Below are 72,089 nucleotides of genomic sequence, written 5' to 3'. Positions count from 1 at the left end.
TTTGATTTTGCATATTTCCAAAGGGGGGACTGTTAAGGGGAGAATATATGGTATATGAATATATACAAGAATCAAACCTATAAGTTTATATGGACACTTTGCTGAATATTAGAATCATGTAGCTTTAAGATATTTCTGATACTCTAAGACTTATTTCTGTATTGTATAACCCACCTAGCTTCATCGAAACTGGGTGAACTAGGGTTGATTAAGATAGAAACAATAATTATGTGCTTAATGATTATTTAGTAAATATAGAACATGTGAGATCAATAGTAATTTTCTATTTGGGGTAATCAGTAATTTGGAAAGAACCCATGATGTAATGCAATGAGACAGCTCGATTTTTGCTATAAAATGTTGTACACTTCTGGAAATAAATCGGAAATCATTTGAGAGACAATTGCTTGCATTTGTCCCGATTTCTCCGGCCATAAGCCCCACATTCAATTTGGAAGCAGATCAATTAAGATGAGAACACACGCATTTTGTGTACCATATCATTTGGCGCCCAATAAGGGCTAGGACGAAAGTTCGAACCTGACCAGCCGCAAAGAAGACCTCCAATCTTGGACCGGACCACTCGAGGGTAGAGATGTGCATAAGAAAATTATTCATCTTACCTATAACCCTCCAGTGTTTCCGTGCTGAGATAAAGGTCAGTCGGCTGTCAGATTCGGACATAGTGACCAATTTGACAAGTCCTAGCACCATAAACCCACCCTGGTCATGATTTCCTTAATTGTCTGCCTTATCTGCTTTGCCTCTCTGCTTTGCTGTTTCAGTTGTTTGCATACGTGATTGTTACCTCAGCCAGCCTGAAAAAGAAAAAAAAGATAGGGAGACGTACTGAGCAAATTCACTGTCATTCTGGTTCCGGTCCTGCTCTTGGCTTGACCGATGATTGCACAAGTCTGAACTGTGTCTCTCCCAGTGGGCAAGTGGGAGTAGGTGCTTGATTACTGATTTTCCAACCTCTAAGTGGTTGGTGACTTCTTGCGGGGTTCCCACCGGACATCACCTGGCTAAGGTGATGGTGTTTTAGCTGCAGCATAGGTTATACTGGTGGAAGGGTAATTATACTAATTACAATTACTGTGTTGATGTGACTGAGTGATTGCTCTCTCCCTAAAGTATGTTTTGCCCAGGTGTAGATTTTTCATCTCTACAAATCAGGCTGGAATATAGATAGGTAAATTGGGAAGTGTTTTGGTGTCAAGGATTCACAGTATTTGATGTCAGTGCCAGTTTTGAATTCATGCTGTCTTTTGTATTGTGTATGATTTGCCGGCAAGAGGCGTACTAGCATGTGGCTGAAACTTATGAATGTATTCTGTCTTGATTCCAGTGCAGGTTTTTGAGCTGCACACTGGGGGTTAATGTCTGGAGCTCTGTGCAGGTTTTGACCTGCACACTTGGGGTTAATGATTGTGGCCTCTTTCTGGTTCTGGGAGTGCTTCATAAACCTCTGGGTAGCTTCAATCCCTGCCAGTTATACTTTTGCCTTTGGCCTAGTGTGCTGACCCCCGTGTGCCTGTATATTGCTATAGCTTGTTTATATGGTTCTGACCCGATTCTGTTTCCCGTTGTGAGTTTGCCTGTTGATTTTGCACTGCGTTATTATCTGTGTATGACTCATTGCCTGTGATCTGACTACTCTCTGCTCGCCCCTCTTGTACCCTGCAGCTATCTCTGTGTATGACTCATTGGCTACGTCCTGACTATTCTCCCTGTCTATGCCCCTTGGTAACTTTGTCTCGCAGTTACTCTGCTAGGAATGGTCTTGCAGCTCCTAGCTCTGTGGAGTTTAGGCCACGCCTCTAGCAGTCACGTGCTTCAGGTCCTGCGGCTCTGAAGTACACATCTATTCGGTTGCTGCCAGCTCCACAGGTATCTTTGAGCACGCTTTCGCTTTACTCAGGGCACACGCACTGGCTCAGTGAGCAAGTTCAGTGCGGTGTCTCTGACATTATAACTGGGCTATAGTTTTTTTTTTTCTCTCCTCACTTCTGCAGCATGGACCCAATGTGTGCTTTATCTGAGCAGGTGAAAAGCTTGACTCAGTCACTGCAGAAACTTAGTTTGGAACACCAAGCTCTGGCCCAGTCCCAACGGCGGGTTGAGGACTCAGTTCAGGGGGTACTTTCCGCTGGCTTCCAGCAGGTGGGGAATAGAGATGTCATTTTAGTCCCACCTGAATCCCCGGTTAAATTACCAGATATATTTTCTGGTAACAAGGATGAGTTCAGGGCATTTAAGGAGGGCTGTAAGCTATTTTTTTCTCTGAGACCCCGCTCCTCTGGGGATGAGAAACAGAGGGTTGGGGTGGTGATGTCCCTGCTTAGGGGGTCCCCACAAGCCTGGGCATTCTCGCTTTCCTCTTCTGCCCCTGAGAGAATGTCTGTGGATGCATTTTTTGAAGCCTTAGGGCTTATTTATGATGAGCCTAATAGAGTGTGGTTGGCTGAGGACAAAGTAATGAGTGTCTGTCAGGGGGAGCACTCGGCCGAATGGTTCTGTACTGAATTCAGACGTTGGGCAGCGGAGATTTCCTGGAGTGATGCCGCCCTGCGGGGGCTGTTCCACAGAGGCCTGTGTGAACTTCTGAAGGATGCTTTGGCACTTCATCCTCCGCCTGACTCCCTGGAGGATGCCATGGTCCAAACGGTTCGCATGGATCGCAGGCTGTGGGCTAGAGGCATTATGCAATGGGAAACGCCCTTATTCTTCAGTGGAGATGAGACCCAGACTCTTCCTATGGCTATGGAAGTGAACGCTGTCACCTGTGAGGGAAAGGAAAGAAGACGCTGCCGGGAAAAGCAGTTGTGCTTCTATTGTGGGAAATCTGGACATTGGAAGAAGGACTGCCCCTCCTGTCCGTCATCCTCCAAGATGGCGGGAAACGACTAGGTCTGGGTAGTAATCGAGGAGGCTACCCACACCTTCAGGTACAATTTTCCTCATGTGCAAAAATGGTGCTGCAGGTGGAACTGGAACTGGGTTATGGTCCTGTTCAGACTACTGCTTTTATTGACTGCGGTTCGGCTGTGAACCTGATTGATATCAAGGTTATGACTCTTTATAAGATAGGGACAGTCAGGCTTCATGATCCTGTTAAACTTGTGGCAATTGACTCATCTCCTCTTACCCAAGACGGTATCTGTTGCAGGTCTGAACTTTTTTCTCTAAAAGTGGGTTCCACTCATGTGGAGAAACTAAGTTGTCTGGTGGTAGATAACTTGCCTGCAGGACTGGTACTGGGGATGCCTTGGCTTCAACGCCATAATCCTACCATTGATTGGGTTACAGGGGAAATCACTCAATGGGGATGCAATAGTAAATGTGGTAACCGGGGACATCTTGTTAACGCTGTTAAATCAGTGTCTGTGTCGTCTGTCGATCTGGAAGGTATTCCGGAGTACCTGAAAGATTTCGAAGACGTTTTTTCCGAAAGTGAGGCTGAGGCGCTGCCACCACATAGACCCTATGATTGTGCCATTGATTTAGTACCCGGAGGCAAGTTACCTAAGGCTCGATTGTTCAATTTGTCTGGGCCTGAGCGCCAAGCCATGAAGGAGTACATAGCTGAGAGTCTCCGCAAAGGGCATATCAGGCCTTCTGTGTCACCTGTGGCAGCAGGGTTCTTCTTTGTGAAGAAAAAAGATGGTGGTTTGCGGCCGTGCCTCAACTTTCGGGAACTGAACAAGATAACGGTTAGGAACTCTTACCCGCTTCCCCTCATCCCAGACTTATGTAACCAGTTAGCTTGGGCATAATGGTTCTCCAAGTTGGATCTGCGGGGGGCCTACAATCTGATAAGGGTTCGGGAAGGGGACAAGTGGAAAACGGCATTCCTCACATCAGAAGGACTCTTCGAGAACCTGGTAATTCCATTTGGGTTAACTAATGCACCCGCTATTTTCCAAAATTTCATCAATGTTGTGTTTTCTGATCCGATAGGCCGTTTTGTTATTATTTATTCGGATGATATTTTGGTGTATTCCCCGGACAGTCAATCTCACTTGCAACATCTAAAGACAGTTCTCCAGAGACTCAGGGAGAACCAATTGTTCGCCAAATTGGAAAAATGTTCATTTTTTGTACAGGAGCTGTCTTTTTTGGGATTGATTGTGTCCTGTGAGGGGTTTCGTATGGATCCTAAGAAGGTGCTGGCGATCGATGACTGGGTTCAGCCTCGAGATCTAAAGGGGCTCCAGCGCTTCTTAGGATTTGAGAACTATTACCGGAGATTCATTAAAGGTTTCTCACAAGTGGTTAACCACTCACGGATCTTACCCAGAAGGGAGCTGATGTAAAAAATTGGTCTGTACTCGCTAAGGAATCCTTCTCAGCTATTAAGAAATGTTTTATGTCTGCCCCGGTGTTGGTGCAACCTGACCCGTCCAAACCATTCATTGTGGAGGTGGATGCTTCTGAAGTGGGGGTGGGGGCTGTGCTGTCCCAGGGTCCGGCCACCCTTACTAATCTCAAACCCTGTGCCTTCTTCTCCAAGAAGTTCTCTTCAGCAGAGAAAAACTATGATGTAGGCAATAGAGAACTTCTTGCGGTCAAGCTGGCATTTGAGGAATGGAGGCACTTTTTGGAAGGGGCGGCTCACCCTATCACGGTAGTCACAGATCACAAAAATTTGGCATACCTTGAATCTGCTAAGAGGCTTACTCCTAGACAGGCCCGTTGGTCACTTTTTTTTTCACGATTTCAGTTCTCAATTACTTTTCGACCGGGATCCAAAAATGTTAAAGCGGATGCCCTGTCCAGAAGTTTTGATCCAGTGTCTCCCCCTGAGCCGCCGTCCTCCATTCTTCCCCCAGGGGTGGTAGTGGCGGGGGTCTCAACTGAGTTGGAACAAGAAATCCTAAGGGCTCAGGCCCTAGCTCCGGCAACCAGGCCAAGCGATAAACTGTTTGTTCCAGATTCATTGCGGTCTAGACTTCTGCAGGAGTTTCATGATTCTAGGCTGAGTGCTCATCCAGGTATCACGGCCACTAGAGAGGCAGTAACCAGGGGTTTTTGGTGGCCTTCATTAAGGTCCGATGTCAAGAAATTTGTTTCTGCTTGTGGCATGTGTGCCCGTTCCAAAAGCTCGCATAACCGACCGGCTGGGGAACTCATACCTCTACCGGTTCCTGATAGGCCATGGACTCATCTTTCCATGGATTTTATTACCGGTCTTCCACCTTCCAGGGGCAATACCGTGATCTGGGTGGTGGTGGACAGGTTTTCTAAACAGGCCCATTTCATTCCCTTGGCAGCATTACCTTCAGCAGAAACATTGTCAAGGTTGTTTGTGCAGCATGTGGTCCGATTGCATGGGGTACCCCTGAATGTTGTGTCTGACAGAGGTGTGCAGTTTATGGCCAAATTTTGGAGGGCGTTCTGTATGAAATTGGGCATCTCACTCTCCTTCTCGTCGGCATATTACCCGGAGAGCAATGGTCAGACCGAACGCACCAATCAATCCCTGGAACAAATTCTCAGGTGTCTGACCTCCGCCAGACAGGAGGATTGGTGTGATGTGTTACCGTTGGCTGAATTTGCTTTTAACAACCGGGTGAGTCAGTCCACCAACATGTTCCCATTTCTGATTAACTACGGCTTTAATCCGCATTTTGGGGAGTTTTCTCGGGTGGATTCCGGTTGTCCAGGAGCAGAGGGGTCCGTTCAGCGGTTAAAAAACCTCTGGGCTGAAGTCCGGCGTAATATCTCTCGGGCCCAGGGGAGATACAAATATTTTGCGGAGAAAAAGAGAGCTTCGGGAGACATGTTTCAGGTGGGAGAGAAGGTTTGGCTCTCCACGCGTAACATCAACTTAAAGGTACCATCAGTTAAGTTGGGACCAAAGTTCATTGGTCCGTACGAGATTATGGAGATAGTCAACCCTGTGGCATATAGGTTGCGTCTCCCCGCCTCCTTAAAAATATCTAATGTGTTCCATAAGTCTCTGTTGAAACCAGCAGGATCTGTCAAAGAGAACTCTGAGACTGTTGTTCCTCCAGTGCTGGTGGAGGGTCAATTGGAGTATGAGGTCGGACATATTGTGGACTCTCGGCGGGTGTGCCGCTCTTTGCAGTACCTGGTCCACTGGAAGGGATATGGACCAGAAGAGCGCTCATGGGTCCCTGCTCGTTCGGTACATGCAGATCGCCTGGTTCAGGCGTTCCATGCCAAGTACCCGGGGAAGCCTGGGGGTCCAGAGGCCCCCCGTTGAGAGGGGGGTACTGTCATGATTCCAGTGCAGGTTTTTGAGCTGCACACTGGGGGTTAATGTCTGGAGCTCTGTGCAGGTTTTGACCTGCACACTTGGGGTTAATGATTGTGGCCTCTTTCTGGTTCTGGGAGAGCTTCATAAACCTCTGGGTAGCTTCGATCCCTGCCAGTTATACTTTTGCCTTTGGCCTAGTGTGCTGACCCCCGTGTGCCTGTATATTGCTATAGCTTGTTTATATGGTTCTGACCCGATTCTGTTTCCCATTGTGAGTTTGCCTGTTGATTTTGTACTGCGTTATTATCTGTGTATGACTCATTGCCTGTGATCTGACTACTCTCTGCTCACCCCTCTTGTACCCTGCAGCTATCTCTGTGTATGACTCATTGGCTACGTCCTGACTATTCTCCCTGTCTATGCCCCTTGGTAACTTTGTCTCGCAGTTACTCTGCTAGGAATTGTCTTGCAGCTCCTAGCTCTATGGAGCTTAGGCCACGCCTCTAGCAGTCACGTGCTTCAGGTCCTGCGGCTCTGAAGTACACATCTATTCGGTTGCTGCCCGCTCCACAGGTATCTTTGAGCACGCTTTCGCTTTACTCAGGGCACGCACACTGGCTCAGTGAGCAAGTTCAGTGCGGTGTCTCTGACATATTCTATATATATATTATATATATATTGTGAAATTAGAGAGTTGGTTAACTGGTGTTGTTTTGTATACTTTATAATTATAAGGTTAGATGTTAAAACTTGTTCAGGTAGAGAGAGAATTCCTTGAATAGTAATTGCTTTGATTTGTACAGATATTTTTGGTAGTGTGAGATCTGAAATTTATTGCTTTAATGTTTTACTAATGTCACTACATTTCTCTGTGAGATGTTTTTTTTTTAATGTTTTAGAGCGAAAGTGTTGAGGAAACCGAAATTTTAACTATTTATTAGGCATTTTTAGACTATGCAGTTTCTGGATACACAAGATTTGTGAAATACTCTGGTGTTAATTGTTGGTTAATTTCCTATATTACTGTGTTTAAGATAGCTAGACATCACTGTGTTCACTGAAGACCCCCTTTACTCGGACATAAGGAGTATATACATACATCTTTTACAGTCACATATCCAACTGTTCATAACCCCGTGAGAATTTGTCTCAAGACGAACACACATGTCCCTCAGAATTCAGATGATAGAATGGGTGGGTGTAGTCAGTTGATATCTATAAGACAGATATGACCCATAGTGGAGTGAGGAAAGAAAATGTATGTTAAGAAACCCTCTGATCCCGAGGGGAGGAGGATTGGATAACAAGGAATGGAAGAATGTGTTAATGAGTAGAAAGCAGCGTCCTAGCCTCAGGTATTATGAGGTCCTGCAGGACCCTAAAGCATTTATAAGATGGCAGAGGAAGTTAGGAAAAAAGGGATGAGGAGGGGAATATAACAAGATTGCTGAATTTTATGCAAAACAAGTATTTACACAGGAAGATGTGTCAGTTGCAATATCTGCATTACTTTCATTTATACTTCTTATATACGTTCCCGATGACTGGACATGTGCCAGCTGTCAAACGCAGAATGTCATGAGACTTGTTCTGACTGTCAGATGACCAACCCAAGTAGTTTTATTTTCTTTCCAACTATTTATATAGATGGCATGTCTTATAATAAATTTTATTTCTATAGTGCCGACATATTCCGCAGCACTTTACATTTCAGAGGGGACTTGTACAGACGATAGACATTACAGCATAACAATAATCACATAGATCATAACAGATACCAAGAGGAATGAGGGCCCTGCTCGCAAGCTTACAATCTATGAGGGAAAAAGGGGAGACAAAAGGTGGGTGGTAACAATTGCCCTGATTGTTTGGACCAGCCGTAATGTTAAGTGTGTAACAGTACGGACACAGAGGGCTAATAGATGCATAAAGCATGTGGGAACATGATACGGGGAACCTGGTTATGGTAAAACTTTTGACTGTGCCACACAGGGATAGTTAGGTTAAGGTGTTGAGGCGGTAGGCCAGTCTGAATAAATGCGTTTTCAGGGCACGCTTAAAATTGTAGGGATTGGGGACTACTCGTATTGACCTGGGAAGTGCATTCCAAAGAATTGGCGCAGCACGTGTATAGTCTTGGAGACGGGAGTACGAGGTTCTGATTATCGAGGATGCTAACCTCAGGTCATCAGCAGAACGGAGGGCACAGGTAGGGTGGTAGGCTGAAACAATGGAGGAGATGTAGGGTGGTGCTGAGCCATGGACTGCTTTATGGGTGAGGGCAATAAGTTTGTACTGGATTCTGGAGTGGATGGGTAGCCAGTGTAAGGACTGGCACAAGGTAGAGGCATCAGTGTAACGATTGGCGAGGAATATGATCCTGGCTGCAGCATTCATGGCAGATTGGAGGGGGAAAGTTTGGTAAGAGGGAGACCGATTAGAAGAGAGTTACAGTAGTCCAGGCGAGAATGAATGAGAGAAACAGTAAGAATTTTTGCAGAGTCAAAGGTAAGAAAAGGTCGAATTCTAGAAATGTTATTGAGATGCAGATAACAAGAGTGAGCCATTGATTTGATGTGGGGGGGTGAATGAAAGCTCGGAGTCAAGTATGACCCCAAGACAGGGGGCATGTTGCTGGGGAGTAATAGTGGAACCACACACGGAAATGGCAGTGTCGGGTATAGGTGCATTAGTTGAGGGAGGAAACACAAGGAGTTCAGTCTTTGACAGGTTCAGTTTCAGATATAGTGAGGACATGATGTTAGACACAGCGTTTAGACTATCGCCGGTGTTTTCTAGAAAGGCTGGCGTGATGACAGGAGAAGAAGTGTATAATTTGGTGTCATCAGCATAGAGATGGTACTGGAAACCAAATCTACTGATTGTTTTACCAATAGGGGCAGTGTACAAGGAGAAGAGGAGGGGCCCTAGAACCGATCCTTGAGGAACCCCAACAGTAAGGGGAAGATGAGAGGAGGAGGACCCAGCAAAAGATACAGTAAAGGAGCGATCAGAGAGATAGGAGGAAAACCAGGAGAGAACGGTGTCCTTGATGCCGATGGAGCGGAGCATAGTGGGGAGGAGCTGATGATCCACCATGTCGAATGCTGCAGAGAGCTCCAAGAGAATTAGCATGGAGTAGTGACCGTTAGATTTAGCTGTTAGTAGATCATTAGAGACTTTAGTAAGGGCAGTTTCAGTAGAGTGTAGAGAGCGGAAACCGGATTGGAGAGGGTCGAGAAGAGAGTTATCAAAGAGATAGCGGATCGGACGGGAGTGGACCAGGCATTCCAGAAGTTTAGAGATGAAGGGAAGATTAGAGACAGGTCTATAGTTAGCGGCACAGTTTTGGTCGAGGGATGGTTTTTTAAGTAGTGGATGTATGATGGCATGCTTAAATAAGGAGGGAAAGATACCAGAAGAGAGAGAGAGGTTAAATATTTTAGTTAGGTGAGGGGTGACAGCAGGGGAAAAGGACTGGAGCAGATGTGACGGAAATGGGTCACTGGTGCAAATGGTTGGGCGAGAAGATGCAAGGAGCCTGCTTACTTCTGTGACTGGTTCAAACTCAGAGAGTGAGATAGATGCAGTGGGGGAGGGAGGACAGTGCATGGTATGAGATGATTGGGAGATAATTTCCTGTCGTATATGATCAATTTTTTCTTTGAAGTAATTGGCCAGATCGTCAGCTCAAAGCTCTGTGGTTGGGGCCTGCACTCTTGGGTTGAGCAGGAAATGAAAAGTGTCAAAGACACGTTTCGGGTTATTGGACAGTGAGGTGATGAGGGTGTTGAAATAGGTTTGTTTGGAGACGTGAAGGGCAGTGTTGTATGTTCTAAGCATGAACTTATAATGGATGAAATCTTCATGTAGATTGGATTTTCTCCATAGACGTTCAGCACACCTGGAGCACCGCTGCAGGAAACGTGTTTGCAGGGTGTGCCAGGGTTGTCACTGTCTTTGTCATGTTGTTCTATGTAAAGGAGGTGCAAAATCATCCAGAGGAGTTGGAAGTGTTTCATTGTAATGCTTCAGTGCAAAATCAGGACATGAGAGGGAGGAGATAGGGGCCAATGAAGACTGCAAGTTCATCGTAAGTTTCTGGGTGTTAATGGCCTGTATGTTTCTATAAGTATGGACAGTGGGGGTGACCTGAGTGGCCTGGCAGTTCTTGATAGAGTATGAAAGAAGGTTGTGATCAGAGAGCGGGAGAGAGGAGTTTGTGAAATCATCCACTGCACAAAGCCGAGAGAAGACCAAATCGAGAGAGTTTCTGTCTTCATGCGTTGAGAATTAGTAAGCTGCAAAAGGCCAAATGAGGAGGTTAGAGATAAAAGGTGAGTAACAAATGGGGAGAGGGGAAGAGCAATGGGGATGTTGAAATCGCCCATGATGAGGGTAGGGATGTCACAGGAGAGAAAATGTGGAAGCCAAGTGACAAAATGATCCAGGAACTGATGGGAGGGGTCGGGGGGACGATACACTACTGCCACTCGCATGGAGAAGGGGGTGTAGAGTCTGACAGCATGGACCTCAAAAGAAGGGAAGACTAATGAGGATACTTGAGGGATAACCTGAAAGGTACATTTTGGTGATAGAAGCAGACCAACGCCTCCACCTGCTCTTTTGTCTGATCTTGGAGTATGAGAGAAGTGTAATCCCCCATATGAAAGAGCAGCAGCAGCGGTAGTGTTTGACTGCTGGACCCAGGTTTCAGTAAGAGCCAGGAGGTTAAGAGAATTAAAAACGAAGAAGTCATGGATGAAGGAGAGTTTATTACACACTGAGTGAGAATTCCAAAGGGCACAATTAAGAGAGACAGATGGCATGCAGGGAATATTAATAAGATTAGAGGAGTTTCTGATTGTAGCAGTTGGGGGGTTTGACTTTCTATAACATGGGGGACCAGGGTTGGGAGCAATGTCTCCTGTGACTAGGAGAAGGAGGATAGAAAGAGTGAGCAGATGGTTGAGTGATTTGTGGGAGCATCTCTTATGTTGAATGGTGGGACTGAATTTTTCTGTGCAATTTAACAATGTGAAAAGAGTGTGAGTGCTACACATAGGAGGGGAAAGGAGTGAGGGGCCGATATGGATGGAGTGTGGAGAGTTAATGCCAGAGAGGTGGATGTGTGTGAATGCAGCGGCCAAAATTACACAAATGCATATGGTATATATTTGTTGTACGCCAAATGTACAGGGAGTAGATGTATATAAATGTCTTACCTGTCTCCTGCCCTGTCTAACTGCCATGTTATAACTGCCAGTACTTTGATAAACTGTACTTCGATAAAGTATGCATAAATGCCCCCTGCATAAATGCTCCCCCAAGGTAGGTCTGAATATATAGGAATCTAAAGCTTAGATTTTTTTTCTCTCTCTCTCTTCTCGTTAATCAATCAAACTAAACTTAGACAGCAGGGCACAATAAAGGTGATTATCAGACAAACCAATGTCCAGGCCTACATGCATCATAAACCACTTTGAAAAGTTTCTTGACCTCAGAGCAAAAGGGGACAAGCAGAGTAAGTTGAAATAAATATATACCAGATATAAGCTTGCAGAGTTGAAAAGACATATATAGCATTCAGGATTAACTGCTTGCTGACATTGAATTGAGGAGTTGATTCAGAGCAGAGATTGAAAGAGGTGGTTACCTGTATGAAGAGAATAGAGATGCGTGTCACATTTCATCCATGTTATAACTGCCAGTGCTTTGATAAAGTGTGCATAAATGCCCCCTGCATGATGCTACATTATGCTATATCCTGTCCATCATACACTATAGCTCCATTAATTAATGCAGCTTAAGAAAAGAAGATGAATATTACATGGATATATATAATTAAGTAGAACAGGGAAGATGGGAATCAACAGCTCAGACTGATAATGGTGGGGGGGACATAATCATCATAATCATCATTTTAAGCCTCAAGGCTTGTACTCTCGTACACAATCTATTTCACGCAAGGACTCCTGGAAATACCAGGAGACAGATATTTTAGTAAGCAGCTTGCCAGACCCCCATTCTACAGGATGTCATGCAGGGGAAAGGAGAACCTGTGGATAGTTTCTTCCACTGATGTAATAATAAGTTTCTGGATCTCAGATTTGAAATGCAAATTAGTCCCCAGTTGGAAGAAGCTTTGACACCCACCAACACAGAGCTCCCAGACCCTAATAGGGTACTGGCATACTGATTCCACAACCCATGAAAGTATTTATACTCCTACAGTCCACAAAATATGAGAGAGAAGCAACATCTCTCAACCAGGTAGAGGTTGAGGATACTCTGCTCAAATTCCTGGAGGGTCCCAGTGCAGCCAGAAGTATAATCAGGGACATTGATTTATCTGCTGCAGAAGTATATGGTCTCCTCCCCTCTACAAGACAAACCTGTAGATCAGGTTGAGGTTGAACTGATGGCATTGATCCCAGACTCGCTGTAAGCACGATGCCCGGAAGAAATTGCAGGCTCAAAATCCAGTTTGTAAAGGTGGAGTTGAAGTTAGAAACTCTGGTACCAAGGAAACTGCAATACCCACCCTCCATTTCACAATCTGCAATTATTTATATCAAGTTCTGCATGACACATGACTTGTGTGCTGTCAATGAAGGTATAGTATTGGATATATTTATGTTGCCAAACCCACACACTCTGTTTTTATCAATCCTATTAATTTTTCTATGATTTACGGTGATTGACCTGGCCGATGTTTTTTCAGTTTATTTCTACATGCTGCAAGCCAGTACCTGTTTGCTTTCACACATGAGGGCCAGCAATATACTTGGACTATGATGCCTCAAGGGGCACAGTATAGCCCCTCTATGTTCACCCGAGCCATGACCACGGTCCTGGAGCTCTGGAAGAGGACACATCCCACTGCCACTCTCTTACAGTACATGGATTACCTCCTCCCCTGACTGAAGACAGCCAACCCAATACTGCTTTTCTATATTTGCAATTTTTTTATAACTATTTTAAGGTTAACCAAAGAAGGCATCAATGGGTTTTACATGCTAAATTGCAATCACATTTCCACAGCTCTAGGACTGCCAGGCTATACCGAACTGTTTTGTCTGTTTGTCATGAAGAAGCCTAACCATGCAACTGGAGTCCTGACACAGCTTCACGGAGAAAGACAACACCCTCCTGGCTACTACTCTCAAAGACTTGATCCAGTGGCTCGTGGAGTCCCAATCTGCACGAGAGCTGTGTTTGCAACCCATCTGTGCTGGAGAAAGCTTCTGATATTTTCATGGGACACCAGTTGAAGATCCTGTCCCAAAGCACCTGTGTGCCACCTATGTCTGCAATGCCCTACTCTGTTCCCAGACAACGTCACCATCTCCAGATGTGCTGTCCAGCTGCTCTCCTATCTCTGCCAGAGGGGGGAGGAAGATGGAGGATGAAAACCACATCTCTGACACATTAGTGGAAGAGGTAGTCGACTCTGAAATGGCTCAATGCGATTGTCTCGCTGTCATGAGGCAAGAGAACACCTGGAAGATCCTGACCTGACGCTCTTTGTGGATAGACCAAGATATGCAGACCAAGAAGGCCGTTTGCACACTGGTATTGCAGTAGCCACAGAAGATACATGCTGCCAGCAAAACCACTGCCTACATCTAAAAGGCAGGACTGCAGGCCTTGACAGAAGCATACAAGAGGTCCACTCAACATGAAGCTATCAAGATCAGTCTGGAGGGAAAGAGACTTCATCACGGCTAACGGAACGCCGGTCAGACACCACAAAGCCATACAAGAACTAATGGAGTCCGTGTTGATGCCAGGAAGAGTTGCGGTGGTAAAAGTAAAAGCACACACAGTGGAGACACCTCAAGGGAAGCAGTGGGCAACAGACTAGCTGAAGTAACAGCAAAAGAAGCAGCAGTAATCCCACTTGACACAGAAACAGAGGAAAAGGGATAACGCTGGAAAAAGATGTTCTGACACTCCAGAAACAAGTATTTAAGGAAGAAAAGAAGAAATGGATCTAAGATTACGTTACACAGGATGTAATTCACCTAAGGATGAACAAGGAAATTTAAGGCCTCGAACAAAACTCTTCATACTTGATGCTACACAGGAAACAGGGGAGTCATAGCATAAGAGTTTAGTCTTTCCCTTGGGTCATACACACGCACAAATACACACACACTAGCAGGTCCAATAAAACTCAGCCCTATAAGATTTTATTTGTAAATATTCACAGTTTAGGATTATATTTTGTTCATTATAATTGTCATGTCGGACGCTATTCACACCACAGCGTCCGGCAGGCAGCGGTAGTTCCATCTCCGTCCACTATAGCCTCAGTGGCGCCGGCTTGATTTTACTCAGGTTATCTGGGGTTAATCTAGCTGGAAATCAGGTGGGATGTTTGGTCACGCCCACGGTCTTTAAATAGTCGAGCTGGCCTGTGGGCGTCGCCGATTATAGCTTGTGTTTTATGCCAAGTGGTTCCGGTCTGGAGAGGAGGTGTTGGAGAGAGAAATTCATATCTGGTGTCGTATGATCCATTGTTACCTTTTCGCCTTCCTATATTTGTGCTTTGTTTTGCCCTGTTCACATTACAGTATTGTCCTGTGTGTTTGCGGCGCGGTGTCGTTTAAGTTCTCCCTGTCAGTCATTACTGTGTGGGCTTTGGTGGTTTGACAACTCACTGGGTGGAGGGTGGAGTGTTCAGCTTAGGGCTGAGCAGGAGATAAGGAAAGGCTGGAGGCTCAGGCATTTGCACCATCAGCAAAAACCCTGGGTTGAGGGTCAGACAGGGTTTTCCCTAGTTTGAGGGACTCCGCAGGGGCCCCAGGTATGTCAGCCTCCTTTGACCTAAGCCCCACATAACATTATAATCAGCCTAACATTTTTCCATGGATTCCATGACTTCCATAAACCGCCAGTTGGTGGCGCTGTCCTTACAGGTCACCGAGTTGAAGGGGGCAACTCAGCAGCAGGGCCTGGTTGTAGCTAATGTGCAAGCGGCTTCTGCTGGTGCAGGTGCAGAGCCTAAGATTCCGCTGCCTGAACGATTTTCTGGGGAACGCAGCAAATTTGTCATCTTCCGGGAGGCCTGCAAGTTATACTTTCGCATGCGCCCGGTCTCCTCAGGTAATAAGGCTCAGCGGGTGGGTCTGGTGTTATCATTACTGAGTGGGGACCCTCAAGCATGGGCGTTTTCCTTACCAGCCGACTCTGCTACGTTTCATTCGGTTGAGAATGTTTTTTCAGCACTCGGGCTCATTTATGATGATCCCGACAGATTGTCTTTGGCGGAGTCTAAAATCCGCGCCCTCCGTCAGGGGGAACGTATGGCGGAAGACTATTGTTCAGAATTTCGCCGTTGGGCAGTAGACACACAGTGGAACGACCCAGTGCTGCAGAGCCAGTTTATTCATGGGGTTTCAGAAAGAGTTAAACAGGCCCTCCTAATGTATGAGACTCCTGCATCGTTAGAGTCTGCCATGAGTTTGGTTATTCCTTTTGATTGCCGTTTGCGTCAAGGGGCGCAGGAGACGCTGCCCCTGGGGGAAAGCAGGGGTGCAAGTGTGGTTGCTGCAGGTGAGCCCACTGAACCTATGCAAATCGCTGGGGTATCACATGTGCAGCGTCGCGTTCCTGGGTTCAGGAAGCATGGAGCATGTTTTTACTGTGGTAAAAGAGATCATTATGTAAATGCTTGTCCTGTGCTACCAAAGAAAGTCGCACCGGCGGAAAACTGGTAAGCTCAGAGGGTATGGAGGAGGCCCAACTGAGCGTATGCATATCCTCCATGATGGTATCTCAATGTATGCTCCCTGCCAGGGTTATTATTGTGGGCAGAGAGCTACCAATATCAGTGTTTGTGGATAGCGGTTCCACCACCAATCTCATGGATGAGGAGTTTGCACACATAGCAGGTTTCAAGATCGAAAAACTCCCTCATCCTATTCGCGTGGTCACCATTAATGCCGCTCCCCTCCCACAGGGGGAGATTACTGAGTTTGTAGCTGAGGTTAAACTCCACATTGGGGTCCTACATTCTGAGTGGGTTACATGTAGGGTACTCAATAATCTCCCAGCACAAATGGTCCTGGGTTTCCCATGGTTGTCCAAGCACAACCCGGTGATTGACTGGAGAACCCAGGACATAGTCCAGTGGAGCAGTTTTTGCCAGGAAAATTGCTTGGCCACATGTGTGTCCGCCGTGAAGTCCAGCCTTCCGGAGGCATTGCTGGATTTTGCGGACGTATTCTCTGAGAGGGGTTGCTCAGAACTACCTCCACATCGAGCCTATGACTGTCAGATTAGGTTAAAACCCGGGGCTAAATTGCCAAAGGCGAGGATGTTTAGTATTTCTGGTCCGGAGAGACAAGCTCTGAAAGACTACATTGCGGAGAGTCTGAGCAAAGGACACATCCGGCCTTCATCCTCACCTGTAGCAGTGGGGTTTTACTTCATTAAGAAAAAAGATGGGGGGGTTACGCCCGTGTCTGGATTTCCGGGAGTTAAACCAGATTACGGTCCGTGATCCCTACCCGATGCCTCTGATCCCTGATTTGTTCAACCAGGTGGCTGGTGCGAAGTGGTTTTCCAAACTTGACCTCAGGGGGGCATATAACCTCATAAGGGTCCGTCAGGGGGATGAGTGGAAGACGGCATTTAACCCCTTCACCCCCAAGGGTGGTTTGCACGTTCATGACAGGGCCAATTTTTACAATTCTGACCACTGTACCTTTATGAGGTCATAACTCTGGAACGCTTCCATGGATCCCGGAGATTCTGACATTGTTTTCTCGTAACATATTGTACTTCATGTTAGTGGTAAAATTTCATTGAAATAACTTGCGTTTATTTGTGGGAAAAACGGAAATTTAGCAAAAATTTTGAAAATTTTGCAATTTTCCAACTTTGAATTTTTATGCCCTTAAATCACAGAGATACAGCACACAAAAAACTTGATAACTAACATTTCCCACATGTTTACTTTACATCAGCACAATTTTGGAATCAAAATTTTTTTTTTGTTAGGAAGTTATAAGGGTTAAAAGTTGACCAGCGATTTCTCATTTTTACAACACCATTTTATTTTTACGGACCACATCACATTTGAGGTCACTTTGAGGGGTCTATATGATAGAAAATACCCAAAAGTGACACCATTCTAAAAACTGCACCCCTTAAGGTGCTCAAAACCACATTCAAGAAGTTTATTAACCCTTTAGGTGCGTCACAGGAATTTTTTTGAATATTTAAAAAAAAATGAACATCTAACTTTTTTCACAAAAAAAAGTACTTCAGGTTCAATTTTTTTTATTTTACCAAGGGTAACAGAAGAAATTGGACTGCAAAATGTATTGTGAAATTTGTCCTGAGTACGCTGATACCTGATATGTGGGGGGAACGACTGTTTCGGCACATGGCAGAGCTCAGAATGGAAGGAGCGCCGTTTGACTTTTTCAATGCAAAATAGGCTGGAATTCAGATCGGACGCCATGTCACGTTTGGAGAGTCTCTGATGTACCTAAACAGTGGAAACCCCTCACAAATGACACCATTTTGGAAACTAGACCCCCTAAGGAACTTATCTAGATGTGTGGTGAGAACTTTGAACCCCCAAGGGCTTCACAGAAGTTTATAACATAAAGCCGTACAATTAAAAAATCATATTTTTTCCACAAAAATGATCTTTTCACCCTCAATTCTTATTTTTCCAAGGGTAACAGGACCCTAAAAGTTATTGTGCAATTTGTCCTGAGTACGCTGATACCCCACATGTGGGGGTAAACTACTAATTGGGCGCATGGCAGAGCTCGGAAGGGAAGCAGCGCCATTTGACGTTTTTGTCTGGAATTGAGATCGGACACCATGTCGCGATTGGAAAACCCCTGATGTACCTAAACAGTGGAAACCCCCCACAAATGACCCCATTTTGAAAACTAGACCCCCTAAGGAACTTATCTAGATGTGAGGTGAGCATTTTGAACCCCCAAAGGCTTCACAGAAGTTTATAATGCCAGGGCATGAAAATAAAAAAATCGTATTTTTTCCACAAACATGATCAATTAGTCCCCAATTTTTTTATTTTTCCAAGGGTAACAGGAGAAATTGAACCCCAAAAGTTGTTGTCCAATTTGTCCTGAGTACGCTGACACCCCATATGTGGGAGAAAACTACTGTATGGACACACGTCAGGGCTCGGAAGGGAAGTAGTGACGTTTTGGAATGCAGACTTTGATGGAATGGTCTGCGGGTGTCATGTTGCTTTTGGAGAGCCCCTAATGTACCTAAACAGTGGAAACCCCCACAAATGACTCCATTTTGGAAACGAGACCCCCTAAGGAACTTATCTACATGTGTGGTGAGCACTTTGAACCCCCAAGGGCTTCACAGAAGTTTATAACGCTCGGACGTGAAAATAAAAAAATCATTTTTTTCCACAAAAATGATATTTTTGCCCCCAATTTTTTATTTTCCTAAGGGTAACAGGAGAAATTGGACCCCAAAAATTGTTTTGCAATTTGACCTGAGTAGGCTGATACCCTACATGTGGGGGTAAAACACTGTTTGGGCGCATGGCAGAGCTTGGAAGGGAAGGAGCACCATTTGACTTTTTCAACTCAGAATTGGCTGGAATTGAGATCAGACACCATGTTGCATTTGGAGAGCCCCTGATGTGCCCAAACAGTGGAAACCCCCAATTCTAACTCCAACCCGAACCCCAACACACCCCTAACCCTAATCTCAGCCCTAACCCTAGCCCTAACCCTAGCCCTAGCCCTACCCTAACCCTAACCCTAGCCCTAACCCTAACCCTAATGGAAAAATGGAAATAAATACATTTTTTTTATTTTATTATTTTTCCCTAACTAAGGGGATGATAACGGGGGGTTTGATTTACTATTTATGGCGGTTTTTATGTATGGCGGCTGTCACATGCTAAAAGACGCTTTTTATTGTAAAAATAGTTTTTGCATCACCACATTTTGAGAGCTATAATTTTTCCGTATTTTGACCCACCGAGTCATTTGAGGTCTTATTTTTTGCAGGACGAGTTGACGTTTTTATTGGTACCATTTTCGGGCACGTGACATTTTTTGATCACTTTTTATTCCGATTTTTGAGACGCAGAATGAACAAAAACCAGCGTTTCATGAATTTCTTTTGGGGGGGTGCGTTTACACCGTTCCGCGTGCGATAAAATTGATAAAGCGGTTTTATTCTTTGGGTCAGTACGCTTACAGAGATACCTCATTTAGGTCTTTTTTTTATGTTTTGTCGGTTTTATGCAATGAAAATTATTTTATATAAAAAATAATTATTTTTGCATCGCTTTATTCTGCGAGCTATAACTTTTTTATTTTTTCGCTGATGATGCTGTGTGGTGGCTCGTTTTTTGCGGGACAAGATAATGTTTTCAGCGGTACCATGGATATTCATATGCGTCTTTTTGATCGCGCGTTATTACAATTTTTGTTTGGCGGTATGGTAATAAATCATTATTTTTTGCTTCGTTTTTTATTTTTATTTTTTAAGGGGTTGGCTAAAGGGGTTAACTAATGGGACAGTTTTATAGGGTGGGTCGTTACGGACGCAGTGATACCTAATATGTGTACTTTTATTGTTTTTTTTTTTTTTTTTCCAAAAAATGGATTTATTTGGGGGAATATTTTTTTTTTTTTTCTAATTTATTTGGCGATTTTTTTTAATTTATTTTAACACTTTTTTTTATTTTTTTTTTTACTTTATTAAATAGTCCCAGGTGGGACATCACTGTCCTGTGACAGATCGCTGATCATGTTTGATCGCGGTGTGCAAGGGGTTAACGTGTCGGGGGCGGTCCGTGACCGCCCCTGACACATTGTGCCGGGTGTCAGCTGTGATAATCAGCTGACACCCGGCCGCGATCAGCGGCGCTCACCACGTGGGCGCCGCTGATCGCTGTAGACGTACTATCCCGTCCATGGGCATAGGGGCCCGGGTCCCATGGACGGGATAGTACGTCTCATGTCAGGAAGGGGTTAATACCCCTGAGGGTCATTTTGAAAGCCTAGTTATGCCATTTGGGTTGACAACCGCGCCTGCTGTGTTCCAACATTTCATAAATGATGTATTCGCTCATGTGCTGGGGAAATTTGTGATTGTGTACCTGGATGATATCCTCATTTATTCGAGCAACCAGGACACTCATTTAGCGCATGTCAGGCAGGTGTTACAGTTGCTCCGTGAGAATAAGCTCTATGCTAAGCTTGAAAAATGCGTATTTTTTGTTCAGGAGTTGCCTTTTTTGGGATATATTGTGTCCGCCGCAGGGTTTAAAATGGACGCCGCCAAGGGGCAAGTGGTGCTGCGATGGGAACGGCCTGATAATCTAAAAGCGCTCCAGCGGTTCCTTGGGTTTGCCAACTATTATAGGAAGTTTATTAAGAATTTCTCTACTATAGCCAAACCGCTCACGGACATGACGAAAAAAGGTACCAATCTCGCTATCTGGTCTGAGGATGCGGTGCGTGCATTTGAGCTTCTGAAGAACCGTTTTGCTTCAGCCCCCATTCTGGTGCAACCGGACGTATCTAAAACTTTTACGGTGGAGGTCGATGCGTCTGAGGTGGGAGTGGGGGCAGTACTGTCACAGGGCTCGTCCTTGAGCAATATGCGTCCATGCGCCTATTTCTCCATGAAGCTGTCACCTGCCGAACGGAATTACGACATCGGCAACAGGGAGTTGTTAGCCATCAAATTGGCTTTTGAGGAATGGCGACACTTCTTGGAGGGGGCAGCCCACCAGGTCACAGTCATCACCGACCATAAAAACCTGCTCTATCTTGAGTCGGCCAAGCGTCTGTCTCCCAGGCAGGCTCGCTGGGCATTGTTTTTTACACGTTTTAACTTTCTGGTGACTTACCGTCCTGGGGCTAAAAACACCAAGGCGGATGCCTTGTCCAGGTGTTTTCCGGGGGGAGAACCTCGGGAAGATCCGGTACTCATCCTCCAGGAAGGTGTAGTGGTTTCGGCTCTCACGACTGAGGTAGAGGCGGAGATTGCCGAGGCCCAGGAGGAGGTACCACCAGGACTTCCCGCTAATAAGTCATTCGTACCCCTTCATCTTCGTCTTAAAGTGTTGGGGGAACACCACGACTCGGTCCTGGCCGGTCATCCAGGGGTTAGGGGCACCTTGGAACTGGTATCGCGCCGCTTCTGGTGGCCAAAAATCCGGCAGGACGTGGTTTCGTACGTGACAGCTTGCATCACGTGCGCCAGGGCCAAGTCGCCCAGAACCCGTCCTGCTAGCACTCTACAGCCTCTGGGGATACCTAGTAGGCCATGGACAGAAATCTCCATGGACTTTATCACGGACTTGCCTGCCTCGGCGGGGAACACGGTCATCCTGGTGGTGGTTGATCGATTTTCGAAGATGGCGCATTTTGTGTCGTTGCCTTCCTTGCCCAACGCGAAGACGTTGGCTCAGGTCTTTGTGCAGGAGGTGGTCAGACTGCACGGAGTTCCCTCGGACATAGTGTCTGATAGAGGTACCCAGTTTGTGGCGAAGTTTTGGAAAGCTTTTTGCTCACGATTGGGGATCAAGTTGTCTCATTCATCGGCGTTTCATCCGCAGTCAAATGGTCAAACTGAGCGCATGAACCAAAATCTGGAGCAGTATTTGCGATGTTTTGTGTCTGACAACCAAGAGGAGTGGTCAATGTTCCTTCCCTTGGCCGAGTTCGCATTAAATAATCACCGCCAAGAATCATCAGGAGAGTCTCCGTTCTTTTGTGTTTATGGGCACCATCCTCAATTTTGTACCTTGCGTCAGGGGGGCTCTGGGGGCGTCCCAGAGGAAGACCGGTTAGGAGTTCAACTATCATCGGTCTGGAGGAGTGTGAAGCAGCGATTGCTGAGCATGAGTGCAAGGTACAAACGTGTGGCTGACACTAGACGCGTGCCAGGTCCGGACCTGTGTGTGGGTGATTGGGTGTGGTTAGCTACTAAAAACATAAAACTCAAAATTCCATCATTGAAATTGGGTCCAAGGTTTATTGGCCCTTTTAAGATTGCTGCCATCATTAACCCGGTTGCTTATCGGTTGGAACTTCCTGCGGTATGCAGGATACACAACGTGTTTCACAGGTCTTTAATGAAAAAGGTGGTAGGCTCTGTGGACACGACGCCGATGCCACCTCCAGTCATGGTGGATGGCGATTTAGAGTTTGAAGTCTCCAAGGTGGTGGACTCTCGAGTACTGCGCCATTCTCTTCAGTATTTGGTACACTGGCGGGGGTATGGTCCGGAGGAGAGGTCTTGGGTACCAGCCTCGGACATACATGCGGAACGGCTGGTCAGTTCCTTTCACCGCCGTCATCCGGACAAGCCGGGTCCTATGAGTCTTGAGGGCCCTGGGGTCCCTCGTAGAAGTCGGGGTACTGTCATGTCGGACGCTATTCACACCACAGCTTCCGGCAGGCAGCGGTAGTTCCATCTCCGTCCACTATAGCCTCAGTGGCGCCGGCTTGATTTTACTCAGGTTATCTGGGGTTAATCTAGCTGGAAATCAGGTGGGATGTTTGGTAACGCCCACGGTCTTTAAATAGTCGTGCTGGCCTGTGGGCGTTGCCGATTATAGCTTGTGTTTTATGCCAAGTGGTTCCGGTCTGGAGAGGAGGTGTTGGAGAGAGAAATTCATATCTGGTGTCGTATGATCCGTTGTTACCTTTTCGCCTTCCTATGTTTGTGCTTTGTTTTGCCCTGTTCACATTACAGTATTGTCCTGTGTGTTTGCGGCGCAGTGTGGTTTAAGTTCTCCCTGTCTGTCATTACTGTGTGGGCTTTGGTGGTTTGACAACTCACTGGGTGGAGGGTGCAGGGTTCAGCTTAGGGCTGAGCAGGAGATAAGGAAAGGCTGGAGGCTCAGGCATTTACACCATCAGCAAAAACCCTGGGTTGAGGGTCAGACAGGGTTTTCCCTAGTTTGAGGGACTCCGCAGGGGCCCCGGGTATGTCAGCCTCCTTTGACCTAAGCCCCGCATAACAATAATTGTTTATATGCAGATTAAGTTTAAAAACATGTGACTAAAATAGATTTTAGTTTTTTATCCATCCCAGATGCACAGGACCTAGAAGGAACCCACCAGATTTTGCCCAGTGACTGAGTCCTCATCACTAAGAGGTTCAACAGACGTACTCTTGAACCTAGAGATGACAGCCCGTTCCAAGTCCTGTCAACTATCACAAGCAGTCCATGGGTCCACGCTTCCAACTGCAAGGAGATGCTGGATCCAGAGTCCAGTGGCGGCTGCCACTCTTCATCCGTTTGGCACTTATCCTTTTCCTAGCCCAAGGGGTAGTCACTCATGAGTAGGGTATACTGACATTCTGGTATAATGTCTCCACCCCAAGAGTAACATATCAATTTGACTACTGTCTCACAATAAGAATGTCCAGTACACAATTCATCTGTGTCACTATTGCTGAAACAGGTGAAGGTTCAAACTGTGAGGATTGGTCACTTGTTGGGTGGCACACTGGTGAAAGGGACTGGAGACATCAACCAGTCCAGGCCCTACAACACAGAGACAAATGGGGAATAAGTCTATTAAGCTGCATGACTCTGTCCAAAGCCCCTTTTAAAGGCCAGAGAGCCCTTCCAGGCCTACCCTTCCCTGCCACCCACTGCCCCAAGAAGGAATGTATAGTTCTGTACCTGACCATTGAGAACCCCTCAAAGAATGACCAAGGGTTATATGTACTAGGCTCAAGTACTAAACTTGGGAGGGAAAATGGTGACAAAAAAGGTAAATTTTGCTAAGAAGCATAGATACCAGTGGGGGCACACAGGGAGCACCTGACAAATTCAAAGTCGAGAACAAGACAGCAGTTGTGTTTAAACCCACCATCCCCGTAAATAAGAATGCAAAGTGGATAAACTACCTATACTATAATAAACAACGGTTTATAAAATACACTGGGGATGCCATAAAGGCAATAATTGACTCATTACGTTTGCAATAGCTATTTTTATATATGCTTTGATCATATTTGCCTTAATTCTATGCTGCATAGCTCCATGCCTTAAGAAAATGATGACGATGACCATGGAAGCCACAGTAATGACTAGGCATGCCGACTTTGAAGATCCACTATATGAAAGATACTCCTATGAACCCATGAGAAGAATGCCATATCCACATCCCCCGAAATATGTCTGCCTGAAGAACACCTGCGAGGGAGAAACTAGGATCTGACTTCCTCCTGTGCAAAGTCCGTTAGGAGGGGGTCCATTTACTAGAGATAGGTCATCTCATTTATACGGTGAAGATTAGTTAGTTAGATTCCAGCATTGTTGAGATAGGTAGGCCGGGAGGACAGATCGATAGGCTCGATGAGATTAGGGTTTTTGATTTTGCATATTTCCAAATGGGGGACTGTTAAGGGGAGAATATATGGCATATGAATATATACAAGAATCAAAACTATAAGTTTATATGGACACTTTGCTGAACATTAGAATCATGTAGCTTTAAGATATTTCTGATATTTCTTATTCTCTAAGACTTATTTCTGTATTGTATAACCCATCTAGCTTCATGAAAACTGGGTGGACTAGGGTGGATTAGGATAGAAACAATAATTATGTGCGTAATGATTATTTAGTAAATATAGAACATGTGAGATCAATAGTAATTTTCTATTTGGGGTAATAAGTAATTTGGGAAGAACCCATGATGTAATGCAATGAGACAGCTCGATTTTTGCTATAAAATGTTGTACACTTCCGGAAATAAATCAGAAATCATTTGAGAGACAATTGCTTGCATTTGTCCCGATTTCTCCGGCTGTAAGACCCCACATTCAATTTGGAAGCAGAACAATTAAGATGAGAACACACGCATTTTGTGTACCATATCTCTCTCTACTGTACTATTTTTTGACACTTTTGCTCTCTCTAGAGCAGATAACTCAAGGAGGAGATCCCAAAAAGGGAAAAAAAAACACCAGATTCCCGCGCTGCTATATTTCAACTATCAAATAGAGGAAATCCAGTAGATTATAGATATTGGTTCCAATATACAGAAACAATGCATTTCGAGGTCCATTCAGTGACCTCTTCTTCAGGTTGAATGTACATTCGACCTGAAGAAGAGGTCACTGAATGGACCTCAAAACACTGCAGCTGTTTTGTGCTCCTTTGCATCATACCTTGAGAGATCAAATTTGGCAGCAACATCCTGGGGGTTTGATAAGCACTGTCCCTCCATATACTTGTTACATTCCTGTGCCATTGGGTCCACTTGCCTGGCAAGGATCTGAAACTGCTGCTCTCAACTGCTTTCCTATTCTTAAACTTATTCAATTTTGCAAACATTTTTATTCAAAACAATACCACTTCTGAGAGCACTTTGTTTTGTAACGGATTCAAAGGATTGTAAGGAATAAGAAAATTCTCACACGAGAATTGAATAAACTAAATTGAATTTACTTAATTAATTATATGATTAAATAACAAACAGTATAAGCATCAAAAATACATGTGAATCAAAAATAAGCATTACATACATTACATTCTCAAGGTAGAAGTCCTTCAATCTGTGTCCATCTCTCCTCATCTCTCTATGTCTCTGTATGTCCCATGTTATGAAAGAGTCACCGGAGGAGGAAAAAACAAAAATACAAGCTAAGTCCAGAAAGCCGGAGAGGTTGGTAGCTAGCGGATTGCAGACCCCTGATCCTATTCACAACAACTAACAGTAGCCGTGGAGCGTTCCTACGGTGGTCCTAGATGCCTCGTCACAGCCGGAGAACTAAAAAAGCCTAAAGAAAGAAAGGGGAAATCTAAACTGCCCCAGAGCAGACCCTAAAGCAATAGACAGCCTCCAACATGTATTGACGGTGAAAATAGATGAAAACACAAACACAGACAGAAAGGCAGGCAGAGCAAACGATGAGGCCCAACTAACTAGATAGGAAAGTACAGAAAAGATGCTGGCTGCAATCCGCAAAAACCCTACCAAAAATGTCCCAACACGTTTGATAGGAAAAACAGCCCTGAAGTCACTAGACTTCAAAATCCCTATATCAGCACTCCGATATATTCTGAAGACAGAGCAAAAAAGAATTAACCGATCAGGGACAAAAATGGAAATTCAGCAAATCCCCAGCCGGGCCCGGCTGAACACAAAACTAAGCAAATCAGACAAAATCTCATGGAACAATAACAGAGCAAAAACTTAGCTTTAGAAGACAGGAACTGAACTGGAGGCCAGAGCAGAGAAATCACCAGCAACCCTACAGGGCGTCGGCTGCCTTATATCCACTCAGAGATTCCGGATGTCCAATCGCAATCCACCTGTTCAGGTGACAGGTTTCTCCCATCCAAATCAGTTTCACCACCTCCTTTCACCAGCAGAGGGAGTTCATCGGACATCAAAGGTGAATGAGAAAATGAGCTCTTAACAGTCCCATATCCAAATCTCTGCCCTTCTGTGTCTGCCTCCCCCGAGTTCAGTCCCCTTTTTATATGTTAAACAACTCCACATTGAAACTTCTCTAAAGGCTTTGATGTCCCAATGTATGTGTACTGGGGGTGCGTCTTATGGTCCAGATGCACTTACCAGGAGACACCATCCGAGACTGATGGGCGGCGATATTGCAGGTGATCAGCGGTGCAGGGGCTCACCGGCATTTTGTGAAAAGAGCCCCTGCACTTCCATTGTTGTAATGCTGAATTGAAAATGGCTGCACATAGTGAGATCTCGGGAGACGAGAGGTCGTCCCGAGAGGCGAGATCTCACTCTGCAATTGCGCTGCCTCCGGTGGCTATTTTCCTGAAGCTCAATTCAGCATTACAGCAATGTAATGCTGAATTGAGCTTCAGAAAAATGGCCGCAATCTAATGCTGAATTGAGCTTCAGGAAAATGGCCACCAGAGGCGGCGCATGCGCAGAGTGAGATCTCAGGAGACGAGATCTCATCTCCCGGGACGACATCTCATCTCCCGGGACGACATCTCATCTCCCGAGATCTCACCATTTTCAAATCAGCATTACAACAATGGAAGTGCGGGGGCTCCTTTCACAAAATGCCAGCGGAGCCCCTGCACCGCCGATCACCTGCAAAAGTGGCGCACCAGCCCGGGATGGATGTGCTGGGGCTCCGGGATTTCCACCGATGCCGGCGGAGCCCCCTCACCACCAATGATCTGCCAAATCGCAGCCCATCAGCCTAGGATGGATGTGTGGGGGCTCTCACAAAATGGCAGAGTCCCCCACACCACCAAACCTACTGCACCAGCCAGGGATGAGACAGACCACCTCCTGTGACCCCACTCCACCAGCGTTCCATATCACACCCTATCCCCCAGGTAAGCCGAATAATTCGGACTGTAAGACAGACCCTCACTTGGCGCATTAATTTTTTTCCCTATTTTTCTTCTGAAAATTTGGGGTGCGTCTTAAGGTCCGGTGCGTCTTATAGTCCGAAAAATACGGTAAATCTCATCTTTGAATTTCAAAGGTCCTTTAGTTAGAAGATAAGTGTTTAGATTGTAATAAAAAACAGTTATTTGCCCTCCTTGGACATTTTGACCATCTGGTTGGACAAGTTTCAATAACTTTCTGCTAGTCTCTGAACGTAAATATAATATATATATATCTATTTTAAGAAAAAGGAGCAGCACAGTTACTTATCTTCAGGTGCAAAGCCCCCAGGCAAACTGTCCACTGATTGCCCCAAATACATACATGGACACATGAGAAGGTACACTACTTGATCTGAACTACATGTCAAATATTGTCTAATCTCATATGTTTTATGGTTTTCAGGGTGTTGAAATGTTGAACCCTTAATCATGTGTGTACAATTTACACAGGATAAACATGGAAAACATCCTCCTTTCTTGGTACCCATCAGAGTCATTTGGAGACTTTAAAGAGGTCAATATCAGATTTTACTAAGTAATCTCTGATATTTTTACATGAAAATTCCTTTATACCTGGGAGACGTCTCACCAGCATCCCCCAGTGCTTTTTAATAACATCAGCTGGTTCCCTACTTTCTTCCGTATATGTTGTAACCAGAGGAATCCGACTCAAACATTTTTTTTATTATAACCTGGTTCCTTATTAATTAATCTGCTTCTTTCTTGTCCTAACACCTTATTTTTAGTTTTTTCCAACAGGTTTCTAGGATATCCCCTACTTTAAAAACTTATCTACTAGAGAATCAATGACTACATTTGTCTCTTCTGGTTCTTTTACTATTGGATGTACTCTAAGAAGTTGACTCAAAGGTATCGACCTCACCATATTATGTGGATGTTGCCTATCGTATATGAGTAAATTATTCCTGTCAGTCTTTTTTACAAATAATGTTGTAACAAGTTCACCATCCTTCTGTTAGATAAGGACATAAATAAATTGCATGTCTGTCCTAGACGATACAAGAATAAATTTGATTGTCTGGTCAATTACATTAGGAAACTTATGAAACTCTTCCATTTAATTCTAACATCCTGTCCAAAGGAGGAAGACATCATCTATGTATCTCCACCACACCAGTACATGTTGGAAGAGGTGGGACACATAGATAAGGTCCTCCTCCAGGACCTCTATAACCAAATTTGCATACGAAGGGGCCATGTTGGCCCCCATTGCCAACTTATTATCTCCAACAATTTTAATAAAAATGCTTTTCCTTCCACTGTATATTTTACTGACTCAAGCATTTTTCCCACTGCACAAAGACCACTCTTGTGATCAATAGAGATATAGAGGGAAACTACATCAAAAGACGCAAGTATAACATCACCTCCTAAATGTACCGCCTCTAATTTACTTAAAAAATCAGTTGTATCTCATATATAGTACTTACTTTTTTTCACAATAGGATTGAACATTTTACCCCAAAAGATACCTATCTTATTAAACACAGAATCCACCCCTGAAATTATTGTACATCCAGAGGGATTATCAAGGGTCTTATAGATTTTGGGGGTGGTATATAATACTGGGGTTCGAGGGGTCTCTACTAGCAAGTAATCATATAGGTCCTGATCTATGACAAATAACTCCAATGCTTCTTTTAAACATACCTTGATCTCTTAAATTATGCTAAATTTTGGATCTCCATCCATTTTACAATATACATTCTCATCTTTTAGTTGTCTCAAAATTTCAGTAACATATGCTGACTTGTTCATGACGACGACAGTCCCTCCTTTGTCAGCGGGTTTTATGACAGCGTCCTCGTCATGGACAAGTTCTTGAATTGCCAAAAATTCTTCCTTCAAAAAATTAGGATGCCTGAATCCACTCACAGTATTACACCTCAGTTTTTCCACATCAGATTTTACTGCTTTTTCAAACACATCAATTACAGCTGAATTTACAGGCGGAATATAATTACTATTTTTCTTCAACTCAACCATACTAAAATCAAATTCACTTGCTCTGTTATTTCGAACAAGATCCTTATCATGAAACCACTCTTTTAGTCTACCCATTCTAAAAGATAAGTAGAAAATACTATTCTGATATGCCGCAACCAATATGGTGATACAATGCACTAATGCGCATGCGCAGACCAGAAAATGCCACGTAAGTAATGCGATTGGCCAAGAGTCTATTACTCAGTGATGACACACTTGGACATGCGCAATGAGTGCAATGGTACAATGTATAGCATTAATGGCGTCCTCCATGAGGAGGCATGTGTGTCTCCAGGTGGTAAGATAAAATATAATATGAAATTGAATGATGGGTTAGACAGTAACTGAATGATTTGAATAACTAATAAATGTAGTTTTTACATGAGCACAGAGCACATTGGCACTTTTGCACTTTCATGTGATATATGAACTATATGAAATCAGCGGACGGAGGGACGCGACACACTGCCGGCATACGGCTATCACAGGCACAGTGGGGGCTTATCTTAGTCATCCCACCACTGGCATCATGTGACAAAAATGCAGCAAGCTAACCTTGCTCTAACAATTTACCGCAGGGGGGTTATTTTGGATGCCCCACCACTAACAACCTTCCAAGAACTGCAGGGATTTATGTATGCCCACCTTCTCAGTTCCACTTTGGAACTCGCAGCTCTCCAGCGCCCCCCTTACCCACAGGTCAGTCAGGGAACTGCACCTAGGATAGTTAGTCGCCGGATGGGCTGCTTGTTGTGCATGGGCAATTAGGCTACCGCAGTAAGGGAATTATCAATGCTGTGGCCGCAGCCCCCCTTTAGCAATATAAGACCCTTCTGTCCTGCCAACTAACCTAATCAATCGCACGCACCACGCTGCTACCATCCACGCTTTTCTTAATTCACAAAGTTAAATTAAGAGGGTCCGTGGCAAACCCCTGAAATCTGTAGTGATTATCTAAAAGAGGCGCATAGTTCGTTTCTTAGCGCATGGAGACAAACTGATAATTTTAAGATTTATTCCCAAAAGGGCAGTGATTATACAGATAAAAGTTGCTATAAAGTTGAGACATTACATATGTACAAATACAAATATAAAACAAAGTGGATGAAAGAAGAAAGTACACTTACATGTGGTCAGTTGGTGTTAGGCAACCCATGCGGCTGAGGGGGGAGGGGCGCTTAACCAAACGTCCCCACTCATCGGCACGTCTCTCTGGCATGATGACCTCAGCTGAACTGCCTGAGTTTGGGGAGGGAATCCCTTATCCTTTTGGGTCTGTGACCTCACAAAATGGGCAGTCTGGGTAGGTCCCACCTCCCTCTCTCCAAGTTATGATTTGGCTACAAAACTTAGAATAACTATATCTAAATGAGAAAAACCCATACCACCACGCATCATTGTTTGTGATTTAACGAATAGAATCCAAAGACACCAAGCATGCTATACTTAGGACCCTCCATTTGGGAGCAATCCATACATCAGTTTCTGGAGAGGTTATAACTGTGAAAATTAGGAATTAATAAGCTGGCTTCGTGCCCTTTGCAGAAATGTGGGTTTTATATCTCTGCTCAATATGGTTTTTACAATAGGACTTGTTTTAATATTTCCCATTTACTGGCATACAGCCTGTGTTTTCAGAACAAAGAGATCTTTTCCCCCTCCAGTCTCTTCGAGAGGAAATGGATGGTTTAAGGTTACCAGAAAGCCCAGAGCTGATAAGGAGCTAAAGGAGGGGGCTGTAAGGGAGGGGGGATTGCAGCTACATGACAGGCTCGTCTCCTTGATGTGTAGCAATGGGAGATTCTAGAAAGTTCTAGAAACATCATACTTTAACATACAGATCTTACAGACATTTTACATTACAGAAATATACAATAAAGCCCTTTAATGATTCTATATTTATGAATGTATAATGTGATTGGCTGTAATTAAGGATTGTTAAGATACCTATAAATATACACTCTTTTGTAATACCCACTGCATGAGAAAGACTCATTCAGAGCCGAAACATCACCCAGACATGTGGGATGAATAAATCCTGCCCGTTTTTTCAACTAAGAATATGGAGTGCTGCCTTTTGTTTTTGAATTTGTATATATATATTAGTATATAAACCATATCAATAATTAGTATTATAAATAATTGGAGTGTTGTAACCATTAAAAATAACTCTTACCACATTACTGTAGTCAGTTTCAAAAATAAAAATTGTAGTGCAGCAGGGTTGATGCAGTGTGATAGACAGGCAGTGACCCAGGAAAGTTCAAAAGTAAATGTAGATTTAATGTCCAAAAAACTTGTAAACAAAAGAAATGCTCTCCTCTGGATCACAGCCAGGAAACAAAAAACAGTCCACCAATGCGTCCGGTTGCTGAGGGCGAATGCACCACCTTATTACACTGTGGAGTTCCAGCAGTTCGCTCCACTAGTCTCTGTGTTCCCTCACACAGGCATAGCTTTTGCAGAGCTGTCTGCTATACATCATCCAAACTCCAGACTGTCACACCCAACCCTTCCTGCGGGTTTTTTTTTCTAAAATAAAATCTGTGACCATGGGCCACTTGCAAGATCCGGCGTGGAGGAAACAGACTGGACCCACTATCTTTCTGCAGTCCATTTAAAAAATAAAAGCCCATACCGGGTTTTCCTGAACAATTTCCTTGGCCGCATAACCTGACCAGGTTCACGCTTACTTTTATTCTGCCTTGTGGCTCACAGGCATCTCGCTGTGACCACAAGGCACTCCAACGGATCTAATACTCTTCTGAGCACATCCTGGGGGACACATAGCGACCTTCACAAATAACACCAGTCGCTGCCTCAAAGAGCCCAAGGCAGGTTTTCCCAAATCTGCCTTGGACAAAATAGATTGCCCAAGCTCAACACTTACTTTTATTTTGCATTGCAATCACAGCTATACCTGTGACTGCAATGCACTCCTGTGGCCTCAATATGCCGCTGTGTGCATCCTGGGTGACACATAGTGGCCCTCGCATATAACAGCAGTCACTGCCCCACAGCGATTATTTTATAGGGACTAATAAATCTAGGTCCCAACGTCCAGGAAGGAACTTTCAACCTGATATTCCTGGTAGACAACCACACAAAGTCATTCACATTCAGGTCCGATCCTTGCAAGCAATCACTGTCAGTCATATGGTTGTACCTGTCCCCCATAATCTTCAAATTACTCAGAACCCCCTGCCACACTGAGGAAAGTGACAAATCAAAATGTTCCTCTTCCGTAACTCCCGAAGACCCTTCTCTGCTAAAAGTACCAAGCTGCAGATGGTAACCCTATGCACCAAATAATGATGACTTGTCGGTAGATTCTTGACGGGGATTATTGATAACAAATTCTTCCAGCAGTAATTAGTATGCCCAATCATCCTGATTTTCGGGGACAAAACACCTGAGGTAGATCTCTAAATTCTAGTTGACGCGCTCAGTCTCTCCATTTCACTGGGGACAGCTGCACCCCCAGTCAAGAACAGAATGCCCTCTAGAATTTGGAAACAAACTGGGTTCCCTTTTCTGACAACACATCTGAGAGAACCTCGTGAAGCTTCACAATCTCATTTATAAACACCTGAGCCAGAGTTTGGCATTTGGAAGTGTCGGCAATGTGACAAAATGAACCATTTTACTGAACCTATCTACAACCACTAATTGTACCACTCTCCAGCTCTTTGGCAAACAATCTGCCTTCTTTTACAGCCAAATATTTCACATTTTGACTAATCAGTCCCGAGCACATGCTGCTATTTTTCTACACTCCAGTTTCTATATTTCTGTCTATAGTTGAGTCACTTGACCTTGTTTCCATGTTGAAAGCATGATTTTTGGCTGCAATTCTTCCATGACAAACTACTTCTGGTCAAACTTCTCCAAATGGTTGTAACTGAGTCCCACTAGATGATGCCATTTCTGATCTGATGGCACTGCTGTCACTCCAAAGTCTGCAGTCACTCAAACAATATGCTTAGTTCCGTAACATTCAGATTAGAAATGTGTGACCTTGCTCTATGTACTTGTAATGGGTGATGCCATTGATGTGTAGTTGAAATGTGGCCTGGGAATATGGATATTGCATACTTCCAGTAACATTGCCGCCGGCTCCCGTTGTGAAGATTCACAAGTCTGTAGTTACATAGAGGGACTGTAGACTTTTATGCCAAATCTGGACAACCACTTTAACCCCTTAACGACCGCCGATACGCCTTTTAACAGCGGTAATTAAGGGTACTTAAACCACAGCACCGTGAATTCACGGCACTTTGGAGTAAGTAAATAGCGCCGAGACCCCAGAGAACATGAATCGGGTCAGTTTTTGCTGACCCCGCTTTTGCGATTGCCATTATTAACACTATAATGACGACTGCAAAAAAGTCGCAATTTTGCATTTAATTTTTCTTTCCTCTGATGTGATCGCACATCAGAGGAGAGAGAAAGAGGGTCCCCGATCCCCCCCGGTACCTATACGTGGTCCAGGGTCCCCTCCCAGTGGTCCTGTGTCCCGCCGGCGTCCTCCGGTGGGGGCCGCCATCTTGGATACGGAGAAAATGGCGGGCTCATGCGCAGTGCGCCCGCCGGGAATCTGTAGGCTCCGGCTGGCAGATTCCATTCATTCATTTTGATCACTATGATAAACTATCATAGTGATCAAAATAAAAAAATAGCACATAACCCCCCCGTTTATCACCCCCTTAGTTAGGCCAACATAACAAAATAAAAAAATATATTTTTTTTAGTTTTCCATTAGGGTTAGGGCTAGGGCTAGGGTTAGGGCTAGGGCTAAAATTAGGGCGAACTAGGATTAGGGTTAGAATTAGGATTAGGGATTAGGGTTGGGATTAGGGTTAGGGGTGTGTTGGGTTAGGGGTTGAGCAAGAATTGAGGGGTTTCCACTATTTAGCAACTTTGTGGGTCTAAAAATTGGGGTCTAAAATATCACTTTTGTGGACATAAAAAAGACTTTTTATTTTCACAGCTCTGCATTTATAAACTTCTGTGAAGCGCTTGGGGGTTCAAAGTGCTCACCACACATCTAGATAAGCTCCTTGGGGGGTCTAATTTCCAAAATGGGGTCACTTGTGGGGGGTTTCCACTGTTTAGGTACATCAGGGGCTCTGCAAACGCAACATGACTCCCACAGACCATTCCATCAAAGTCTGCATTCCAAAATGGCGCTCCTTCCCTTCCAAGCTCTCCCATGCGCCTAAACAGTGGTTCCCCCCACATATGGGGCATCAGCATACTCAGGACAAATCGCACAACAACTGTGGGGGTATGATTTCTCCGGTTACCCTTGTAAAAAAAAAATTTGGGGGCAAAATATCATTTTTGTGGAAAAAAATGGATTTTTTATTTTCACGGCTCTACATTATAAACTTTTGTGAAGCACTTGAAAGTTGAAAGTGCTCACCACACATCTAGATAAGTTCCTTAAGGGGTCTAGTTTCCAAAATGGGGTCACTTGTTGTAGGTTTCCACTGTTTAGGCACATTAAGGGCTCTCCGAATGCAACACGGCATCCGATCTCAATTCCAGACAGTTCTGCGTTGAAAAAGTCAAATGGCGCTCCATCCCTTGCGAGCTCTGCCGTGTGCTGAAAAAGTGGTTTACCCCCACATATGGGGTATCAGCATATTCAGGAGAAATTTTACAACAAATTTTGTGTTGATTTTCCGTTTTAAGACTTGAGAAAATAAAAAAAATTAGTTCTGAAGTAAATTTTTTGCAAAAAAAGTTAAATGTTAATTTTTTCCTTCCACATTGCTTTAGTTCCTGTGAAGCACGTAAAGGGTTAATAAAGATCTTGAATGTGGTTTTGAGCACCTTGAGGGGTCTAGTTTTTATAATGATGCCACTTTTGGGTATTTTCTGTCATGTACACCCCTCAAAATGACTTTAAATATGATGTGGTCCCTAAAAAAAATGGTTTTGGAAATTTTGTTGTAAAAATGAGAAATCGCTGGTCAACTTTTAACCCTCATAACTTCCTAACAAAAAAAAAATTTGCTTCCAAAATTGCACTGATGTAAAGTAGACATGTGGGAAATGTTATTTATTAAGAAATTTGTGTGACACATCTTTCTGATTTAAGGGCATAACAATTTAAAGTTTTAAAATTGCAAAATTTTCAAAATTTTCACCATATTTCCATTTTTTTCATAAATAAACATAAGACTTATCGAAAATTTTTTACCACTAACATGAAGTACAATATGTCCCAAAAAAGCAGTCACAGAATCAGCGGGATTCATTAAAGCGTTCCAGAGTTATAACCTCATAAAATGACAGTGGTCAGAATTGTAAAAATTGGCCTGGTCATTAAGCTGCAAACTGGCTCCGTCACTAAGGGGTTAAGTTTCCTTAGATGACTTCATCTACAGTCCTCAAATATGCCTATTGCTTAGTGTCCTCAGTGCTGAGAAATACACATAGGTATCTATCAATCAAGCAATACCATAAGGGAGGCATTGGATAGTGCAGCATTTTAACATCCCAAGCTTACTGTCAACCTCATTAACCCCTTCCTGACATCCGACGTACTATCCCGTCCACGGTACCCGGGCCCGTATGACCGTGGACAGGATAGTACGTCTACCGCGATCAGCGGCGCCCACTTGGTGAGCGCCGCTGATCGCGGCCGGGTGTCAGCTGATTTTCACAGCTGACACCCGGCACTATGTGTCAGGGGCGGTCACGGACCGCCCCCGACACGTTAACCCCTTGCACACCGCGATCAAACATTATCGCGGTGTACCGGGAGTTAAAGGGAAGCATCGGCAGGGAGGGGGCTAACTCCGTGCTTCCCTGAGCCCCCCACGGCAGCGCAATGTGCAGCGCTGCTGCGGGGGGCTCCTATCCTCCAGGCCCCCGAATCCAAGATGGCGCAGGCAAGAGGAAGTCTTCTTCAATGCCTGTGACAGATTGCTGATCTGTCACAGTGATCTGTGATGTGACAGATCAGTGATCTGTCACAGGACAGTGATGTCCCACCTGGGACTATGTAATAAAGTAAAAAAAAAATTAAAAAAAAAAGTAAAAATAAATTTAAAAAAATCGCCAAATAAATTAGAAAAAAAAAAAAAATATTTCCTCAATAAATCCATTTTTTGGAAATAATAAAAAAAAACAATAAAAGTACACATATTAGGTATTGCCGCGTCCGTAATTAACCGCCCTATAAAACTGTCCCATTAGTTAACCCTTTTAGCGAACCCCTTAAAAATAAAAATAAAAAACGAAGCAAAAAATAATGATTTATTATCATACCGCCAAACAAAAAGTGTAATAACGCGCGATCAAAAAGACGCATATAAATATCCATGGTACCGCTGAAAACGTCATCTTGTCCCGCAAAAAACGAGCCACCACACAGCATCATCAGCGAAAAAATAAAAAAGTTATAGCTCGCAGAATAAAGCGATGCAAAAATAATTATTTTTTATATAAAATAGTTTTCATTGCATAAAAACCGACAAAAACATAAAAAAAGACCTAAATGAGGTATCGCTGTAACCGTACTGACCCGAAGAATAAAACCGCTTTATCAATTTTACCGCACGCGGAACGGTGTAAACGCACCCCCCCAAAAGAAATTCATGAAACGCTGGTTTTTGTTCATTCTGCGTCCCAAAAATAGGAATAAAAAGCGATCAAAAAATGTCACGTGCCCGAAAATGGTACCAATAGAAACGTCAACTCGTCTCACAAAAAATAAGACCTCACATGGCTCAGTGGGTCAAAATACGGAAAAATTATAGCTCTCAAAATGTGGTGATGCAAAAACTATTTTACAATAAAAAGCGTCTTTTAGCGTGTGACAGCCGCCAAACATAAAAACCGCCATAAATAGTAAGTCAAACCCCCCATTATCACCCCCTTAGTTAGGGAAAAATAATAAAACTAAAAAAAAAGTATTTATCTCCATTTTCCCGTTAGGGTAAGGCTGTGTGCACACGCTGCGGATTAGGTGCGGATTAATCCGCGCGGATTTTGTAAAATCCGCAGGTGAAACCGCAGGTCAAAAGACCTGCGGTTTTACCTGCGGATTGCTCTGTGGTTTTGTCCTGCCTTTTTCATCTCCTCAATAGAGGAGATGGCAAACTGCAGGAGAATCCGCAGAAAGAATTGACATGTCAATTCTTTCTGCGGATTGAAAACTGCAGATAATCCGCGCGGAAAATTCCGCACCGTCTGCACTGCGGTTTTTGATTCCCATAGGGAATCATGGTACTGTACACCGCAGCAGAAACTGCTGCGAGTCCGCAGCAGCCAAAACCGCTGCGGAACCGCAGCAAAATCCGCAGCGTGTGCACACAGCCTTAGGGTTAGGGCTAGGGTTAGGGCTAGGGTTAGGGCTAGGGTTAGGGCTAGGGTTAGGGTTAGGGCTAGGGTTAGGGCTAGGGTTAGGGCTCAGATTAGGGTTAGGGGTGAGTTGGGGTTAGGGTTGGAGTTATAATTGGGGGTTTCCACTGTTTGGGCACATCAGGGGCTCTCCAAATGCAACATGGCGTCTGATCTCAATTCCAGCCAATTCTGAGTTGAAAAAGTCAAATGGTGCTCCTTCCCTTCCAAGCTCTGCCATGCGCCCAAACAGTGTTTTACCCCCACATGTAGGGTATCAGCCTACTCAGGACAAATTGCAAAACAATTTTTGGGGTCCAATTTCTCCTGTTACCCTTAGGAAAATAAAAAATTGGGGGCAAAAATATCATTTTTGTGGAAAAAAATGATTTTTTTATTTTCACGTCCGAGTGTTATAAACTTCTGTGAAGCACTTGGGGGTTCAAAGTGCTCACCACACATCTAGATAAGTTCCGTGGGGGGTCTAGTGTCCAAAATGGGGTCACTTGTGGGGAGTTTCAATAGTTTAGGTACATCAGGGGCTCTCCAAACGCACATGACACCCGCAGACCATTCCATCAAAGTCTGCATTCCAAAACGTCACTGCTTCCCTTCCGAGCCCCGACGTGTGTCCATACAGTAGTTTTCTCCCACATATGGGGTGTCAGCGTACTCAGGCCAAATTGGACAACAACTTTTGGGGGTCCAATTTCTCCTGTTACCCTTGGGAAAATGAAAAAATTGGGGACTAATTGATCATGTTTCTGGAAAAAATACGATTTTTTTATTTTCATGCCCTGGCATTATAAACTTCAGTGAAGCCCTTGGGGGTTCAAAGTGCTCACCTCACATCTAGATAAGTTCCTTAGTGGGTCTAGTTTTCAAAATGGGGTCATTTGTGGGGGGTTTCCACTGTTTAGGTACATTAGGGGCTCTCCAAAGGCAACATGACACCCGCAGACCATTCCATCAAAGTCTGCATTCCAAAACGTCACTACTTCCCTTCCGAGCCCCGACGTGTGCCCATACAGTAGTTTTCTCCCACATATGGGGTATCAGCATGCTCAGGACAAATTGGACAACAACTTTTGGGGTCCAATTTCTCCTGGTACCCTTGGGAAAATAAAAAGATGGTGACTAAAAGATCATGTTTGTGGAAAAAATACAAATTTTTTATTTTCACGCCCGGGCGTTATAAACTTCTGTGAAGCACTGGGGGGTTCAAAGTGCTCACCACACATCTAGATAAGTTCCTTGGGGGGTCTCGTTTACAAAATGGTGTCATTTGTGGGGGGTTTCCACTGTTTAGGTACATTAGGGGCTCTCCAAAGGCAACATGACACCCGCAGACCATTCCATCAAAGTCTGCATTCCAAAACGTCACTACTTCCCTTCCGAGCCCCGACGTGTGCCCATACAATAGTTTTCTCCCACATATGGGGTATCAGCATACTCAGGACAAATTGGACAACAACTTTTGGGGTCCAATTTCTCCTGGTACCCTTGGGAAAATAAAAAAATGGTGACTAAAAGATCATGTTTGTGGAAAAAATACGAATTATTTATTTTCACGCCCGGGCATTATAAACTTCTGTGAAGCACTGGGGGGGTCAAAGTGTTCACCACACATCTAGATAAGTTCCTTAGGGGGTCTAGTTTCCAAAATGGTGTCATTTGTGGGGGGTTTCCACTGTTTAGGTACATCAGGGGTTTTCCAATCGCGACATGGTGTCTGATCTCAATTCCAGCCAAAAACGTCAAATGGAGCTGCTTCCCTTCCGAGCTCTGCCATGCGCCCAAATAGTGGTTTACCCCCACATGTGGGGTATCAGCGTACTCAGAACAAATTGCACAATAACTTTTATGGTCCTGTTACCCTTGGAAAAATAAGAATTGAGGGTGAAAAGATCATGTTTGTGGAAAAAATATGATTTTTTAATTGTATGGCTTTATGTTACAAACTTCTGTGAAGCCCATGGGGGTTCAAAGTTCTCACCACACATCTAGATAAGTTCCTTAGGGGGTCTAGTTTCCAAAATGGTGTCATTTGTGGGGGATTTCCACTGTTTTGGTACATCAGGGGTTTTCCAAACGCGACATGGTGTCCGATCTCAATTCCAGCCAAAAACGTCAAATGGCGCTGCTTCCCTTCCGAGCTCTGCCATGCGCCCAAATAGTGGTTTACCCCCACATGTGGGGTATCAGCGTACTCAGGACAAATTGCACAATAACTTTTAGGGTCCTGTTACCCTTGGGAAAATAAAAATTGGGGTGAAAAGATCATTTTTGTGGAAAAAATATGATTTTTTAATTGTACCGCTGTACGTTATAAACTTCTGTAAAGCCCTTGTGGGTTCAAAGTTCTCACCACATATCTAGATAAGTTCCTTGGGGGGTCTAGTTTCCAAAATGGGGTCACTTGTAGGGGGTTTCCACTGTTTAGGTACATCAGGGACTCTCCAAACGTGACATGGCGTCCGATCTGAATTCCAGCCAATTTTGCATTGAAAAAGTCAAACGGCGCTCCTTCCATTCTGAGCTCTGCCATGCGCCGAAACAGTCGTTCCCCCCCACAAATCAGGTATCAGCGTACTCAGGACAAATTGCACAATAACTTTTGCAGTCCAATTTCTCCTGTTACCCTTGGTAAAATAAAAAAAATTGAACCTGAAGTATTTTTTTTGTGAAAAAAAGTTAGATGTTCATTTCTTTTTAAATATTCAAAATTCCTGTGACGCACCTAATGGGTTAATAAACTTCTTGAATGTGGTTTTGAGCACCTTAAGGGGTTCAGTTTTTAGAATGGTGTCACTTTTGGGTATTTTCTATCATATAGACCCCTCAAAGTGGCTTCAAATGTGATGTGGTCCTAAAAATAAAATGGTGTTGTAAAAATGAGAAATCGCTGGTCAACTTTTAACCCTTATAACTTCCTAACAAAAAAAAATTTTGGTTCCAAAATTGTGCTGATGTAAAGTAAACATGTGGGAAATGTTACTTATCAAGTTTTTTGTGTGCGGTATCTCTGTGATTTAAGGGCATAAAAATTCAAAGTTGGAAAATTGCGAAATTTTCAAAATTTTTGCCAAATTTCCATTTTTTTCACAAATAAACGCAAGTTATTTGAATGAAATTTTACCACTAACATGAAGTACAATATGTCACGAGAAAACAGTGTCAGAATCACCGGGATCAATGGAAGTGTTCCAGAGTTATGACCTCATAAAGGTACAGTGGTCAGAATTGTAAAAATTGGCCCGGTCATGAACGTGCAAACCACCCTTGGGGGTGAAGGGGTTAAGAAATTTCTTAAGTATAAAGTTGAATAATTTGTCCTGGAAGTAATAGTATAGCTCCCACAAAGCCCTGATCTCCACATCATTAAATCTGTGTGAGATTACATGAGAATTGAGCAATCCTACATTAACAGAACATGTCTGGTTAGTTCTCCAAGACATTTAAAACAACATCCAAACAAATATCCTCCAAAATTGTATACTAGGGTTCCAAGAAAAATTGAAGCTTTGATGCTGTTTTAAACACAAAAATTGTTCAAATCAAATATTGATTTTATTTGTATTTCTCTTTTTTCATTCACTTTCCATTTTTTTAATTGATAAGAATAAACTATTAACACTTTTAATCTTGGAAAGCATTTTTCTACAATTGCTTTAAACTTTTGCATAGATACAGTTTTTCTTAAGTTTTACATATCACTATCTTTGTTACAGAAAAAAAATTGCAATTTTCACATTGGTTACTAAGTCTAACAATAAACTTCTATTTCCTATATTGTAAAGATGACTTTTCAGTATTTGTTTTACTTCGTTATATTACACCATTAATTGAACAGTGTTTTACAGACATTATCAGCATTGTCTCCATTGGGGCTCACATTCTAGATTCCCTGTCAGTATGTCTTTGGATTGTGGGAAGAAACCTACGCAAACACGGAGAGAACATAAAAACTCCTTGTAGATGTTGTCAGTAGTCTCATATTTTGTCATGATTGAAATAGGAGATAATGCCTCTTTAATACTGTAGATAACAGAGGATCCAATGTTTAGAATAGATGATTGATGATTCTGAAGCTCACTTCCTCCTAGTCAAAGAAGAATGACCATTGCCCCGATCAGAGCATGCCTTGGAAATGCTTTTGTATCAGTCCAATAGGGTCATGAGATCTATTGCTGTTTATGACAACGTGGCAGCTAAACACGTCAAGCAATATGAATTTAGCATTAGGACAAATAAAGCTAAAAAAATTTTTTTAAACTTTACAAAACTTTACGGTTCAGCAGAATGGCCACACACAAAAATTCTGCATTTTATTGGATGCAGATTTATTTTAAATTTGAAAATAATTTGATTCTAATCTAATACATTGGCTCATTTTTAGTAGGTCATTATTTGGAGAAAAAAAAATGTTTTTGCCTGTATTGAACATACAAAATTCATAATTAAACATTAAGTTTAATTCCAAACATAAGGCCCGGGATCACACATGCGAGAAACTCGCACGAGTCTCGCATCTTAACACCCGACACTGCCACTCTAGAGAAATACATGCGGCCGCACGCTCCGCTCCCGAGTGCCGGAGGTAGTGCTGGGTATTTAAGATGTGAGACTCGTCTGAGTTTCTCGCATATGTGATCCCCGTCTAAGAGTGGGGGTCATTAAGTATAAGTCCTGAGTGCTCAATTTCAACTCACTTGACAAGCCAGCCTTCTATTATGTTGTCAAACAATGGAGTTAGATGTTGAAGTACTCGGACACTGATATCTGGACATTCGCAACCTTTAGTATTTCAAGTGTATTAGTAAGTTCAATACATTTTAATTTCAAACAAATCTAATGATATGTTTTTTCATACAAACAACCCCTTTGATACGTAGTATAAAATATGCTATTAAAATAAATCATTGTTAAGTATGACAGCAATGCAAAAGTGAAAGAAGCTGCAATTCCTCCTAAAAAAAATATTCCTTAAAACTCTTACACAGATGGAGACATGCATATTCCCCATGCTGTCTCATTAATGGATATATTTGTCTAACAGTTAAAAGGCATATTGCAAAGTACTGGCAAAGTAGCGATTTATTTTACAAAGTGGCATTGGGGAAATTGACTAAATGTGTGCCTGGAGCTTTCAACCAAAACATGTTTACTTGTGGATATAAAACTGACAAAATATGTTACATCTAGAATAAACATAGTGTAAGATTTATCTCAGTTGCGTTTTTTGAGGCAGTAACGGGAAGTAGTTTCAGTAAAATGTCTGGGCTGGTTTAGTAAGACTCCATAAACCGCTTAGGCCAAGAAAACAACATAGCCTTTTCTGGCACAAAGTGAAAAAACATAAAGTAAAAAGTCCTTACAATAATGCAAGTTTGCCTGCTTGGGTTAGTGTCCACATCTTTAGTCCTTAGCAAATAACACTGGAGGTCTGCACACCTCTACAGCAGTGGCGTAGCAACTGTTTGTGGCGCCCGGGGCGGTCGAAAAATTTGCCGCCCCTTTGGTCTTTGATAATCCGGAAGCATCCGAAGAGCCCACACTACACTCAAAGATCTAATTTTTAGTCTGCTACTAACTCTTCTGTTATTATTTCTAAATTTCTAGACTTATATATGGGTATATAGCATATATAGGTGTTCCCAGGGGTGTATACTTGTATATAGCTTCGATAGGTGGCTTCCAGAGGTGTATACAGGTGTACATAGCTTCTATAAAAGGCTCACTGGTGCCGTACATGACTGGCGTAAATGACTGCCCTCCATGACTTGCATACATGACTCGCGTACATGACTGGGTTACATAACTGGCTTACAAGACTGACATAAATGATTGGCATACATGACTTGCGTAAATGACTGGCTTACCTTACCTGACTGGCTTACATGACTGGCGTATATGACTGGCGTACATACATTGTGCACATGACTGGCATAAATGACAGGTGTACATGACTGGCATACATGACTGGCATTCATGACTGTCTTTCATGATGGGCCTACATGACTGGCATACTTGACTGGCGTACATGACTGGCGTACATGACTGGCGAATATGACAGGCGTGCCGCGTACGTGACCGGTGGAGTCCAGAGCAGTTGAAAAGTTGTGGCATTTTTTTAGGAAGCTGATATCTGCTCTCGAGGCGTTTGTATCCAGCGCTGACTACATTACAGCTGGAGTAGAAGACGCCAATCTCCAGGACTCAAGGCCTTAGTGTCAGCATTGGAGCAACCAGAAAAAGGAAAATGAGTAACTGATCCGACCACACAAAGCAGAACATTTGGGGTTGATGGACCCCGGTGTATAATACAGCCGGTGTGGCAGGTGTCACAGTCTGAGTGTCTCCCCTCAGGGCCCCCACAGCAGGTATCACAGTCTGAGTGTCTCCCCTCAGGGCCCTCACAGTAGGTGTCACAGACAGTCTGAGTGTCTCCCCTCAGGGCCCTCACAGTAGGTGTCACAGACAGTCTGAGTGTCTCCCCTCAGGGCCCTCACAGTAGGTGTCACAGACAGTCTGAGTGTCTCCCCTCAGGGCCCTCACAGTAGGTGTCACAGACAGTCTGAGTGTCTCCCCTCAGGGCCCTCACAGTAGGTGTCACAGACAGTCTGAGTGTCTCCCCTCAGGGCCCCCACAGCAGGTGTCACAGTCTGAGTGTCTCCCCTCAGGGCCCCCACAGCAGGTGTTACAGAGAGTCTGAGTGTCTCCCCTCAGGGCCCTCACAGTAGGTGTCACAGACAGTCTGAGTGTCTCCCCTCAGGGCCCTCACAGCAGGTGTCACAGGCTGAGTGTCTCCCCTCAGGGCCCCCACAGCAGGTGTCACAGTCTGAGTGTCTCCCCTCAGGGCCCCCACAGCAGGTGTCACAGTCTGAGTGTCTCCCCTCAGGGCCCCCACAGCAGGTGTCACAGTCTGAGTGTCTCCCCTCAGGGCCCTCACAGTAGGTGTCACAGACATTCTGAGTGTCTCCCCTCAGGGCCCCCACAGCAGGTGTCACAGTCTGAGTGTCTCCCCTCAGGGCCCCCACAGCAGGTGTCACAGTCTGAGTGTCTCCCCTCAGGGCCCTCACAGTAGGTGTCACAGACAGTCTGAGTGTCTCCCCTCAGGGCCCCCACAGCAGGTGTCACAGTCTGAGTGTCTCCCCTCAGGGCCCCCACAGCAAGTGTTACAGAGAGTCTGAGTGTCTCCCCTCAGGGCCCTCACAGTAGGTGTCACAGACAGTCTGAGTGTCTCCCCTCAGGGCCCTCACAGTAGGTGTCACAGAAAGTCTGAGTGTCTCCCCTCAGGGCCCTCACAGTAGGTGTCACAGACAGTCTGAGTGTCTCCCCTCAGGGCCCCCACAGCAGGTGTCACAGTCTGAGTGTCTCCCCTCAGGGCCCCCACAGCAGGTGTCACAGTCTGAGTGTCTCCCCTCAGGGCCCCCACAGCAGGTGTCACAGTCTGAGTGTCTCCCCTCAGGGCCCCCACAGCAGGTGTCACAGTCTGAGTGTCTCCCCTCAGGGCCCCCACAGCAGGTGTCACAGTCTGAGTGTCTCCCCTCAGGGCCCCCACAGCAGGTGTCACAGTCTGAGTGTCTCCCCTCAGGGCCCTCACAGCAGGTGTCACAGTCTGAGTGTCTCCCCTCAGGGCCCTCACAGATATCCCGGGCAGGCTGGGCAGCGCTTCCCGCCGTCCCCCTCACTCACCGGCTCCTGTGTCCCGGGATCTGCTCCTGCGTCACCTCAGCTCAGCAGCCACGTGTTCTTCGGGCAGCTCCGACCCGCGGCCAACACCTCCTCCGACGTCCAGGCTCCAGGAGCGGATGGGCGTTCACCTGAGTGCGCCCAGCACCGGCTCAGGAGCGGACAGCAGCCGGGGCTCCGAGTCCGAGTTCAGCAGAGCAAGGTAGAAAGCGCCTGAGGCTGAGCTGCGCCTGCACTGTGCCTCCGCGGAGTCCGCGCTTCTTCCACGGCAGAGGAGAGAAGAGGAACTGCTGCTGCCACGCGGCGCCGCCCCCACATACTTGCCGCCTAGGGCGGACCGCCCCCCCCGCCCCCCCCACGCTACGCCACTGCTCTACAGACACTGAATGAGACAACTGGTCTCCTTTTTATCTGTTGTGTCAGCACCGCTGCTCCCATCGCCTCCATACTTACCGCTGGTCCCTCTTGCCTGCCAGCTCCGGCGCGCGCCTCCAATCTTCCCCCCTTCCGACGGGCGGCTTCCCGGCGCGCTCCTCCTCTGCCTTCTGCCGCGCGCACGTTGCCTCCGTGCACGCGCCGGGGGGTCAGACCGCGCGTCCCTTCAGCACTGACGTCTATCACCATGCCCTGACCCGGTTTCTTCACCTGGCCAATCGGTGGCCACCCGCAGGTACTTCAGGCCGCCCTCCCTTAGGGGAGGCGCCTGACTGTCGAGTTTCCTCGCTTAGTCTAGGCCGTGCGCGCTGCTGCTCGCTGTCTGCTCCAGCCCGCGCCCTCCCTGCTCCTGTGCCTTGCCTGCCTGCTTCCCTGCTAACCCTTCCTGTGTCTTTCTTTTGCAGTACGGTGTACTCCTGCCTCCGCCCAGGTCCTGCTCTCTCTCCCTTGTCCGCCCGCTCCGCTGTCTCTGCTCCCAGACCCTGGTTATCCTGGAAATCTCGCCGGCCCTCCACCGCTTCCTTGGAGCTCATCCTCTTGAGCCGACCCCTGGTCCTGGCTGCCGTGACATTTGAACTTCTTGAGCCTGCTCCCAAACGATCCCTGTATAGGGGTCGGTCCACCTGGTGCGCTCGCTCAGGGAGGGTTCGACGTCACGGTCCAGTGGGTCCACTCTTGCTCACATCTCCTGTAGCGTAACAGAACAGTCAGGCCATGGACCCCGCCGGGACCGCTGCCCAGAAAGAGCTAGTATTCTTACGGGAGAACCAAACCCGCATAATGTCTTTTATGAAGACCATGGACTCCCGCCTGTCGGCCCTACAGGCCGCAGATCCCAGCAACGCCTCCCAATTGGCCAGTCTTCAGCAGGAGCTGGGTCAACAACGAGATACCCAGGCTCATATCCTCTCCTATATGGCTTCGGTCGACGATCGGCTGCTCTCCCTCCAGTCCGCAGCCGCACGAGACTCGTCTCGTACTCCAGATCCTGTACATGCCCCATCCCCTAGGCTTGGTAAACCGCCACGGTATGGCGGCGACCCAAAATTGTGCAGGGGTTTTTTGAATCAGTGCCGGTTGCACTTTGAACTTCTGCCTCAGCAGTATCCCACTGACCGGGCAAAAGTAGCCTTCATTGTGTCCCATTTGGAGGGAGAGGCCCTCTCCTGGGTGAATCCCCTGTGGGAACGGGATGACCCTATATTTTGTAACCTCCAGACCTTCACGGACACTTTCCGTAAAGTTTTTGACGAGCCCGGTCGGTTGGCTTCCGCAACTGAGTCCCTTTTCTGCCTCACTCAGGGTTCGCTCACGGTCGGACAATACGCCATCCGATTCCGTACCTTGGCCTCTGAGTTGGAGTGGAATAATGAGGCTTTGGTTGGGGCCTTCTGGCGTGGTCTCTCGGGCAGGATTAAGGACGAACTGGCGGGACGAGATACCCCGCCTAACTTAGAGGATCTCATTTCCTTGGCCACCAGGATCGACCTCCGGTTCCAGGAGCGCAACCGCGAGGCCGCTAGGGAGAGGAGACCGCTGAGATCTTCTTCTTCTCTCCATAGGCCCTCTATTCCACGTCCACTTGGGCCATCTTCCAGTTCGGCGCCAGAACCGATGCAAGTAGATCGGGTCAAGTTGGCGGAACAGCGCCGGAGGGAGAGACTGACGGAGGGATTGTGCCTGTATAGTGGCAGCGTGTCTCACTTTCTACGATCTTGTCCTGAGAGACCGGGAAACTCCTCCACCTAGGTCAGGTAAGAGAGGCCGCCCTAGGTGTGTCCCATTCCTCTCATCCTCTTACTTTTTCAGTGCAGCTGGTTTTTGGTCAGAGACGTGCTTCGGAGGTGGCCTATGTGGACTCGGGCGCGGCGGGAAATTTCATCCGGTTAAGAGAGGCGAGGAAGTACCCGATTCCCGTAATTACCCTAAAGACTCCACGTGTTATTGCCTCTGTGGATGGGAGACCTCTGCAGGTATCGGTGTCCCAGGTTACAGAGGAGGTCCGTCTGCAAGTCGGGGCCTTGCACCAGGAGCTGATCGCATTCTACGTTCTACCCAACCTGTCCCACGCTCTGCTACTTGGGCTTCCCTGGCTTAGGACACATGAACCCGTGTTGGATTGGCGTTCTGGGGAGGTTCTCCGCTGGGGGCATCCTTGCCAAGAGAGGTGTCTAGGATCCGTTCTCCCGGCTATTCCTTCTCCTGTCTCCTCGGGCCCTGCGGGCTTACCTGCTGCATACTGGTCGTTTTCGGATGTCTTTGACAAGAAAGAGGCAGAGACCCTACCCCCACATCGGCCGTACGATTGTCCTATCGACCTACGACCCGGAACCACACCGCCCAGAGGGCGAATTTATCCCCTGTCTCCAGCTGAAACCGCGGCCATGTCCGAATACATCCGGGATAATTTAGCCAGAGGGTTCATCCGAAAGTCCTCTTCGCCTGCCGGTGCCGGGTTTTTCTTTGTGAAGAAGAAGGAAGGTTCACTTCGTCCTTGTATTGATTTCCGGGGATTAAACAACATTACGATCAAGAATAAGTATCCCTTGCCGCTTATTCCTGAACTCTTCGACAGTTTACGTGGAGCCCGCATCTTTTCTAAGCTGGACCTGCGCGGAGCCTATAACCTCGTTCGCATCCGCTCCGGCGACGAGTGGAAAACGGCCTTTAACACCCGGGACGGGCACTATGAATATCTTGTCATGCCCTTCGGCCTCTGCAATGCTCCCGCGGTGTTTCAGGAATTCGTTAATGACATCTTCCGAGACCTGCTATACTCCTGCGTGGTAGTATACCTAGATGACATCCTTATTTTTTCCCCGGATCTGGCATCGCACAGAAGGAGTGTTCGTCAGGTACTACAGCGTCTGCGGGAAAATCATCTCTACGCGAAGCTTGAGAAGTGTCTCTTTGAGCAATCTTCATTGCCCTTCTTGGGTTACGTGGTGTCGGATTCTGGACTAGAGATGGATCCTGAGAAATTGTCGGCAATTCTCCAATGGCCTCGCCCGGTGGGTACCAAGGCAATTCAACGGTTCCTCGGCTTCGCCAATTATTATCGTCAATTTGTGCCACATTTTTCATCTCTCATCAAACCCCTTTCCAGCCTTACTCGCAGGGGTACCGATCCCTCGCTCTGGCCACCAGAGGCTGAAGAGGCTTTTTCCAGTTTGAAACAGGCCTTTGCGACAGCACCTGTGCTCCACCGTCCCCAAGTTAACAAACCCTTCGTTTTGGAAGTAGATGCCTCATCCACAGGAGCTGGTGCTGTTCTCTCTCAAAGATCCTCGTCCGGGCGACTGGCTACCTGTGGGTTCTTCTCAAAGGCGTTCTCTCCCGCCGAATGTAATTACTCCATCGGGGACCGCGAGTTGTTAGCCATAAAATTGGCAATGGAGGAGTGGCGCTATCTTCTGGAGGGGTCGGTCCACCCATTTACCATCTTTACCGATCACAAAAATCTAGCGTACCTCCAGACAGCCCATAGACTGAACCCCCGGCAAGCCAGATGGTCTCTCTTTTTTGGACGGTTCGATTTCGAGATACGTTTTCGCCCCGGACCTAAAAACGTCAAGGCTGACGCATTGTCCCGGTCTCTGCAATCTCCAGATCTGGTGGAGGAACCGGCTCATATCATCGATCCGGCCAAGATCATTACAGTGGCTCCAGTGAATCTCATCACTCCTCCTCCAGGCAAGACCTACGTCTCTGAGGCAGACAGGAGAGAGGTGCTGCGCTGGGGTCATTCCTCTAAACTTTCGGGGCATGGTGGAATCAGGAAAATGCTGGATCTCATTACTCGTTTCTATTGGTGGCCTACACTTCGCCAGGATGTGATTGACTTCACGGCATCTTGCTCGTCCTGTGCCAAGGTCAAAGTTCCCAGACGGCCACCCTCCGGTCTTCTGCTGCCGCTGCCCATCCCTTCGGTTCCATGGCAGCATATAGCCTTGGATTTCGTCACCGATTTGCCCAACTCGTCCGGATGCACGACTATCCTGGTAGCAGTCGATCGCTTCTCTAAGATGGCCCATTTTATTCCTCTGCCAGCACTACCCTCGGCTCCTGAATTGGCGAAGATTTTTATCCAGCAGATCTTCCGCCTTCACGGTCTCCCGCAGCATATTGTTTCTGATCGTGGGGTACAATTCACTTCTCGGTTTTGGAGAGCCCTATGTCAACTTCTGGAGGTCAAATTAGACTTTTCTTCCGCATACCACCCTCAGTCCAACGGGCAAGTGGAACGCGTCAATCAGGTACTAGCGTCATATCTACGTCTATTCTCTAACGCCCACCAAGATAACTGGGTCCATCTCCTCCCCTGGGCAGAATTTTCTTACAATAATCATTCCAGCGAGTCCTCGGCCAAGTCTCCATTTTTTGTAGTGTTTGGGATGCATCCTGGGACCCCGTTACCGGTTGCCACTACCTCCGGGGTGCCGGCAGCAGATTCCTTGGCCATGGAATTCTCCAAGGTCTGGTCCGAGACTAAAGAAGCTCTCAAGAGATCCGGAGAGCGCATGAAGAGACATGCGGACAAGAGACGCTTGGACTCTCCTACTTATCTGCCGGGACAACAAGTTTGGCTCTCTGCCAAGTATATTAGGTTGAAGCTCCCCTCGTACAAGCTGGGACCTCGCTACATTGGGCCTTTTAAGATTCTCAAACGTATCAACAACGTGTCCTACCGGTTGGAGTTGCCTGCCTCGCTCCGAGTCTCCAACACCTTCCATGTCTCTCTCCTTAAGCCGGTTGTCCTGAATCGTTTCCACCCGCTTCCGAAACCCTCTCCCCCACCAGTCAGCGCTGATAATGTTTTTGAGGTAAGAGACATTTTGGCCTCTAAAAGGGTAAGGGGTAAAACGTTTTTTCTCATCGATTGGAAAGGTTTTGGTCCCGAGGAGAGATCTTGGGAGCCGAGGGAAAACGTCAATGCTCCACTCATCCTTAAGATGCCAGACACAGTAGAGGGGGATGTAAGAGAGGGGGTACTGTCAGCACCGCTGCTCCCATCGCCTCCATACTTACCGCTGGTCCCGCAGCGCCGTCTGCTTCCGCTCCGGGTCCCTCTTGCCTGCCAGCTCCGGCGCGCGCCTCCAATCTTCCCCCCTTCCGACGGGCGGCTTCCCGGCGCGCTCCTCCTCTGCCTTCTGCCGCGCGCACGTTGCCTCCGTGCACGCGCCGGGGGGTCAGACCGCGCGTCCCTTCAGCACTGACGTCTATCACCATGCCCTGACCCGGTTTCTTCACCTGGCCAATCGGTGGCCACCCGCAGGTACTTCAGGCCGCCCTCCCTTAGGGGAGGCGCCTGACTGTCGAGTTTCCTCGCTTAGTCTAGGCCGTGCGCGCTGCTGCTCGCTGTCTGCTCCAGCCCGCACCCTCCCTGCTCCTGTGCCTTGCCTGCCTGCTTCCCTGCTAACCCTTCCTGTGTCTTTCTTTTGCAGTACGGTGTACTCCTGCCTCTGCCCAGGTCCTGCTCTCTCTCCCTTGTCCGCCCGCTCCGCTGTCTCTGCTCCCGGACCCTGGTTATCCCGGAAATCTCGCCGGCCCTCCACCGCTTCCTTGGAGCTCATCCTCTTGAGCCGACCCCTGGTCCTGGCTGCCGTGACGTTTGAACTTCTTGAGCCTGCTCCCAAACGATCCCTGTATAGGGGTCGGTCCACCTGGTGCGCTCGCTCAGGGAGGGTTCGACGTCACGGTCCAGTGGGTCCACTCTTGCTCACATCTCCTGTAGCGTAACATGTTGTACATGAGGTCAATTTGGGCAGTTGCCCCGGGCCCAGTGGGGTTAAGGGGCCCACAGCCCAGGCCAGTAAATTGCCCCATTATAATCCGCCACCGCGCAGGGCCGGATTATAGGCAGGGCAGGCGGGGCTTCAGCCCCGGGGCCCCCACCACATTCCTGCTGGCTGCTGCAATGGCACTCCATCTTCTCCCCACCTAAAAGTGAGTGACCGTGGGGGCGGCATTATGTGCTCTGCTACCAGCAGCATCTCCAAGTAACGTGAACGCTGATGCTGCTGGTAGCGTGCAAAGGCTTGTGATGAGATAACAGGAGGTAAGGTGTCAGGGCCCCGATCATGTGACCCCTGTCTCCTCCCCTCCTGTGACCTCATCACAGGTCCTGTGCGCACAGCACAGAGCACTGAGAGCAGCCATGTATGTGGAGTGCGGCTCTGCGGGTGGAGGTCGGTGCTGGAGGCTCCATTATTCTCTATGTGGAGTGCGGCTCTGTGGGTGGAGGTCGGTGCTGGACGCTCCATTATTCTCTATGTGGAGTGCGGCTCTGCGGGTGGAGGTCGGTGCTGGAGGCTCCATTATTCTCTATGTGGAGTGCGGCTCTGCGGGTGGAGGTCGGTGCTGGAGGCCCCATTATTCTCTATGTGAAGTGCGGCTCTGCGGGTGGAGGTCGGTGCTGGAGGCCCAATTATTCTCTATGTGGAGTGCGGCTCTGCGGGTGGAGGTCAGTGCTGGAGGCTCCATTATTCTCTATGTGGAGTGCGGCTCTGCGGGTGGAGGTCAGTGCTGGAGGCTCCATTATTCTCTATGTGGAGTGCGGCTCTGCGGGTGGAGGTCGGTGCTGGAGGCTCCATTATTCTCTATGTGGAGTGCGGCTCTGCGGGTGGAGGTCGGTGCTGGAGGCTCCATTATTCTCTATGTGGAGTGCGGCTCTGCGGGTGGAGGTCGGTGCCGGAGGCTCCATTATTCTCTATGTGGAGTGGGGCTCTGCGGGTGGAGGTCGGTGCTGGAGGCTCCATTATTCTCTATGTGGAGTGCGGCTCTGCGGGTGGAGGTCGGTGCTGGAGGCTCCATTATTCTCTATGTGGAGTGTGGCTCTGCGGGTGGAGGTCGGTGCTGGAGGCCCCATTATTCTCTATGTGGAGTGCGGGTGGAGGTCGGTGCTGGAGGCTCCATTATTCTCTATGTGGAGTGCGGCTCTGCAGGTGGAGGTCGGTGCTGGAGGCTCCATTATTCTCTATGTGGAGTGTGGCTCTGCGGGTGGAGGTCGGTGCTGGAGGCCCCATTATTCTCTATGTAGAGTGTGGCTCTGCGGGTGGAGGTCGGTGCTGGAGGCCCCATTATTCTCTATGTAGAGTGTGGCTCTACGATTCGTGACCCCCGTCACGTGACGAGGGGGGCCCACAGAGTCTGAACTGCCCCGGGCCCTGGCTACCCTTAATCCACCCTGTACCACGCCCCAAGGTGGGGATATGTGAGCAGCCAGTCCCACCTATGTCTCTGACAGCTCTTAAACCAGGCCCTGGCACTCCCTATTAACTCTCTCAGCACTATATTTTCCAGGATACATCACCGAGGTTACCAATCTCAATGATACATATCTCTCTTTAAGGACCTGTCCAGCGGCCATCTTACTGCACAATATTCATACAAATCAAGGCAAATTGTTGAATAGTTGTATGCGCAAGTAGATGTGAAGCTGAGCATCAAGAACATGCTATGTTATTACTAGGGATGAGCGAGTTTGCCTTTTTTCGGGTCGAGTCGGGTTTCATGAAACCTGACTTTCTCAAAAGTCTGGTCGAACGCAATCGGCCGATTATCGTGAAAAGTCGAAGGCCGACTGAAACACAAAACCCAATGCAAGTCAATGGGCAACCAATGTCGGCAGTGAGTGGAGGACAGGAAACATACCTACAGTGCCCATTTTAATGCCAAAAACATCAATTCTTATTACTTAAGCTTGTCAACCTTAACATACTTTATAATAATAGTTAGGCATTGAAAACTGGGGGTTATTTGGCTAAAGTAGTGGGGGGGTAGGGCTGGCTCCAGATTTTTGTGGACCCTGGGCCAAAGAGTGTCACTGGGCTCCTTTAACACATGCCATAATTCATGATCCTCTGATACGGCAGAGAAATAGCGGTATAGTACAATGAAAAATACTTCACTTCTTACATCTCATGACTGATATCCATTTTAAATTCTCCAATAGATCCAAAAACGGACAGTATATTACTCCATACAGTATTGTGGCCACCACATAGTGTGCTATACAGAGTAATGAGGCCCATATATTTCTCCATACAGAATCATTGGTCCCATATAATGTTCCATACAGTATATGATGAGCTCCACATAATGCTACAGTATATGTTGGTCCCCATGGATGAAGCTCCACTGTGTTATGGGCCCAAATAATGCTCCATATATGATGGGCCCCATTTCTAATGCTCCAGTGTATAATGAGCCCTGTAAATGCTGCTCCAGTGTCTGATGTCCACCTTTGGAATGCTCCAGTATATGATGGGCCTCATATATCATTCTCCAGAGTATAGTGCTCCCCAAAAATTGCTGTCCCAACATTGAGAACAATTAAATAAGTCTCCTCGCTAGGGAATCCCTGTACTAGTCTGGACTCCTCATCGTCCCCATCTTCCATCTCACTGCACTTGGACTATTTAGACAGAGGGCGTATAGACGTGATGTCATCGCGCTCGTTGACCAGTATGTCACTGTCAGGAAACGCAGAAGACGTCACGGCGGTGGAGCAGGGGAGGTAAGTATTTCAACTTTGCAAGTGCTGTGATTCTGAGCAAGCAGGGGGGGCCCACTCATTGGCGACGGCACTGACACAGGGCCCCTCATAGTATGGCGGTGTGTCTGACGGCAGGTGGAGGGCCCTCCCACCGGCAGAGACACATTTGTGTACTATGAGGGGCCCTGTGCCAGTGCTGTTGCCCATGAGTATGCCCCCCCACCTGCTCAAGGAACCTGCACTTTCATCTGCACCTTCCTCTTTGTCACCGTGTAAGGTGGTATAGTATGCGGGAAGGGGAACCTGAGTTTTATCAGGGTCAGATTCTGGCTGTGTAGAGTGCGAGGGGAATGTAGTGGTCTGGGTCAATGTACCAGCAGAATCATCTAGCAGTGGCTAGGCATCAGTGCACTCATGGCGCCCCCAGGAGTACAGTCACCACAGTGGCATTACCTTCCTCCTAGGGAGTGTAATGTCATGCTTGGGAGCAACAAAGCATCTCTCTAGCAGTTAAACCCACACACAACACAGTTCCCACTCCAGGCCAGCAGGGAGACCTCTGAACCTGACTGCTGAGGAGCTGCTCTCTGTGGTCGGGAGGAGGTAAGTTAGGGCAGTCTGTGAAGGGAAGGGGAAGTGTGTGGACGTGAGAAGGGGAGCTGGAGGATGAGCAGCATTAAGGCTCCTAGCTGGAGCGCATGGTCCGTATTCCGGTCTTCGAGTTTGTAGTGACACTGACGGTCCTGCAGCAGAAACCGGAGGAAGTAGCAGCTGTAAATGCTCTGTTCCCAACTAAGGCTCGGAGGCCCCAGCAGCGACGTGTGTGAGCCAGAAGGAAAAGGCTATGGCTGCCTGCCATACGAGAAAGTTCCAAAAGAGAATCAATAGGGGGAACTTCAGTGAACTCACTACTGCGAGTACCTCAGATAAGCGCTAGAACGGAGGCCACACTACCCATCTGCAGAGAGAGAGTTCCAAATTTGCTTCCAGGCTGACCAACTCCTTCTCCATCTGTACTCTGGGTCCTGGACGGCACTTACCAAGTACAGATAAAGGAACTGCACGACTGTGCCTGTCATCCTGCGCCTGGCACACAGCTCTGCTACATCCTGCACTGATTCTACATTGTCGGAACTACGTGGAAATGGCTCTGAATAACGTATCAAGTCATTTGAGACTGAACTAGAGAAGACAATTGATAGTGTAGTCAAAAAAATCAGTGATTCACAGACCTCTAAAATCAATAGAGATACAACGGACTATCAGTCTAACAGTGTATATCATTGGAGAAAAATATCTATTAACGGACGGCAGATACAACGGGCTGCTTCGAATCAATCTGTATCTTCATTGAGTACTCAATCCGATATATCAGTCTCCTCTATGACAACCTGGTCAGGAAGTACCAACAAACGGGTTAGGAACCATGATTACCACCCCTATAAGAGATATAGGACTCGGTTCCATGAGAATGGCCGTGACACGAATAAGGTAATTAATCTGAGCCGACATGTACTTTCGGACCTTGATTGTTCATTACTTTATAAGGGCCTATCCTTCTCTCCATCTTCTGGCCCGGATGTTTTTTCTATAGTGAAAGATCTACACGTTTTGCACGTTCCCTGTTATTTAAACGATTTTTCTTTAATAATGATGTATATAAACTCTTCCCCACAGAAGACGAACAGACTGTGTTAAGAATTTTGGAGGAATTTTCTGAGGAGCATATCACAGTTGAAGGAGGTAAGATACCTCCTTCGATTAGGCCGTGATCTCGACGGTTTCCTCCATTTTCTAACTGTGGCCCCATTGATCTTTTTGTTAAGGCTGTGTCTAATGAACTATCGGCTATTCCACGGTTTATCTGTAATGATAATTTGAATAAGGAAGAACGAGCAAGACTTAAATATCTGCGTGACCTTCCTGATGAGGTGATCAAACCGGCGGACAAGGGGGGTAACATAGTTATATGGCCGAACACGATGTATGAAAGGGAGGCATTTCGCCAGTTATTAAATAATATCTGTTATAAAAAAACTTACGTTTAACCCTTTGTCCGCCTATGATGCCCAACTCAGGGGGATCATATCAAGGGCTATTGAAGCAGAAATTATCACTAGGGAGTTGGGGTCCGCCTTGGTAGTTAATGAGCCAACAATACCAACCTTCTACTTGCTCCCAAAAATTCATAAGGATACACAGTGTCCACCAGGAAGGCCAATAGTTTCAGGTCGGTGCAATTATTTGGAACATGTGGGCCGTTGGATCGATTCAGTGTTACAGCCTTTGGTGGAAGAATTACCATCTTTCCTTAAAGATACTAATCAGTTATTGCGAAGAGTGGATGGTCTTTCTTTGGATAAGGATGCGATACTAGTGACGGCCGACGTTGAGTCGCTGTATACTAGTATACGGCATACTGATGGTCTGAGAGCGGTGGAATTTTTTCTAAACACCTCCAGTTTGTCTATTGGTCTGAAACTATTCATATTGGAGATACTGGAATTTGCGCTCACGCACAATTTTTTTGTGTTTAAGGGGTCCTTTTTCCTACAGACCTAGGGGACAGCCATGGGAGCGGCCTATGCGCCCTCCTATGCAAATCTGTTCCTGGGTCTGTGGGAGAGGGACCTCTTCCAGTCAGATCTACACGCATCTATGGATCGCGTCCTTTTATGGACGCGGTACATAGATGACGTGTTCTTGATCTGGCAGGGTTCTAGTGGTTTGCTGGAACAGTTTTTTCAGCAGTTAAATGAAAATATACTGAATATCAGGCTGACTTTTGTCCATAATGAGAACAAAATTGAATTTTTGGACGTCATGCTGAGGAGGGATGGCCAAGATATGATCCAGACAAATATTTTTAGGAAACCAACTTCCACGAACTCGTTGTTGCATGCTTCCTCTTCTCACCCTAATCATATGATTGGATCAGTACCGATAGGACAATTTCTATGCCTAAGGCCTCTTTCACACTTCCGTTTTTGACAATCGGTCAAAATCCGCCAGGTTTTGATAAAAACGGATCCGCAATTTTTTTTTGCGGATCCGTTTTTTTCCCCATTGAGTTGCATTACTGGCTGATCTTGACTGATGGTCATCCGTTGGATCCATTTTTGTGAGGATCCGCCAAATTTTTTTCATCCGCCGGCATGCCTGGATGGACCCTGCAACATTTTTTTGGGGGTTGGATCCGCATTTTCCAGTGCGCATGCCCGGAGAAAGGAAGTCAGGGAGAAAATTAATATCTCTCTCTCTCTCTCTCTCTCTCTCTCCCCCTTCCCGGCCAGCGGTTCCTTTAAATTTCCTCATTCTGCGGATCCGTCACAAAACGGATCTGGTGGCATCCGTTCACATCAAATAGGAACGGATCTGCTTGTCCACCTTTTTGGCGGATTTTAACTGACACAAAAAACTGAAGTGTGAAAGAGGCCTAAGGCATATTTGTTCGACAGACCTTGAATATGAACAACAGGCTGATGACTTGAAACAGCGGTTTAGAGAAAGGGGCTATAGCCATAGATCCATTAAAAAAACGTACAATCGTGCAAAATATAGTACGCGTAATTCTCTATTGTATAAGAACAAGGACCCTACACCTAAACCGGATCAATTAAGATTTGTAACAACTTTTCATTCCCAATTAGATATGGTTAGGAAGATATTGTAAAAGTCCTGGCCTATCTTGTTGGCTGATCCAATAATGGCCAAGATATTACCAAGTAAGCCTAGAATTGCGTATCGAAGAGCAAAGAACTTACGGGGACACTTAATTAAGAGCAACTATGAGACTAACCCACCATTGACATTCCTGAGTGGTAGTACCCCACGACAGGGGTGTTTCTCTTGTGGACAATGTGTGGCCTGTATTAACATCGATCGAAGTGAGACGTTTATGGATTCATCAGGTACTAAAGTATTTAAAATCAAAAAGAGGATTACCTGCCTATCAATATGTGTGATATACTATGCCACCTGTCCGTGCTCCCTGATCTATGTGGGATTGACCACACGTCAGTTGAAAGTTAGGGTCAGGGAGCACGTTCTAGGTATACAAGCTGCGGCAAGTGAAAATGACATATCTGTGCTTAAGACCATACCAAAGCACTTTAAGCTATATCACCAATGCGACAGCAGGACATTCAGAGTTAAAGGGATTGACATTTTGGATTCTGGTATCCGGGGAGGCAGAGTATCACAACTAGTGTTGAGCGATACCATCCGATACCCTAAAATATCGGATCGGATGGTATCGGCCCGATACGAAAAAAGTATCGGGTATCGCCGATTCCGATACCGGAAGTCCCATTCAAGTCTATGGGACTTCCGGTATCGGAATAAGAAAAACCCTTTTCTCTCCTTGTACAGCCTCTCGGGGGAGTGTATGGACCTTCCGGGGGTCTGTGCCAACTACCCGGGGGTCTGTGCGGACTGCCAGTGGTCTGTATCGACTACCCAGGGGTCTGTGCGGACTGCCGGTGGTCTGTACAGACTGCCCGGCTGTCTGTGCAGGCTGCGGGGGGCTGTGCCGGCCTGCGGGTGGTCTGTACCGACTGCCCGGGTGTCTGTGCAGGCTGCGGGGGGCTGTGCCGGCCTGCCGGTGGTCTGTACTGACTGCCCGGGGGTCTGAGCAGACTGCGGGGGTCTGTGCAGGATCGTCCGATGGGACTACAAGTCCCATCAGGCGATGCCTGCTACCATGACGGTGATTGACACATTAACCAATGATGGGACAGTAGTAATCCCATCATCTGGCTAATGTGTTGAATGTACAAAAAAAACAAAAAAAAAACATACTACATACATGCTACATACATACTACATGCTACATACATACTACATACATACTACATGCTACATACATACTACATACTTGCGAACATACATGCAACATATATACTACATGCATGCAACATACATACATACTGCATATATACCACATGCATGCAACATGCATACTACATATATACCGGGGGGCTGTGCCGACTGCCCAGGGGTCTGTACCGGCCTGCCGGGGGGCTGTGCCGGCCTGCCGGTGGTCTGTACCGACTGTCCGGGGGTCTGAGCGGACTGCCGGGGGTCTGTACCGGCCTGCTGGGGGGCTGTGCTGGCCTGCCGAGGGTCTGTGCGGACTGCCCGGGGGCCTGTGCGGACTGCCGGGGGTCTGTACCGGCCTGCCGGGGGTCTGTGCCGGCCTGCCGGTGTTCTGTACCGACTGTCGGGGGGTCTGTGCGGACTGCCGGATGTCTGTACCGGCCTGCCGGGGGGCTGTGCCGGCCTGCCGGTGGTCTGTACCGACTGTCCGGGGGTCTGAGCGGACTGCCGGGGGTCTGTACCGGCCTGCCGGGGGGCTGTGCCGGCCTGCCGGTGGTCTGTACCGACTGTCCGGGGGTCTGAGCGGACTGCCGGGGGTCTGTACCGGCCTGCCGGGGGGCTGTGCCGGCCTGCCGGTGGTCTGTACCGACTGGCGGGGGTCTGTGCGGAAAAAAAAACTGCTTCTGCTGCTAGCGATTTTGCCTGTACAACACACCAGTCACTGTGTGTGCAGTGCAAGGGGAGGCTATATTGTGGTGGATCAGCGGTGTTGGTTGTTAGGCTGCCTTCTAAGGCTTCCTGACAGCTGCATTGCTGTTTACCCACTGCTCTGCAAACTGCTTTTTTAAAAGCAATCCCAATTTTTTTTTTTGTCCTGCTGAGGTACTGAGCGTGCATTTTTTCACACCATACAGCGTCAGTGGGCCTCACACAATCCAAAAGTGTCCAGTGTCCACTAGTGTCTGCAGAAATTCAAAATCTCCCTTATCCTGTAGTCACTTTTTTCACACCTGTGCCATCGAGCCTGTGACATAGCGCTCTGATATTCAGTGGGCCTCACACAATCCAAAAGTGTCCAGTGTCCACTAGTGTGTGCAGAAATTCAAAATCTCCCTCATCCTGTAGTCACTTTTTTCACACCTGTGCCATCGAGCCTGTGACATAGCGCTCTGATATTCAGTGGGCCTCACACAATCCAAAAGTGTCCAGTGTCGACTAGTGCCTGCAGAAATTCAAAATCTCCCTTATCCTGTAGTCACTTTTTTCACACCTGTGCCATCGAGCCTGTGACATAGCGCTCTGATATTCAGTGGGCCTCACACAATCCAAAAGTGTCCAGTGTCCACAAGTGTGTGCAGAAATTCAAAATCTCCCCTGTCCTATAGACACCTTGTACCTTGTTTTACATTACTATATAGTTTGTTGGATTTTGTCTACATTTCTACCAAAAATGAGGAAGGCTGGTGGAAGAGGCCGTGGAATTGGGCGGGGGTTGGCAGCTGGTAATGATGGTGTTGGTGGTGGATCTGGTGGTAGTGGCAAAAGCAAAATAGGACTGAATGCAGGAGGTGTTGAGCCTGCGTCATCATCTGGCTCCACAAGGCCTCGAAGGCTTAGTTTTCTAGGAGTTGGCAAACCGCTTTTAAAGCCAGAGCTTCAGGAAAAAGTTTTGTCTTACATTGCTGACTCAGCCTCCAGCTCTATCGCCTCCTCTTCTGAAGTTGTAAAAATTAAAAGCACTGAGTCGTCATTGGAGGCTCATGTTCATGAACCACACCTTTTTCTTGTGTCCTTCACCCCAACCAAGATTGAAGGATGATGCAGGCCATACTACTGATTACTCCATGGAGCTGTTTTCACATACCATGCCTGGATTATCAAGTGAAATGGTGAATTACCCAGGCCAAGATGAATCTGACATGGAGTGCACTGATGCACAGCCGCTGATAGATGATTCTGCTGGTACATTCACTCAGAGCACTACATTGTCCTCGCAGTGTACAGAGCCAGATTCTGACCCTGATGAGACTCAGGTGCCCCTTCCCGCACACTATACCAACATACACGGTGACACAGAGGAAGGTGCACATGACATTGAAGAGGAGGTGATGGATGACCCAGTTGTTGACCCAGATTGGCATCCATTGGGGGAAGAGGGTGCTGCTTCCAATAGCTCAGATGAGGAGGCGCATCCACAGCAGACATCGACATCGCAACAGCTGTTATCTGGCAGGCCCGGAGCACTCCAAAGACAGGTTTCAAAAATCAAAAGAGTTGCTGGACAGCTTGTCCAGACGGTCAAAAGATCACAGCGTGCTAGGCTGCAAAATGTCTGCCAAAGTAGGAAGAGTGCAGTGTGGCACTTTTTTGAACAAAATCCTCATGATCAGGCCAAGGTTATCTGTAAGAAGTGCGCAAAGACCTTTAGCCGAGGGAAAAATCTGAAAAATTTGAATACCAGTTGCATGCTTAGACAATTAACCACCATGCACTTGCAAGCATGGACACAACACCAAACCTCAAGTGCCACATGTGCAACTGATCACAAAGAAGGTAGTCAACAACGCTACATTGTTTCCCCCACTGTAAGCCCACCAGTTAGCACAGCAGCAAATGTTGAGGTGTCGTTGCAAGGCCACAGCAGTCAGGGAATCCCACTGTTATATCAACGAAATACTGAATCTAGGCCATCAGAAAGAACACCAACTCCATCACCATCATCAACCGTCTCTCAGGCCGTCCTGTCCACCGCTACTTCCACCATATGCAGCTCTCAAGTCCAGCTCACCCTCCCAGACACTATGAGTAGGTCAAGAAAGTACTCAGTCTCTCATCCGCGTACACTGGGTTTGAACGCCCACATTGGCAAACTAATCTCGTTTGAGATGATGCCCTATCGGTTGGTGGAAAGCGCAGCTTTTCGCAAACTCATGGCCTATGCAGTACCACGCTATGACCTACCCAGTCGCCACTTCTTCTCTCGCAAAGCCATCCCAGCCCTCCACCATCATGTAAAAGACCGCATTGTCCATGCACTCAAGCAGTCAGTGAGTGGAAAGGTGCACCTCACAACTGATGCATGGTCCAGTCGGCATGGCCAGGGCCGTTACGTGTCCATCACTGCGCACTGGGTTAATGTGGTGGATGCAGGGTCCACAGGGGAAAGCGATCGTGGGACAGTGCTGCCTAGCCCACGGTATAGGAAACAGTTGGCTGTAGGCATTCGACCCTCCTCCTCCTCCTCCTCCTCCAGAAGCGAAAGCTCGTCCACAGAGCGCAGTCGTATGAGCACTCCATCTGCAGCTGCCACTGTTGCACACGAGGTGTCCCCCTATCGAGCAGCTAGTGGAAAGCGTCAGCAGGCTGTGTTGCAGATGATGTGTTTGGGCGACAGACACACCGCCGAGGTGCTGGCCGAGTACTTGAAGCGACAAACTGAGTCATGGCTGGGCAGTGTACATCTTGAGGCAGGCAAGGTAGTTAGTGATAACGGCCGTAATTTTGTGGCAGCCATAGCCCTTTCAAAACTCAGCCACATACCTTGCTTGGCTCACACCTTGAACCTGGTGGTGCAGTGCTTCCTCAAAAATTATCCGGAGTTAACAGCTCTGCTCCAGAAGGTGCGAAGACTGTGCGCGCACATCCGCCGGTCGCCTGTACATTCCGTTCGTATGCAGAAGCTGCAGCGATTGCTCCACCTTCCCAACCACCGCCTCATTATCGACATTGCAACAAGGTGGAACTCCACCCTGCACATGGTGGAGCGGATGTGCGAGCAGAGGCAGGCCATAATGCATTTGTGGGAGGATACACGGCCAGGCACTTTGAGAGCAGACATGGAGTTGACAGGTGTGCAGTGGTCGAAGTTGAAAGACCTCTGTAAAGTCCTTCAGTGTTTTGAGGAATGCACACGGCTGGTAAGCGCAGACGACGCCATCCTAAGCATGAGCATCCCACTTATGCGTCTGCTCATGCAAACTTTGATGCACCTTAAGGAGCAGGCGTCTGCAGCCAATGTTGATGAGGAGGAAGAGGAGGAGGGAATCCTTGATGACATTCAGCCATTGTCTGCTCAGGGACCTCTCCTGGATGAGGTGGAGGAAGAAGAGGAGGAGGAGGATGATGATGGGGATGATTACTTAGGGGAGGAGGATGCATCTCGTGGGGCAAGTGAAAATGTTGACGTGGCAAGGTCTGGTACAGGGTTTGTGCGTGACTGGAGGGATGTGGATTTGCTAGAAAGTGCTCCTAAACCCAGCACTCGCAGTGCATCATTGACACCGGTAACATTGCCCCACATGTCAGATTATGCCTTGCAGATCCTAAAAAGGGACCCCCGCATTGCCAAAATGATGAACGATGACGACTACTGGTTGGCCAGCATCCTGGATCCACGCTATAAAGGCAAATTATAAAAGATCATGCCACAGGAGAACCTTGACCTAATATTGGCTAATAAACAAGCAACTCTGGTAAATCGGTTGCTTGAGGCATTCCCAACACACAGCAGCAGTGAGGGTTCTCACACAAGCCGTACGGGCCGGGGGCAGCTTGGCAGAGGTGTTCATGGTGCACACAGCAGAAGTGGCGTTGGAGACAGGGGTTTCATGACAATGTTGTGGACTGATTTTTCACGGACCGCTCACACAACTGGTAATACTGCATCGATGGAAAGTGACAGGAGACAGCAGTTGTCAACTATGGTTATAAACTACTTTTCCTCCCATATCGATGTTCTCCCACACAAGTCATTCCCCTTTGACTATTGGGCCACTAAACTGGACACCTGGCCTGAATTGGCACAATATGCCTTACAGGAGCTCGCTTGCCCAGCTGCAAGTGTGCTATCGGAAAGAGTCTTCAGTGCAGCTGGATCAATCCTGACAGAAAAAAGGACCCGTCTGTCAACCCAAAATGTGGATGATCTAACCTTCATTAAAATGAACCATGCATGGGTTTCCAAGGATTTTGTCCCACCTTCCCCTGATGACACATAGGGTGACAGAAAAATGGCTTGCTTTGGTCCACCTCTTCCTGGGACTTGACCTATTTCGCCTTTTGCATCAGCTGAATGTCCAACATCAACATATGCCACTTTCTAAAAATCCCTAACTGTGCTGCCTCCCCCCCCATGGCCGGGGTCACCACCTAGCGCACGACACCATGCGAGTGCCGTTGCCCTGGACAGGTGGGTAGGCCGACTCTTGGGCGCGGGCACTGGCACAGGGTCCCTCATAGTGCAATCAAGTGTCTCTGACGGTGGTGGTGCACACCCGCCGTCAGACACACCGCCGTACTATGAGGGGCCCAGTGCCAGTACCGACGCCCACGAGTGGGCCCCCCTTGCTTGGGCAGGGCCACAGCATTTGCAATCTTTACCTCTCCCTGCCCCTCCGCTGTGTAGTATGCGCCGTCAAATCCATACTGTGCCTGACACCGTCTGAGCCTGACTCCTGATGTATAGACATATATTTTGAATGTGTACGCTATCCATACATGTTATCCGGGGATACGGTACCCTTTCTCACCTTTGTGCAATCACGTGCAATCCATACTGGGCCTAACACTGTCTGAGCCTGCCTCCTGATGTATAGACATATATTTTGAATGTGTACGCTATCCATACATGTTATCCGGGGATACTGTACCCTTTCTCACCTTTGTGCAATCACGTGCAAGCCATACTGGGCCTAACACCGTCTGAGCCTGCCTCCTGATGTATAGACATATATTTTGAATGTGTACGCTATCCATACATGTTATCCGGGGATACGGTACCCTTTCTCACCTTTGTGCAATCACGTGCAATCCATACTGGGCCTAACACCATCTGAGCCTGCCTCCTGATGTATAGACATATATTTTGAATATGTACGCTATCCATACATGTTATCCGGGGATACGGTACCCTTTCTCACCTTTGTGCAATCACGTGCAAGCCATACTGGGCCTAACACCGTCTGAGCCTGCCTCCTGATGTATAGACATATATTTTGAATGTGTACGCTATCCATACATGTTATCTGGGGATACGGTACCCTTTCTCACCTTTGTGCAATCACGTGCAAGCCATACTGGGCCTAACACCGTCTGAGCCTGCCTCCTGATGTATAGACATATATTTTGAATGTGTACGCTATCCATACATGTTATCCGGGGATACGGTACCCTTTCTCACCTTTGTGCAATCACGTGCACGCCATACTGGGCCTAACACCGTCTGAGCCTGCCTCCTGATGTATAGACATATATTTTGAATGTGTACGCTATCCATACATGTTATCCGGGGATACGGTACCCTTTCTCACCTTTGTGCAATCACGTGCAAGCCATACTGGGCCTAACACCGTCTGAGCCTGCCTCCTGATGTATTGACATATATTTTGAATGTGTATGCTATCCATACATGTTTTCCGGGGATACGGTACCCTTTCTCACCTTTGTGCAATCACGTGCAATCCATACTGGGCGTGAGAACGGCTGGCGAGCTGTTAAGCAAGCTACAGCACCTGTGGTTTGCACACGCAAGTTTTTCATTTTTTCAGGAATGACGGTTAGGCCTAATTCCGGAACTGCGGTTGACCTGCACTTACTGGGAAATCATCGTTCGCGGGTAATAATTGTAATCAGTGATCCCCATCACTAACGTTGTTCAGCGGGTTATCTGCACCTGTAAGCGACAAACACTGGCCTTTTCAATGTAGCGCACATGCAGCCACGGACATGTAAGGGCATGACACACCAGTTATTGGCCAATCTCATGTGCCAGAGCCTCACGTGTCCCTCTAGTAAGCCGGACTCGGACCGCGGGGCATGACGGAGTCTCGTTCGTTAGCGGAATTAAGCTTGCAATGTGTGCATCTGTTCTGTAGCTGGCATGGTTGAGGTTTCCCAGGTGGAGTCGAATTTAACCGTAGGCTCCACTCCTGGTGGTGCCCTTCTGGACATTCCTTTAAGGTTTAGCTTTGCAACCATACTGCCCACGTAAAACAAACACTTTGCCTTCATGAACGCTGTTTGGAGGGTCATGACTCGTGGGAATAACGCCGCCCAATCAGTTAACCTGCTAAAGAGATCCTTCGTTGCTCCCAAGCATGACATCACACTCCCTAGGAGGAAGGTAATGCCACTGTGGTGACCGTACTCCTGGGGGAGACACAAGTGCACTGATGCCCAGCCACTGCTCGATGAATCTGCTGGTACATTGACCCAGACCACTACATTCCCCTCGTACGCTACACGGCCTGAATCTGACCCTAATGAAACTCAGGTTACCCTTCCCATATACAGTTCCATCTTACACGGTGACAAAGAGGAAGCTGCAGATGAAAGTGCAGGTTCGGCCCACCCGCCATCAGACACACCACCGTACTATCAGGGGCCCTGTGCCAGTGCCGTCGCCAACGAGTGGGCCCCCCATGCTTGCTCAGGATCACAGCACTTGCAAGGTTGAAATACTGTGCAGTGAGATATATGATGGGGACGACGAGGAGTCCAGACTAGTACAGGGATTCCCTAGCGAGGAGACTTATTTGATTGTTTTCAATGTTGGGACAGCAATTTTTGGGGAGCACTATACTCTGGAGAATGATAGATGGGGCCTACCATACACTGGAACATGCCAAAGGTGGACATCAGACATTGGAGCAGCATTTACTGGGCCCATTATACAATAGAGCATTAGAAATGGGGCCCATTATGTTTGGAGCATTATTTGGGCCCATAAGACAGTGGAGCTTCATCCATGGGGACCAACATATACTGTAGCATTATGTGGAGCTCATCATATACTGTTTCAAACATTATATGGGACCAATGATTCTGTATGGAGAAATAGATAGGCCTCGTCATGAGATGTAAAAAGTGAAGTATTTTTCATTGTACTATACCGCTTTCTCTGCCGTATCGGAGCATGATGAGTTGTGGTATGTGTTAAAGGGGCGCTCTTTCGCCCTGGGCACATGAAAACCTGGAGCCAGCCCTACCCCCCCACAACTTTAGCCAAATAACCCCCATTTTTCAGTGCGTAACTTTTATTATGAAGTTAATTAAGGTTGACAAGCTTAAGTAAGAAGAATTGATGCTTTTGGCATTCAAATTGGCACTGTAGGTGTGTTTCCTGTCCTCCTCTCACTGCCGACTTTTATTCCCCATTGACTTACATTGGGTTTCGTGTTTCGGGACGACCCCGACTTTTCCCTATAATCGGCCGATCTTGCTCGACCCGACTTTTGGAAAAGTCGGGTTTCACGAAACGAAACTCGACCCTAAAAAACCAAAAGTCGCTCAACTCTAGTAGCATCAGCTGATGCTGCTGTTCTCCACGCAAGATCATTGTGGGACACCCGTGGACTTCTGCGGATCAGGGGTGAGTATATTCGTGCTTTGTTATTTTAATCTTTATTCCATAGACGACAATGGCTTCGGGGATCAAAGTGACAAGTGATGGTGAGTATGTACTCTATGTTATATGTACTGTATGTCTATATGTATGTATTGTATGAATGTATTGTATGTAGTATATATGTATGCTGCATGCATGTAGTATATATGTAGTATATATGTAGTATGCATGTTTCATGCATGTAGTATATATGTAGTATATATGTAGTATGCATGTTGCATGCATGTGGTATATATGTAGTATGTATGTATGTTGCATGCATGTGATATATATGTAGTATGTATGTAGTATGTATGTTGCATGTAGTAAATATGTATTATATATATGTTGCATGCATGTAGTATATATGTAGTATATATGTAGTATGCATGTTGCATGCATGTGGTATATATGTAGTATGTATGTAGTATGTATGTTGCATGTAGTATATATGTATTATAAATATGTTGCATGCATGTAGTATATATGTGGTATATATGTAGTATATATGTATGTTGCATGCATGTAGCATATATGTGGTATATATGTAGTATGTATGTTGCATGCATGTAGTATGCATGTTGCATGTAGTATATATGTATGTTGCATGCATGTAGTATATATGTGGTATATATGTAGAATGCATGTTGCATGCATGTGGTATATATGTAGTATGTATGTATGTTGCATGCATGTGGTATATATGTAGCATGTATGTAGTATGTATGTAGCATGTAAGTAGCATGTAGTATGTATGTAGTATATATGTCGCATGTATGTAGCATGTATGTAGTATGTATGTAGTATGTATGTAGCATGTAGTATGTATGTAGTATGTATGTAGCATGTAGTATGTATGTAGCATGTATGTAGAATGTTTTTTTTTTTTTTGTACATTCAACACATTAGCCGGATGATGGGACTACTACTGTCCCATCATTGGCTAATGTGTCAATCACCGTCATGGTAGCAGGCATCGCCCGATGGGACTTGTAGTCCCATCGGACGATCCTGCACAGACCCCACGGACAGTCGGCACAGCCCCCCGGCAGGCCGGTACAGACCACCGGCAGGCCGGTACAGACCCCGGGCAGTCGATACAGCCCCCCGGCACGCCGGCACAGACCCACGGCAGTCCGCACAGACCCCCGGGCAGTCGGCACAGACCACCGGCAGGCCGGCACAGCCCCCCCGGAAGGCCGGTACAGACCCCCGGGCAGTCGGCACAGACCACAGGGAGGCCGGCACGGACCACTGGGAGGCCGGTACGAACCCCCGGCAGTCCGCACAGACCCCCGGGCAGTCGGCACAGACCCCCGGCAGGCCGGTACAGAACCCCGGGCAGTCGGCATAGACCCCCCTCCGGAAGGCCCGAACTGACGGCGCATCATGATGCGCACAGACTGCGCATCATGATGACGTCATTTCGGCACCCAATCAGAGCCACAGCAGTGGCTCTTTGCATTATGGGAACTTCCGATTCCGATATCCGATATTGAAAAAATATCGGTACTCTGTATCGGAATTCCGATACAGCGAATATCGGCCGATACCCGATATTTGCAGTATCGGAATGCTCAACACTAATCACAACGCTTGGCTCAAATTGAGGCAAGATGGATATGGACCTTAAACACGGTCCATCCCAATGGGCTAAATGAATGTTTAAATTTTGCATCATTTCTATGATCACCCGCCGGCTGTATTGCATAGTTCATTTAGTTATCCACGTCTGCGTGGTTGTTTTTAATTGGTTGTTTTTATTGATTTTTATTTATTTTTCTATTATATATTCTATATTTTAGGCCACGTGTTTACTATACTGAATTACAGCATTGAGCCACAGTTGGAGAACATCCTTATCTGAACCACGAGATCCAGATATTTGCATAATACAGTTACAGTATACCGCATACCATTATATCAGGATCGTATATCATGGAGCCATATTGGGTGAACATCTGGAACCATGAAAGCTATATACCTGCATGATACAGTAATTTGTTGCATATTATATATAATTTTCTATATTTTTTGATAATTGTGGAATCTAGAGTCATATATGAGTCAATGGACCCCAAGATGTTATTTATAGGGTTAACTATTCAGAGATCTGTAGTGACATATATGTAGCATAGTATTATTTTTATATAAGGTAAATAGGTATGGTATTATCATCATATTATTCGTTGAAATTTATACCTTTGCTGTAATGCTATATATATGGCCAAATTTATACATCTAATATCATGAATGGTATATGCAATAATGATGCCCTCAGGTTCTATATTTAAACTGAATATGCAACAATATCGTTTTTATGTTCCATGCGAGTAATGGGGATTATGTGTTGCGATCATTGTATCCTGTATTGTCTATGTTTGAGTACTGTGTGGCCGTTTTAAGGGGATGTTCTGACCAGTACGCATGCGCGTCATGGTCCAGGGCTGTGACGCGGTTTCTGGCGCACACTGATTGACGCCAGCGCAAGTTCGCATCCCTGGTCGTCATGACCGCGGATGCGTCATTTCCGGTCTACGCCTCCTCATTTCCGGTTTACGGCCTTTTTTGCCTTCCTGGCTCCACTGTAGTTCATGCCCCCTGACGAAGGACGAGCATCCGAAATGCGCGTCGGGGTACACGTGCAGACCCCCCTGGGACTCCTTCACTACCACCCTCCGTTGGTAAGAATTTACCGCCATGATTATCTCATTGCGTTTTTGGGCTAGATAGAATTCCTATTGGAACAGCGGCCATAGGATGAGGGATGATTTGGGATCTTTCCATTTTTTGCTCTCTTTTTGATGAGATGCTATCGCCATGGTTTGTTGTCATTCTATTGCTTCTTTAGGCCAGATAAGGTCCTCTATATAGAAACAATGTTTTTAATGAGACAACAGTGTAACCATTTTGGTGGGGCACGGTAACGGTGACACCCTCTGTCTATCTTTAGAGTTGTCCTTTGATGGTAATTATTAGATATACAATATAAGGCCGTACAATGCTCTTATATAGTGCCCTGTGTGTATCTATTTACTCACACATATCTATTGGTCATGCATATTTGTGTAATATATCATCAGGGCTGGTCTAATAATAGAGTGATATATAAGATTTGCCATATAAGAAATGATATGGTGATAATACCATGTATTTATTAATTTGAGGAGACTATGGTGTCTATTTGGACCATATTATTTGAGTTCTTTAGGGAAGTCTGCTATGTTTCCCTTGTTGCGTGGGTTGTTCTAATGTACTACTGAGCACTGTTTTTGTCTAGTTCTGTATACTTGTCTCAATAAAGATATATATTTTTTACATCGGATCTGTAGTCGCATATCAGTGGTTCTCCACCCCCCCCTTTTCATATTTGTCCCTAGTGACTGATCTATAGTTAGGTCTCACACAACAGAGGAGGCATCTAGGTGTAATTCATTATGCCAGGAATATGTCCTCCTAGTCTGATTGTGTTTATGAGTATCTCTTTTTTTTTTTATACATCCTGCACTGCACACCATCTACCAACTCTTTCATCTGCCCTGTGACTACAGCCCTACCTGTGCAGGGCTTCTACATCTTAGCTGCACCACAACATCTGTCCTAGAGAAGCGACACTGCAGCGTGGGTCAATCTGATCAGAAACCACAGGTGGTGTCACGCATCATTCACCTATAAACGTTATTCACCCCTTTGCATGGACACCCAGGGCCATGGAACGGGTCATCACCAGCAACGTGACACATTCCTCTGAGACACCGACCCGATACCGATTAACTCCACTGCACTGGCTGGCCACCCACACTCCATGTCAGATTAATCTTGGACAGGGGAATTTACGATTTGACTTGATAACCCAGGCATTTTATTTGAAAAGAGCTCCATGGAGTAATCTGTAATGTGGCTTGCCGCATCTTTCACTTTTGGTAGGGGTGAAGGACACAAGAAATGGTGCTGTTCCTGATAAGGAGCCTCCACTGATGACTCAGTGCTTTTATTTTTTGAAACTTCAGAAGAGGAGGCGAGAGAGCTGGAGGCTGTGTCAGCAATGTAAGCCAAAACTTGTTCCTGAAGCTCCGGCTTTAAAAGCGGTTTACCTACTCCCAGAAAAGGGAGCCTTCGAGGCCTTATGGAGCCAGACGATGCAGGCTCAACACCTCCTGCCTTAGGTGCTATTGTACTTTTGCCACTACCAACAGATGCACCACCAACACCACCGCCATCAGGACCAGCTGGCAACCACCGCCCACTTCCACGGCCTCTTCCACCATACGTCCTCATTTTTGTG

The sequence above is a fragment of the Dendrobates tinctorius genome, unplaced genomic scaffold (assembly GCF_039654945.1).
Source record: "Dendrobates tinctorius isolate UK_male_01 unplaced genomic scaffold, ASM3965494v1 ptg000250l, whole genome shotgun sequence".
Taxonomy (NCBI): domain Eukaryota; kingdom Metazoa; phylum Chordata; class Amphibia; order Anura; family Dendrobatidae; genus Dendrobates; species Dendrobates tinctorius.
The sequence above is the reverse complement of the archived record's forward strand: the minus strand, read 5'-3'. Positions refer to the sequence as shown.